General features: G+C 37.2%; 2 protein-coding genes across 4 annotated transcripts; both read right to left on the bottom strand.

The window, feature by feature from the left end:
• Window positions 1–7,673: 7,673 nt before the first annotated feature.
• sema3e (sema domain, immunoglobulin domain (Ig), short basic domain, secreted, (semaphorin) 3E) lies at window positions 7,674–26,456 on the bottom strand. Of its 2 annotated transcripts, none has more exons than XM_017405952.3 (17): window positions 25,394–26,456; window positions 17,751–17,911; window positions 17,459–17,518; window positions 16,937–17,056; window positions 15,073–15,166; window positions 14,703–14,819; window positions 14,239–14,381; window positions 14,033–14,147; window positions 13,728–13,797; window positions 13,505–13,649; window positions 13,019–13,244; window positions 12,817–12,908; window positions 11,998–12,039; window positions 11,606–11,772; window positions 11,236–11,303; window positions 10,794–10,927; window positions 7,674–10,234 (listed from the first exon to the last, which is right to left on the bottom strand). In XM_017405952.3, exons 1-17 carry the CDS (start codon window positions 25,524–25,526, stop codon window positions 9,734–9,736), a joined length of 2,388 nt encoding a protein of 795 aa, XP_017261441.1. In that variant the 5' UTR covers window positions 25,527–26,456; the 3' UTR covers window positions 7,674–9,733. The 2 variants fall into 2 exon arrangements, with proteins under 2 accessions (XP_017261441.1, XP_017261440.1); XM_017405951.3 differs by having other exon boundaries at window positions 11,236–11,306; window positions 25,394–26,455.
• Window positions 26,457–36,724: 10,268 nt separating this feature from the next.
• Window positions 36,725–61,937, bottom strand: sema3ab (sema domain, immunoglobulin domain (Ig), short basic domain, secreted, (semaphorin) 3Ab). 2 transcript variants are annotated; one of them, XM_017405950.3, is made up of 18 exons: window positions 61,667–61,937; window positions 61,227–61,554; window positions 51,241–51,401; window positions 50,763–50,825; window positions 48,824–48,943; window positions 47,958–48,048; window positions 47,083–47,202; window positions 46,115–46,257; window positions 44,584–44,698; window positions 44,408–44,477; window positions 44,157–44,301; window positions 43,851–44,070; window positions 43,666–43,757; window positions 43,530–43,571; window positions 42,861–43,018; window positions 40,435–40,502; window positions 39,627–39,772; window positions 36,725–39,259 (listed from the first exon to the last, which is right to left on the bottom strand). In XM_017405950.3, exons 2-18 carry the CDS (start codon window positions 61,342–61,344, stop codon window positions 38,732–38,734), a joined length of 2,400 nt encoding a protein of 799 aa, XP_017261439.1. In that variant the 5' UTR covers window positions 61,345–61,554; window positions 61,667–61,937; the 3' UTR covers window positions 36,725–38,731. The 2 variants fall into 2 exon arrangements, with proteins under 2 accessions (XP_017261439.1, XP_017261438.1); XM_017405949.3 differs by having other exon boundaries at window positions 61,227–61,937.
• Between the last annotated feature and the right edge of the window lie 10,152 nt (window positions 61,938–72,089).

Raw genomic sequence — 72,089 nt, 5'->3', positions numbered from 1 at the left:
GCACATTTTAGGAGATGATATTTAATGATATTGTCTTCAAATTTGGATCCTTTTCTGTAGGGTAATTTATTGGATGTAAAAACTAAAGTCTAAAATAGAATAAGAGGTTGATATTAATTTAGAAAATGTTTGTGATGTCACATTAAAACCTAACTATCGTTTCTATTTTTTAACATGTAAAGATTATTTAGTGTATTAATAGTCATAAGTAGCTACCATGTAATAATTGATACAGATTAATCATGACTACTTTGGAACATTTTGGACCTCAATTTAGTGAAAGTTATATTAACCCCAGCTTATTCTGCCCAGTGTAAAATTGAAGCAGATCTGCATGGAGAGGATTCTGTCCAGATCAAAGTTTGAGGGCTTGATACTCACAGGGAGAGAGACATGGTAGACAGATGATGAGCCATGCAAACACAGTCACCCAGTAGGTGAATCTGGAGTGCAGCTAACCCCAAAGTCTTTTGGCTTAAGGGGGCTTAAACTCAGAGGTTTTAGTAGTGCAAATCAAGCTACCCCACTTTCCTAACACAAATCCATTCTATTGCATCACAGTTAACATGCATTAATTTGGGTTAGGGTTAGGGACTCAGAAGTGAGAAATACAGGGAGGGCAATGTGGCAGCAGTATCTTGTTGAAAGACAATTTGATATTAAAATCTAGAAATCAAACCTAGATTTTTAGATTAACTATCTTCCAAACTACACCTGATTTCTGTTAATAGAAAAACTTTACTCTTAAACTTAATTTTTATTTTCCAAAACGTAATAGAGACATGAGGATATGCCCCATAAGGGAGCTCACCACATGCTTCGGCATCTCTGTTTTCTGCAGTACTGCATTTTTGCTCATTCAAGCATACATGATTTGAAAGACACACTAAAACAACACTTTTTCTTCTCTTTTTCTTCAGGGTGAAGTGAGCTTCACCCTGGCACTCACAATACTTTTTTCTGCTTCTCTTTCTATTTCTTTACTCAATTTTCTTGTAAGTAAATGTATAAACAAATCTCAAAAAGAGTACTTATCTTACTCTGAACTTAATTAAGCTGACACACAGGAGCATCAGTGTTTCTAAACAGGTTTTAACTCCCACAGCTGTAATTCCCATTGATCAAACTGCAACTTTCACAGGAACAATCAGTTACAATTACGCTTTTCTCTACCAATTAGCCAAGGAACTAAATAAAAAAACACACCTTTGACGTTGACCCTTAAGGAAGGCAAAGCAGTTTTTCCCCGGCATGGTTTTCTCTGGAGGAGAGCCGGAGCTCTGTGGAGCAGTAACCTGCATGGAGGTGTTTGTTCGTGTCCTCTCCAGGTTTTAGTGCTCGTTTTTTTGCAGAGCCACCAGGTAATCTATACAGTAACCCGATCAGACACGCTTTGTCAGTGTCATTAAATTTACATATGTACCACAAGAAGGGAAAATATGGATTTGCAGTACTCTAGATAGAACCAAAGAAAAGATGGAATGCAGAAATATGACAACAGCATTTTGTCTGTGGAAAAATTGTGTTAAAGTAATTTGTTTGTTGTTTATTTTCTTTTGAAAAATCTGATTATTTGCAGATGGATTCCAGCTAAAATCCTTTATAATGTGTGCCACACAATATTAATGCTCCTTACATGTAACAAACTGCTTTCTTCATTGTATAAGAATGTGCTTGATATGCAGGGAGAGCTTCTGCACCGAGCCTTTGCAGTCCTTTGTGCATCACATTGGAAAATGTGATCCCCTCCCTCACTCACATAGCACCAAAGAGTCTCTGAAGCCACCCAGTCCTTTTTGCTGATGAGTGACCGCCACTATGTCACATACTAAAAATACTCTTAAAGAAACAGCGTTGACAACAGCCTTATCAGCTGCTCTTGCAGTTCTTATCTCTCTCTCTCTCTCTCTCTCTCTCTCTCTCTCTCTCTCTCTCTCTCTCTCTCTCTCTCTCTCTCTCTCTCTCTCACTTACCACTCCCTCCCCCACTGGCATGTCATGGGAGAATTCGGAGGATAATGCAGTTCACGCCCCCAAATCCTACAAATCTCTGAGCCGGATATTGCTGTAGATCAAAGTAAGAGTGACAAAAAAAAGCAAAAAGCAAAGGATTGGAGGGAATGAAAATGAGATGGTGTGATGCATAAACACATCTGGTCCAGATGGAAGTGTGCCAAAGAGATACATATAATAAAGATGATGTAAACACGTAAAAGGCAGTTGTAGGGACACAAACGGAACTCATTTCAAAGGTTTACAGTGCACATCTATATCGGAGTTAACACTAATGTAAGCCTGTAATAGAGCTGGCAAATGTTTTAAATGGGAACTCCTTGCTTGCCATCTTTCCTGCTCCAGATATATTTTACTCTCAATGGTCATTTCTAACGAGGAAGGTGCATTTAACCTACTCTGTATACATTTGCAGTAATTATCTGTTTGTGTAATTGCAAAGCAGAAAACTATGCAAAATTATTGTTTTGCTATGGCAACCATACCAGAGCAATAAAAATGGAATGTTTTAAAATGTTTGTTTCTTTTACCCTACAGCTGAACAAGCCTAGTTTTAATGTTGCTAAATTAACATCAAAACCTTTGAGGTTTAATGTCTAGACTGCAGGCTGTATATAATTGAAGAGGTGTAAAAGAAGACAGGGGATTAGACTACCAGCAGGCGTGTACAGTGTCAGAAGTAACATTTGTTCAGAATACATCCAAGTACTGTACCCATAAGGCCCACATTTAAACACACACATCTATACTTCACATCTATACCTTAAGGCATCTACTTTCTGAATGTTTCGAATGTCAGGTTGCCTCGTTTTTTTTTTTAACATAAGATCTTTCTTAATATAAATTACTGTAAAGTTTTTTTTGTTGTTCTTACAGTAGAAAATTGAGGTCCTTTAAATATGGGGTCCTACAATAATCAGGAAGCTGTAATTCTTCCTTTTGGATGATTCTCTTACTATTCCTCTCTTGCTACTTAAAAGCTATTTGTGAAATAGAGAAGATGACCTTGCATGTGTGTGTGCCCCAAGATAGTGTGTTTTAAGACAGGGGCGATAGAGAGTGACAGGCATCTCTTTCTTGTGTTCACTGTATGCTCCAATATCATGCCCACTGGCACCTGCCTGGTGTAAATATTGAACAACAGGAGCATTGTTTCATCTGGTCGGTCTCTGGTCTCTCTGAGTGTGTGTACTCCTGTGCATCATCGTATCTGTGAGTGTTCGCATGCGGGAATGAATGTGCACACTGTACTCAACCTGCTCCGGGAGAGGATCCATTCTCTCATCAAATATTCACCAGCAACCACAGGCTCCCAGCTGGCTCCTGCTGTACTGCACACACACTGCTGCATTACTGGTTACTGATGTATTCAGTTAAAAAAATTTCCTCCTAAAATTTTGGATAAGTCTGTTTATTTGAGCCATTGTTCACCTTTACTCAGTTCTTGCCAAGTATATGTGCACAAGGAGTGAAAAATCTTCTTAACAACATCTACCACGCTCATGTAAGAACATTTTTCATGTAAATTTCTGTTTGATGTTACAATATCTACAAAAAAAAAATGATAACCAACATTATGAATGCGTCTGGGTGAGTTTAAAGTCATTACAAAGTTAGATTGCGGTTTGAACTTTTTTTTTTGTTATTGGTATTATTTAGTGATGTATAACATGATTTGGGACAAATCTAATTTCACTTACAAAGTATTAGTGCCGACAAGACAATTTAAATGTCTCTGGAAGTGTTATGAAGGATGAGCAATCTGCTTAAGCTTTTTAATTAAATCACTCACATAAATCCTTACTTTCTGTGGATAAATCTGTCTTCAGCTGCAACATCTGTTGATGCCGCACAACCTTCAGCAGTATCTCTCAGTTTTCAGTCAGCAGCACATGCCTAATGCAGTGCTGGGTAAAAAATATTTTATTATCTTCTTGCTGCAGTGGAGAAAAGCAGCAGGTTTCATCTTCATCAATACATCACAGTTAGCTCTGTTTGATTTTCAATAACCGAGACATTTGTCATTTGCATGAAGTTTACTTTTTAAAAGCAAATTATCACATCCTCTTTGTGTAATCCATTCTGATTTAATAATGTCCTTGGTTTGTTTTATGAGGACAAAACTCTTTTGTGAGGACATACACTGATATACCACATTTCTTATTTTGTTAGCCAAACATTAGGCGCAGTCCGGTTTATTCTTGCAACACACTTTTGTATAAAGGAAGACAAATGGTGAAAAAAAAAAGGTCTTTTAATATTCATTGGATCGGATATTGAACACTCGACTCAGTCCAGCAGATCTGGCCAGCCTGGTGTTTGCAATAGAATAAGAATATATTTGTATCTGTACAAATCCTTTGGGATCTCCAGTGAAGGATTCGTAAAGAATTTCTTGCTTCAACACCCCATGTCTGAGAGCAGAGCTTCCAAGTTTTTATCTCATGTAAAACTACAGCATCATATCTGCTTTGATGTACAATATCTTTTTAGATTCTCTTTTTTTCTCAACATGTAGAACCAGAACACTATGTTTGAATGTGTATGCTGGTTGTTAACAAACCTGGCCAGCTGTTGGGGCCTTACGGAGAGCAAAGGTCAGAGTGATGTAACAAGAAAGACTCTGGGATAAAGGAAGGGATTAGAGGTACGAACATCCCCCACAGGGACATGAATGTAGTGATTACACCCAACTTAATAGCACTGCATTTACTGTGTCACACTTGTGCACACACACATTAATGACCTGGGTATTACTGTCACTGAACATAACGAACATAAATGCATCTAAAAGACATTAGCATTATTGATGCATTTTTCACACATTCTAATAAAATATGCACACAGACATACTTGAATTTAGTACTATCATTACCAGATCGTGTTCCCAGATAACAATTTAGTTTAAAGTTGATGAGACTCAGGAGAAGCAAAGCTTTAGGGTTATTAGGCACAAATTTCTTTATCACACACCTTACTGGGTACATGTTTCTTCTGTTCTCTGTGTCCTTTGCCTCTCCTTTTCCTTCTCACTGCTTCATTCACTTCACACCTTCTCCCTCTCACTGACTCACTCTCCCTTTTCTGTTTTCCCTTGGCTCTCAGTAGTAGGAAAAAGCCAGATGATCTACAACTCCCATCTTTCTCACTCCCTCGCCTGTCCTCTCTAAGTCTTTTGTATCTTGTGAGGTATTGGAGCTATAGAAACATCACAGGAGAATGGGTGGTAGGCATCTTTACAAACACTGGGGTTCTTTTGGGGGCTTGTGGAGATACATGTAACCTGGTGAATAGTGTTAAATAAATTGGCTGATTTTTCATTATCTTGTTACATGTGATTTTGTAAACCATGTCACGAAACACAGATCATGGACAGCAGATGAATAAACAGACAGGAGCATCAGGGTTCAGTTCAACATCTCCTGATGCAGATTACCTAACAATAATGGCTGCCAAGGGAAAACACTACACCCCTGTGACAGCTGTGTCAGAGAGATAACACACTGTACATGTTGACCCGCTGCTGTTTGAATGCACTGTTTGAATGTTGTTTCAGGACTTACTTTGTATATTTGTATATTTTGTTTTGTATCAAATCCATTTTTTTCCAACGATATTCTTTTTATAAACATGATTTCACAACCTTGAAATCTCTTTTTATTTGATTTGGAAATGTGGGCTTGCGCCTGCATTTATAAATGTGAAAAGAATTGTAACAATTATCATCTACTTGTCAACCGTTTAACATTTAGAGGTAGAAAATATAGCCTTACCCTATCTGAGAGCAGAAGCAAATATTAATATAGTAATAATAGTGATATGATGGCCATAGATTCATGCAAATGCAACAGCACAAATTTTATGAAAGGAATAAAAAATTTCAACATGTTCTATGATGAAAACACAAGAAAAAATATGGCTTAAAACATAGGTTACAACCCTCTTACTTTGTTTTCACCAAGTAGCTATGATCATGACTAGTAATCAATTGTTTTACCATAAAATTACAATTGTGTTAATTTGGTGTTATTTTTTATATTGTTTATTTTCTGTTCCATGTTGTTTATGTAACTTTTACCTTACAGATTTAATATTAACTGAACTAAAGTGCTTGGTGGCTTCATCAGTTTATGTATTGTATATGTATTATTATTACTATTGTTGTTGTTGTTAATGTTATTATGTGGTCTTTAAAAGTTTAATAGTAGAAATCATTGGCTTATTATTTTCATTATTTTATAAATAAACATTGAATATTAAAAATTCAGAGACAGTTGAATAACTGTTAATATACAAATTTTAATGACAACACTGTTAGAGGAATGGTACATTGGTCAGCTATACATTCAGTAGTTTTTAGTATTATGTTATGGATTATCAGAACATGCTGTCAGCTGGTAAGTACAGATATCCTGAAGCATTAGCTTTTGGAGTGCTGAACTTTAGTTCCCTTAAAAATGCCATTAATTAAATTGAAAACTTCAAACGTTTTAGCTAAAATCTATACATGCATAAACATTACTTCAATGACAGCACATAAAGTATTACAGAATTATAGATCATTTATTTTTTGTTCATTTTCTGCTACTCCAAAACCTTTCCTTCCCTCCGTGACATTTTCATTAATAGCAAAGTGTTCTGGAGCACTGAGTTCTGATGAAAATAGCACTGGGAAAAGGTGATAATTGAAAAAAAGAGTAAGCCTTACCTTTAAAGTTTCAGAAAGCCTTTACAATTCTTACACTTATTACAACGACCTTTTTGACATCTTTTTGTAGCTCAATTAAAAAGTTTAAACATTTCACCGCCTTACAACAGCTTCTTGAACCACAAAACACATTTGTCTCTAAAGTTGTCTATGTGGTTTTTTTTTTGTCAGGTCAAAAGAGCTATTCAGACAAAACTTTGCCATATTGAATTCTAAGGGGGGAGCAAAGGCACCTTTGAGCTTATCTGAAAGAGTCTTATACTGTACGTAACAATATGATTAATGAGTCACTACAGGGACTGCTGGCTATGCTGGTCCAGGCATCAGGCTAACAGTGTTTAAACTTAACAGAGAGAGAAGAGGGAGCTTTGATGAGGAAGGTGGTTGAACTGGTTCAGAGCCTGTTGCTATGGTAGCCATGTGGAATAAATCAGCAGCATGAATTCCATTCACAGATGCCTTGAGCTCCCCACCGACTCAGGTGGACCTACACAGAATATGAATGAGAACAGTGTCCTGTTGAGCAGAGAAAGGCAAAAAAAAGAATGACCCAAACTAAGTGTTACTAATTGGTTTACATACATTTTTTTCTTTTGGTTTAGGTCCCTCAAACCATCATTTCACTTGATCCGCACAGACACTTTCTCCCATTCAGGGTTGAATGCTTGAAGCCTTTCCCTGCTGTTATTAAGAGAATGACAGGCAGTCCATCAAAGGGCCAATGCTGAGACAAACCAGACCAAACCAACCATGCAGGGACACACTCACAAACATGGTCTGTATGAAATCACCAGTTATCCGAGCGTTAATATTTTATAATAGTAGTACAAAGCCAGAAAAAAAGGGTGAGAAAACTGAAACTTCCCACATTTAAACATTGACCACACTACTAATGATCTGTTCATCTTATAAGTGTTTAGAGAAAAAATGTTTATACAATAAGCACACGATCATTTCATGAAAAACAGAAAAAAACACCATTTTATTTGTACTTTTCTGCAAACTATGAATATGCAATATATTTTGCCAAACAAGCCAGAGGAGAGACAATTTGTGAAAAACATGCTGGGTGTAATTTCCATCTGCAGATTTGTTTGTAGGTTGGTAAATGACAATTTGTGAAAAAGTGAGCTGATTGGTGTTGGGGAAAAAATGGCAATGTGTTTTTGTGAAGATGGGTTAGAAATTATAACTTTGTTTAATAAGAATATGCTCTTTAAAAATATATTTGCCAACTACTGCATATCTGGTTGTAGAAGCTTTTACTTATTCTCTCACAACTCTTTCTTGGAGCGTGCATTACTAAAAAGATCTTTAATTATCGTTAATTAGATCTGCAGGTCCATAAAATAATAGTAAAGTTTATTTAAGCACTTTTTGGTTTCTTGTTGGCAAAGGCATAATTTGACTCATCAGAGAATGCTAACACTATGAATGCAAAATAAGTTATGGCTTCCATATACAATATGTCTGTTTACATGCTCAGAATAGACTATGTCATTACTTTGGCTAAACAGAGTTGAAAGCAAAGAAAGAAAGACTTGTTAATACTAAGTATTTTTTAAAAGGGTAGAAATACAATATTTACACATAATTGATTAATCAGTTGATGAATAGGCAACAATTATGTTAACATAAGATCTGATAAAGTATATAGTTATTTTACCACATTCTTATAAATAATCTGTTCAGGGTAAAAACAATACAGTGAAATAATAATAAATAATGAACAAAATTAAAAAAGCATAATTCTCTGTAGCACAGCAATTAGTACAACCACTAGAGTCATTTCACTATAATTTCAGACTGTGTCTGTCATCTGAGGATTAAATGAATATTCATAACACTCAGTTTTGCTAATGACATGCTAGAATGGCTACTGTTGCATTTATTTGTCATTTTCATTTTGTGGAAAATGAGATGCTGTGCATTGCTGTTTGCGGTGGTAATTATGCATCCCATCTGCAACATCAGATGGAGGGATGTCAAACAAATAAGAGGTGATGAAGGGAGAAATAGAGGGAGTAAGAGAAGAAGAAGAAGAAAAACAACAGCCAACAAAGCAAAGAAAAATACATTTTGAATACACATATATAAAAACCAGACTTGCACACAAATAAACTTAGGATAAATACAAAAAACAGTGTACACAGTTGAGATACACTGTATTAAAAGTGTAGCTGTAACTCTAGTAAACATAGATGAATATAAAACAAAAATATTCATTGGTAAAACCGTTTTTCATCCATTGAAGCAGGTTTTATAAGTGCATAAATAGCATCATTGTGTTTTTTGAGTTATATTTGAGACATGCCTCAGTTACCATTGCAACATATATTATGATGGCTAATATAACCACACATCCTGCAGCCATGAGTGACATCTCTTTAAATTAGCAGTATAACAGAGCTCAAAATATTTTCACTGTACAAAAACAACACTCTATTCTCCAGTTTTTAACAATATAGTAGCTGAAAAGCTCAAACTAAAACATACAAAATAATAATTTACCATGCTATCAAAAGAAGAAACAAGAGCTTTGACATTATTTTATTCTTTCATATTTTTACAGAAAATGTTTGTATTTTCTGCAAGTCAGTAAAAGTGGGAACAGTTGTTTATTTTAAATGAAGTAGTTTTATGTGTTTTGATTGACAGGAGGGTTTGGATTGATCAAATAATGTACTGATTATGGTGCGTCTCTCAGATCAGAGACGACCCTAATGTCTTATCCATCAGTCCAGGGTATCTTCTCCATCAGTAATGCAGAGTTCAGGATCTGCACCAACTTGTGAATTTACAAAAAAAAAGAGGAGATTTGGGTTTTGATAGAAGCAACAAAGACACATAAATCTAGCTACAAATATGAGGCAGTCTGCTACTGTATCTTTTATGTTACTGCTCTTAATTAAAGTAAAGCAAAAACCTCTTACGCGGTGCACACAGTGAGCAAGTTTGACCTTTAGACAGTGTGTGTGTTTGTGTATGTGTGTGTGCTGTGAGTCTGTTCTCCTCAGGTGTCAAAGGTGTGCCTGGGAGCTCGATGGGAGTTCTCCTCTCCCCGCCCCTTTCCTTTCTTTACACCACCCAGAGGAACATACTTCCTTTTGGTCTTTTTACGCTTCTTATCAGAGCACCACACTCTCTCACAGTACTCTTCTACTTTCTGTGCGTCACCATAGCCAATTAGCTGGAGGAATTCTTTGTACCACAGCCTGGAGTTGGGAGCTGGGACCGAGGGTGGCAGCAGGGACCTAGGGCTGATGCTGGGGCCCGGTGGGGGGGCGATGATGGAGTGGCACGGAGCTGCATCTCTATCTCCCCCTCCGTCATTAGGCGTGCGGATCACTGACTCCAACCTCTCCCCTTTGAGCACGTGCAGACTGATCCGGAGTAATGTATGCACATATCCATGTTCCACAGTCTGGCACACGTACACGCCAGCATCAGAGCTTCTCACATGCAAGAACAGGAGCCCGTGGGAGGTCATGATGACCCGCTCATCACCTCGAATCTATGCAAAGTAAAAAGGGGGATTTGTTTTTTTTTAAACCATTAACAGAGTAATTATTTAGATCAAGACATGCATTTAATTGTGACATTGCATTACGTTAGCCCTTCCCCCCAAATGAACTGTAATCAATGAATTAGGTAGGGCTGGCATTTTAACAATTCACTCAATACAATGACTAATGTACTCAAAGCATTGTTTCTGTTTACTGCATCGTACAGTGCATGTTAAAATCTAATCTTTAGTCTTAACTTACAAGCATTTAAATTCAGGCTAAAGTGCACCAGTCCTGAATGCTGGAGCAGAAGCAGACAAACAAAATAAAAGCTGTTGTGCTCAATTAATTGTAAATATAAATTACAGTTTCCAGATATCTAGGCCTTGCTGTCTATAGCTGCCTGTTACTTCAGGTTCAAAACCAGATTAGAACAGCAAACTATAGAAGTTAGGAGGAAAACTTGAAGACTGTATATCAGCCACTAATAGTGTTTTCTATATTTGTCAAATATTTGCTAACAAAAGACTAAAGCTGTGAAATAAAAGTTAAAGTTTTAAAATTCACCTCTTGTTTTTGTCCTTCTTTCTGTAAGAACCAAAGGACCTTGGCTTGAAGGGATCGGGGGACACATTCAAGTAAAGTGCTGTTGCTCTCCACACTGTATATGAGCCTCTCCTCTGCTCTCTGCCATTGTTCATCTACACACACAAACACACACACACACGTCATAAAAGATAGTGGGGCCAGAATGATGGCAGTTGACTGCAGTGACCTTTCATCAGATGGATAATGTAAAGCTGATTGTTTTTCTGCCTCAGAACAAGCACACTGACCTTATAGCAACCTCCAACTGAAATAGCACATGAAGATTTTCCTTTTTGTCTCAAGTTTTCTTGATATCTGCGCAGCATGTATTCAGAATTTGTACAACTGTATTTTTAGATAACTCCACATATGCTCACACACCATTACAAATGCACTTTTCACAGTCATTTAATACACTAACCATCAATTTGCAGCCCATTGCACAGCTGTGCGGCGTTGCCATGGCGAACATCCTGCCGTCTGAATCGTCTGCTGCAGACAGTAAGTGACAAGGAATCACTTTAAACATGTGATGAAAGCATGAGAGATGTGTGAACTGAAAGAAAGTAAGTGAAATTGAGGAAAAGATGAAGAGAAAGATAAAAGAGGAAGAGGGTGAACATGTGCATACTGATAGGCCTTACATAACACCTGCCTGTCATGTGTCTTGAATAATCACTTGGTAACAAGCGTCACACACTTGTGACTTTTAGGGCAAGAAAATCTACTGGTGACGGTGTGAACAGCTGACATCACCCTCAAACATCTGTGTAGAAAGTGTGTGCTGTTACCTCTTGGTGTAAACTCCAGCAGGGTAGTATCTGGAGCAGGTGAGTCCATCCCAGGCACAGTATGGGTCTCTGGCCAGACAACAGTCAGCACACTCCGAACCATAGAGGTCACACTGATGCAGTCTGACTTGTGTAACGCCCACTGCCGACCCCACATACAGCTGTTGCTGTGGAACCAAATATATGGATAGTTGTTTTCAAAACCTATATTCAGATTTCTTCATTTTCCATTCTATCTTTTCCTCATCCAACTAGACTACTCAACCATAAGAAGGCTACAGTGTCTTTAAATTATGTCAGCTTTGTGTAATGCAAAATGTTCCAACACTGTCATCTTGTGGCTAAATAGCAGAATTGCAGAGTTAATTAAAACTATTTAAAGGTTCTCTTACCCTTTTAGGAGATATAATGATCTCAGTAATTGGTGTTGGCACCTAAAAATGGGATGCAAAACATTGTCATTCAGAAATGAGGTTGAATCAGTGTCTCATCAAGTGGTATAAAAAAGTGCTAAAATCCTCATGAATTTTTACTGAAGGCTTTCTGTTGTGCTTCTGCCCGACTAATTAAAACACTAACAACCGCCACTTGGAGGCTAATTTATTTATGTAACATATGAACTTATAAATGTGATACAGTCTGAGCACATTTTGCAAATGGACAACAATATGCATGCTGTAAATGGTGGAATGTACTTGAACGGTAACTGTGTTGCCTTTATTAATCATTTTTGTAATCTGATTGAACACTAAATACACTCTTCATCATAAGTCACATTGACAAGTTCACAAACTGTCTTGCACACATTTATAATTTAGTGACTCAGAATACTAAGATTTTAGTAAACACCAATTTTCTGATTAACATATAACCTGATATATTTTGTGGGTCACATGTTCTTCAGAGGTTTTCTGATTATTTCACTGCAGCAAGATTTGCAGTATTTACTTTCATCTTTTCACACTTAAACAAATTCCCAGTTCCCCTTTTCCTTTTGTGAGACTTGTTGACGGACAAGCTTTTGACGCAAGCAATTTTTCTAGAAATTAACCAACATTAAAAATATTAATTGTAAGAGTTTGTCTGGACTTTCAATCTGGGTTCCCTTAGTTTCAAAGTGAGAAATACAACCCCTACTCTAATGAACCATAAAGTGGGACCAAGTCCAGCATATGTTTTGTTTTATGAACAAGCTTTGTGGCCAAGAATACCTTAAACACTTGCAGTTCTTCCAGCAGCACCTCCTCCATGGTGTCTGTGTCTTTATTATAGATGGTGATAACTTTCAAAACCACAGAGTCATCTAGTAAAAAAAAGAAATTATATTGTTGCTGTACAGCTAAATGATGTTTGTATTTTAAAGTCTTTTACATTAAGAACAATAATGTGCATATGTTGCAGTCCTGTGTTTACCGGTGCCGATGTAGAGGACATGGTAGTGCCCATCCTGGGCTTGGACTCTGTCCACTGCAATCTGGGTCAACTTTCTTTTGCCTGGCTCTGTCTGCAGAAGGACGGGTCTGTGATGCTGCGGAAGGACCGGACGATACATCACAGGATGGGAGCGCACAAACCGCAGAACCTCATCAGGAAACTCCTTAGAGCTAGAGAAGCCTCCACCGTTCACTTTACTGGCACACTGTTGGTGTACAGAAAATGAAGAGAGTAAAAGGGTGATTTTACAGTGACAGAAGAAGACCACTAATTGTGTCAGCACTGGCCAATGTGAAAAAAAAACTGACATTAGTCAGGTTAACACAGCCGAACATTTTTTCAACATTTTGGCTTAAGGAGTTTATTTGTTGTGGACACAGATTGAGTGAAATGCAGTAAATGAATAAAGTGAGGCAATCTGGGTTTCATCTCATAAATATATTTCATTTAAGACTCAAGACTCACAGATCCAGGACGAGGGTAGGGGACTCTGTCCTCATAAGGTGTCCAGTGATGTTCAGGCCTTTCTCGGGAGGCAAATGGTCCGTTAAAAGCTGCTCTTATGTCGTCCATGTGATAGACACACACGGCATAACCGTTAAACACAGCACTGCAGAGAAAGATTTAATTAGCTACTTGATGGAGAAAAAAAATATGTTATAGACTGCAGGAGTCATCTTCCTCTAACCTTGTTGTGCTAAAAAGGCCAAAAATTTCTGGATTTTTTTTGTCTTTGTTGTTGAGAACAAACACATCCTCTGAAACAAACAAAAGAGAGAATTATGTTCATCTATTTTTGGAGGAGAGAAGAGAGAAGTTTTTTTTTTATGAATGTTTTGTAGCTAAATACTATTATGATAGATCATTAACAGTGTACAAAGTGCTTAAATATCATTGTTTCACAGTGCTTATGTGTGCATGGCTAACAAGCACAAAGAGAAGAAGTTGAAGGAAAAATTAAATGGCATTCAATATGAATTGATGTGGTCTTACCAAGATCATCAAAGTGTGTATCTATGCCATTTGGTCCAGGTACAGAGCAGATGAAGCGGGTTTTCAGGAAAGAGCTCCATCTGTTCACCAGCATTCTCTGTCCTCCTTGGTCATTCTATGATGTTAGACCAGATTGTATTCTTACTGTCCTGTCAGAACAGGCTGAATTATGACCAGAAACATATCCAATACATTAGCATTCTCACCGCGCACACTCGACCGACTCGGGCATACACAGCCCTGTTTACTCCATCTGCATCCATTTCTCGCTCAGTGAAGAAAAAGTAAACTTTATCATCGTCCCTGTCATCATTATCAGGAATAACTGCTGAGGCCACAAACTTCGGCTCTGCAGAGAGAATGCATCACAACACAAACTGAATCACATAAAACAAGGGAAAAAAAATACATAGGTTGCAAACAGTACACTGGTTTATTTTCATTTTACAATGATTTTAAACGTTTTGTAAGAAGCATTCCTTAAAGCCATTTTTATGGTAGTGATCAAACCCGATCACAGTAACTCTATTATACTAAAAAAGCCACTCAAAAGTGAAATGATCATTTTCATTGTCAATGAAATTCGGCATATGCTCATAGAGTGATGGTAGATCTGCAAAGGTACACACTTTGTTGGATTCATAAAGACATGATGTTAACATAAACCAACCATTGAGCTGCTGTCTGTCATTTCTTTCAGTCCGCGTGTAAGTGTGATTGTTAAGTCGACACAAAGCGCCATCGTTCTCCCAGTAGTCAGTGTACAAGCCAATGTACAGTTCTCCTCCTGATGAACACATAGATGAGTCACAATGCATTCATTGTTAAAACACCAATTTTGCTCTTACTGCAAAGAGCACTGTAGTGCAAATGACCACAAGATGGCAGCATTTGCTATTATAAGGTAAAAAATGTGAACAAAGAAAGCAAATCTGTTGAGATGATATACAGCTAAAATGAAAATATGTAATAGCACTCTGAAAATATGGCTTTTAGCTCAGCTCATGTTAAACTTAGTGATAGAACTAATCATATCTTACTGGAGGGAGTAGATATGCAAGAACTTTTGGGGTCGTACGGACAACGTCCTTTGCCACTCATAAAGCTCTCCTCTTCAAGAACAAACACGGTCTCCTTAAGAAGAAAAAACACTGATAAGAACACAATTTTTTGCTCTTGAATTCACCTGAACATAAATGTCATAATTGTACATTGAACAGCTTTATTTTACAGAGACTGTAATATCATCTAGACAAGGAGCCCATGTGTGGAAAAAAGTGAAAGAAAAGAATTATTGAGAGGAAGGATCAAAAGGAGATGGATGAGAGAGAGAAATGAAGATAGATGAGACAAGAAGTGATGGATGACCGAATGTCATATAGAAGTGTATATTCAGCTTTGCTCTGCCCTTTTATTGTTGTGGAATCACTACTCCCACTCATCTGATGTTGCTGCCCTGCACTGCAGGTGGCTTAAACACACGCACACAAGCACACACCAACACAAAGAGATCTGAACTCCCAGTAGAACCACAACTCATGTGCTGTGGGCCACCACAATGTTTTTGACAGCCACTGGCATTTCAGTGGGGCAATGTCACGTACAGTCTTGATTTATGGGTGGCTGCAGAACCCTACTGTGCTGTGACTCTATGGTTGCAACATAAGTCACTTTCTGGGCTAAACGCATCCATCATGGAAAGTGATCTCTCAAAACTAAATGTGAAATTTGTTGAATCAGCTAATTCAATAGTGATTTATATGCAGTTCTCTGAAGTAAAACTTTTTTTTTATTAATCAATGAAAGATTAATACATGATTCACCAGTCAGTGGGTAGTGTGGTAAGTAGAAACTAAATTTTATATAACAATTTATAGCAATATAAATATTATTACTCTGCAAATCAAGGGTAAATGGAGGCTTAATGTAATCTCATACACCACATATAAGATTTGTGTCAGGCCGATGTTTAAGAGATTTTCTATACACACATTAATGAGATATATCTGATGCAATTTTGCTCAGTGGTGAGCACTCCAATGGTGAGTGATGGCTAAGTGCTGTGACTGTGACCGGGCTGGTTGGCCTGTTAGACCAGTGTTGGAATGCAGACCCCCCCGCCACACACACACACACACACACACCACCACCACCACACACACACCCCTGACTCTAAATACAGCCCAGGCATAGAGACTATCTCACATACAAACACACACCTCGACTGTCCTGTGTTTGACATGTGAGAAATATGTGTCATACTGTGTCCAAACATGTTCAAACTGATGTATGCAGCCAGTTTTGGTTGCACACCATTATGTGTGAAAGACAACCAAGTTGTTGCTGAAACACACACATTACATCAATTTTCTTTGACCAGAAACCTCCTCCCTTCTCCAGAGACCACCTGGTCCGCTATCTTTGTTTACTTGAACAGTAGGAGTGCCAGATTTTTTTTTTAAACTATCAACAAGAAACCTGTGCCAAATCCCACTCTCTTCATGAAACAAAGTTCCACCCTGCCTGAGACTGAGTGTCTTTTCCATCGCCACCTCACAACACTCCTTGTTGCCAGGCGAATGAGTCCATCTACAGGAACATGTGCAGTGTTTAACAGCTCAGCAGTCCAAGATGTACTGACAGTTCTGGGAGGTATTGAGTAAAACATTATCAAACAGTGCGGTCAAGGTTTTGGTGATATAAGTCCATCTGTGGTAGTTGTGGTGGTGGTGGGGGTATGAGTGGACATAGCTAACTGTACAACAAGGAGCCTTGCAATGTTTTATTTGGTTTGCTGTTCTGTTAAGTGGTAGTCTTTGTGGTGGAAAAATGGACAAAATTAATAAATGTGTAATATTTCCATAAAATGTGTCTGTACAGAGTCTTCCTGTCATGATCACTCACCTGCCCTTTGTGTCCCACTCTGACCAAAACACAGACAGGGTTGAAGGCTCCTGTTCCACATACCAACAAATGGGTTTGGTTGTATTGCTGCAACACTTTGATGTAGTTTGCACACTCAGGCTGTTGGAAGAAATTCAGGCATTAAACACAATGTAAAGATTGGGGTGTGGACAAGTTGTATGCTGTGAAGGACATATAAGACCACACAGCAAAAATGCAGTAATAGAAGAGGCCAGGTTTTATTGCATCATCAATAACGTCAATTTTCAAGATTAAACACAAGTTTATGAGCACTGAGAAATACATAAGTCAGTTTATTGGTGCTACCAATATATATCTCTTTAATCGATCTTTCTACCCATACAGATAATTACATTGGATGGCAAGTTAATATATGGTACATTATCACCTTGGTAATTGTGCTTATTCTTTTTTACCATCAGCCTTACATTATCAAATCTCATCTGAAAATACATACAGTCATACTGTATATGTAGCCAAATTCTTCTGTGCAGCCCTTACCTTTTCCCTCCCCTTCATCATACATTCCTCTATTTGAGATTCTGTACTGGCCCAGTTAATCTGAAAAAAAAAATAGTAGTTCCCATATATTTCCAATGGACAAAATATGCTGTAAAATACTGGTAAAAACAGATACAAGTCAAAGTCTTGCAAAATAGGCATTTTTCTCTCTGTTTTTTCTCTTTAGTAAAATTTAATCCTAAGCAGTAGTGGCTATACTCACAAATATTTGAGTCTAAAAGCTCAAGTGTCTTCAATCCTGACTAGCAGAATGGAATGAAGCTAGGGTTACCTGTCTGTAATGTGTGTTAACCCTGTCCAGGCTAAGGGAGAACAGAGCATTCTTGGCACCAACGTAAAGTCTCTGGTGGATTTCATCCAGCAACATTGTCTGAGGCTGAAGAGGCACGCCACGACCCTGGAACACCCAGGTCCTGTTCATCTGCCAGAGTTCTGTATAGATACAATACAGGAAAGGAGCAGGTCTGAAAAACTGTAATAAGATGGATGGATAGATAGATGGATGAATGGATATAAGACCTCCAGCCACACAGATACATTTCCTAAATTTGATCTTGAAATGGAATTCACATACAGACAACAAATGTTAAGGGAAAAAATTGTTCCTTGTGGAATGCCTGTTTCAAATTTAGGAGGAAAAGATTTGACATTGTCAATTACAAGTGATAGACAGACAGACTGAAATAAAATTAGCATTTGGAGGCCATCTGTTGTGCCTGAACCCATCCATGATTTTTATGACTAAAGGTTGAGCTCAAAGCGAATTTCAAAAGTGTCAATAAATTATTAGGAAAATGATTATGAGTGCTTGTCCATGACTCAATCATAAAAAGACACTATGCAACAGCTGGAATAGGTTTTGGGAAAGAAGTTGATGTATATGATTTATACAGTCTCCAGCGTATGGCCCTTTTAACTGAGAGGAAGCCGTTTAATCAGACGGGAAACGGAAGTCTCTTTTTCAGTCATTAGTTAGATCTATTGCCACTCCCACTTGAAAATGAAACCAGTTGGCCATTTCAGATGTCTTTAAATATAAACCCATTCATGAAGATTAAACAGACACATTTGTTGCACAAATGCCAGAAGTATAAACCCACTCATCCATTCATAAATATAAAACACTTACTTTATTTTGCCTAATTTCTGTGAGCGTGTTAAGATGTTGGTGAAGAATTTAAACTGAGTCTTAAACCTTCTGAGGTGTGCCCTTCCTCTGGGTTTTACTAACCTTAAAGACTTTCATTAACACTTGATAGGTTGGACTCTGCGCCCTTGTAAAAGGAAAACGAGGGATCTGGTGCGTGTCAAGGGCTTCCAATACCTCGGGCAAATTCAAGCACACAAGGTAGGTAATGTGTAGTAGTCCTATTTGCATTAGACTTTGTAGGAGATTTATGCAATAATTGACCAAATGTTCAACTAAACTCATAAATATACTTATGACTAAATCAAAAATTCAACTACTCCAATTAACAATTAGACTGATGTCTTGACATATGGGGTAGCAGGGGGTAATTGCATGATTTGTTTTTGTAGAACTTGTATATTTTTAGTGATATCTGACTCCAAGATCGAAGGACAGAATGTTTATCCTATTTCTATAGATCATGCATAGCAACCGCACTTCACCCTGTGGATACGTTTATTTGTTTAAAATGGGATTAGGTATCCACAGAGGAATAGGTGAGTGTGTATATTTTGTTGCTAATAAGATTTCTAGGCTGGAGACAAGCGACTGTTTGTTTGAGTTGCATTAGGTCTTGGGTGGTTGGGAGGCATAGACAGAGGGGATGTGGCAGTCATGTTCTGCAGGGTTCAGACACGCTTCCTGTAATTATCGAGTCCACACACACACACACACATATACACACAGAACTGTTCTCTGTCTCTCGCACACACAGATGCCTCTATCTGCTGGTTTTCTTTGACTTGAGCTAAACCTGCATCAAATACGGCCACCTTAACAGTGGCTCATGAACAAAAAGCTCCTTCTTTATGTGAAGTCAAATTTGCTTCCACTGATTAATATGATGGACTTAGGATGGCTATTTAAAGTGATGAAATAAACAATCCCCAAGTCAAGTCTGTTTTTCCATCTGCTTGTGTTTGTCTGCAAAGTTGAGTGGCAGCTGATCATACATGACTAAATTTAGTTGGCAATATATTCAGAGGAGCTTTCTCAAAGAAAAAAATAATTACTTACTCCACAAAAAAAATAAGAAAAGTATAGTAAATTTTACCAAAAAAAAGGCAAAAAATGTGTTGATTATAGTAATTGTAGGTAATCAAAGTTACTCAAATACAATTGAAGGATTTCCTGATTACACAGATGTCTCAGAGCACTGTTTGAAAAGTGTCTCCTCTGTCATTATATGTAGGAGCCACTGATCAAGCTAAATAAAAAAAGAGGGAATTTCCAAATTTTCCCCATTCCTCCGAGTCTCTTTCCCCTCACCCTCACCATCTGCGGCCTGTAAGAGCTCCTTCGCCATCAGATCAGGAGCTGAAAGGAGGAGAAGGGCATTTTCCCTTTAGCAACTGATTGAGTGAGACACATGGCTCGACTGTTATCCCATTCCAAAAGAAAATCACAGAGAAAAGGGACTCCCTCAAGACAGACACTTTCATCAGCTGTCTGCAAAGCACCGAGAGATGCTAGAGTAGATCTGGCAAAGTTAAATTCAAATAAACAATGTGATCTCATCTATACCCTAGCACTGGGAAGTATGCCATATGTGTGTCTTGATGCAAGCAGGTTATTGGTCCTTTAGCAGCATTTCAGGATAGTATAAACAATGGTAAACACTCACTGGAAACTTTGATTCATTTAGTCTCCAAAGCCACATTGTTCTGTTTAGTGTCACTGATGGCTGGGGTCTCTCCTGTGCAGGTTTTTGAACTGTGGGGGGAAACCCACTCAAGAATGAAGTAAACATAGAATCTCGATCTAAATAGACAAACAAAGCTGAAGCTCAAAGCTGAAATCTTCCACCTGATGAATGTGCTAACCACAACAACGCACTAAATAAGAATCATTCCACCGATTTTAAATTCACCAGCCTGATCTCATCGCACACATTTAATGTCCGGGATTAAACTTGGCAGTTTATACATTTCCAGCTTGATGAGCTTGCACATGTATTTACCTATTGAGTGTGAGAACTCATGCTAGAAACCCAGATAAAAACAAAGTGTGTTTTCAAATAAATGTGGAAACATGAGTAGGCGGTTCTGATATTGTGCCTTCTTGGTCTGATCAGGACTGTAAAGCTCAAGGGGTTGAGGGGGGTTAAGTTGGAGAACTTTGGTGTTAAGTGTTATCAGTATATGGCCTTGTGCTCCTCTGTTCTCTTGTGTGAAGAGGGAAATGATTTTATAAACCAAAATGAAAACCATATGGAGGGTCTACAAAGGATGAGGGAGAAACCTGCCTTACGGGTTCATGACTGATGTTATTAATTAAGAATTTATAAAAAAAAATGGGGAATTTAATAAAGTTCTAAAATTACATGAAACTGGACTGTGCAACACCTTTTTAGGTTTCTTTGATTGTCTCCTGGTGATCAGAGTTATTTTGTGTATTATGAATATTTTACTGCAACAATCAACAAAATACCTTAAAACTGATGTTTCATTATCAAACAGAACCTGCACTTTTATTTTGCATTGAATATTTCATATATTTTTTTTCTTTTTTTTAGGCAGAAAAACAAATATTCAAGTACTAAATGTAGCAATACCAAAATGTATATAGCAAGCTTTTGGCTTCAGGCATTTTTCATCTATCACTACTCAGCCTATTATGGATATTATTTTAAATCATTAAATGATTTGTTTTGTCACAGGTTGTAAAAATTACATAGGAAACATTATTGTGACAGTTTCCACCAAGTATTTTTCTGTTTTGTGGTCCTCACACTTGTTTTCCTTCATGAACTTTTTTCTCTTGCAGAAAAATAAATGAAAAAAAAAATAATGATATTTATCTGAGTCTTTGTAGGCTCCAAACCCATTGCTTCCCCCATTTTTTTCTTTTTAAAAATCTTAACTCATCTCATTCCCTGATCCCTTTGCTGATAAAAGGTCAGAAAGGATATTAGAGTTTCACCAGCTGCTTTCCCCTCTGGACATCTCATTAATGAAATGGAGAGCGCACACATTACCCGAAACGAGAGAAGGTGACGCCGAGATGTACACGAACAAAATGAGTAAGACAGAAAGATGAGTGTGAACACAGGGGAGGAGGTCCGAAAAATGATCACTTTTCACTTGCTGGCCTAAAAGGTGTGATTTTTTTTTTTTTTCTACACATCACCCATATTCTCCAATTTCCAAACGTTTGATTTAAGATCTACAGTATGCCATTTGCTATGGCCATGATCCAGTGTTGCAAATTTAAATAGAGGCCTTTTCATATGCAGATGAAAGAAAGTTAATGAGACTCCTCACCTGTTATTTAAGCCTTAAGCAGGATAAAATAAATGAATAAAAAAATCCCACCTTTATTTTTTTTTTGTCTAAACACATTCTGGTTTTTCCCACTTTGGGTTCAGAAGAAAGTTACGCAGGGAGCCTCAATAACTGAAGGTTGTAAAAAACACAGCGAGAACGCTTTTTTCTTCTCAGGAAAGGAAGGTCTAAAATTACAGTTCAAAGGAAGCTTCATACATCAGTAATTGCCACCTGAGTAATCCCTGTGTTTATACATCTTCACGTGCCTCTTGCCCAGCTCTCTTAGTTTTACCAAAAGTGCAGAAGGCAAAAAAAGCCCCAAAAATGGTTTAGTTCTTTTTTCTACCACTACATTTACAAATTTATATTAACATTCTCATTTGCTTAGTCTTCAGGCATGGTTTACTTATACCAAAGCTACATGGAATAAAAATATAAAAAGATTCAGCTCTAAAGTAATTTAAGTTGTTTGTGTTTAAATTTTCTATTTAGTAATAGTGAGGTTATAGAATAGAAAGCACATGTATTTATTTATATAAGCAAAAATATACAGGCCAATATTAAGCCTGCCAAAGTGAATTAGCGTCATGGAATAGTTTTATACACCTTTGAAGACATCCTGAAGAAAAAATATTTATGTAACTAAATATGTATAACTTTGGAGGTAAAATTTCCTTGTCAGGCAACTGAGGGTGTTTAAGAAGTAATTATTTTTAAAATGTTGACGTTATAACCACTTTCTTTAAGCATCCCAACTAATATCAGTGACCTATGCCGAAACAAAAAAATTTTATAGTCGTGCAATTTTTCATAATAGTTTCAAAAACATTTTTTCTCATCTATTAAAATACAAATAAGACAATCATATATATAAATAAATTAATTAATTTTGCACCTATGTGAAACCAATTACCAAGGATAAATCTCAAAGAAGTAAGTTCGGTGACTTCAGGGTTAGGTTGAGGTCATCCCCCCCATTATAAAAACTGCTTTCCCACTCGCAGCTTTAGCCAAAGCATTATGACAGAAGTGAGGAGGCAGCAAAATAAATCCAAGCCTGACTGCCTACCTGCAGCCTGCTGACATTCTGACACAAAACAAGCTGTGCAATAGCTTCATTAACTGTGAAATTGATGGTTGCCCTAAAGAAGGATCTCATTTCACTCTGCAGGCCTGCTGATCAGAAATGAGCTGCCAAGAGACCTCACTGATGCAAATTCAAGTCACGTGGAGCAAAGGTACAAAGGTATTACAAACCAAACAGTAGGTCCTTATTTGTGCTTCACGAAGCATGTACCTACCTACAGGGGCATTTCTAAGTATAATAACTCCTTGATTTATGGAGTTTGATTGGCCAAACATCCAAGTAGTTAAGGTGTATTAACTTCTTTAGACATGTGTTTAAAGTCTTTCGATGTTGTGCTGGCAAAGCTTAAGGTCAATTATTTCTGAAGACAGCGCGGTTTCAGTGTTCGTAACACGATACTCTGTGTGATTAAGCTAACAGCCCTGAGTTAACTGAGGGTGTAAGCAAATGAAAGGATGACTGAGATGAAGGCAATTTTAATGCATTTGAAATAATCTTCCATGGTCCAGAAGTCTAGATGGAATATAGATGAAACAAATGGAAAAAAAGAAAGATTTTACTTTCTCAACGTGTCCAATGTGTGGATAACTTCAAAGCTGAAAGATCAATAGTTAGGTCATATTTGAAACACATGATAATGTGCCCAAAGGAGTTCACTCCAAGAAACCATAAAAAGCCGACCTCGTGGTTTATTGAGCTCGCTATTGATCCCTTTCTTTATTTGCCCTCTTGACCAGAAGCAGGTTAAAAATATTGCAGTTCTGATATACCTAACATTTTCTATCCAGTGTCACTCTTTCCCACAAAGATCAGATTATTCTTTTTCCACATTGCTTTGATACCAGATGTTATGGAAATAGTCGTATGGATGAATACTTAAAACCACATCCCTCTTCAGCTCCCTGAACTGCTTCCAAGTACTGCGTGCGTGAAACATTCACACAATTCCGCCCACACCCATGTCTGTCTATGTGTACGTATGGGTTTGTGTGAACTGACTGAAGGGTGTGTGCAAATATAACTGGCAGAGCCCATGAGGCATGTATTAGGACTTGGATGTTTATCATTCCATAATGATAGGATCCAACTGCAGCCTTTTCACGGAGCTGTGTGCTAGCCAGGACACGTATCTGAGCATCGAGACGGAGACAGGGAAGAGATGTCAATCACTTTGGCAGGTCTGCCCGCAGGTAGGTAATGATTTGGGTGATATATGAAAAAAACAAAAAAAGCACCTGATACTTACGTGGCATTAATGACTAAGCTTGTCAGCAGTTATCTAATTACTTATGTTAAAAATGTAACTCTAGATCTCTTTTTCTAAAAAGTTAATTCCATAATTATTTTTGTTTTCAAGCATTTTACATTCTGCAGATCAATTATACAGTTATTTTTTTAAACCTTCCTTCTGATGGACAAGTCATGTCAATTCTCATTATGTATTCCAAGTGCACATTTTTGAGTTACTGACCATCCAAATTCCACACCTATTCCCAGCCATGACTAACAGGCTTATGTGGAATCATCTCCTTCTGTTGCTATAGAGATCAAAGAAAAGGAGAAAAAAATACATTGTTTACTTGGGAGTTTTATCTGCAAAGATAAAAACCCTCATTATTGTCAGAGAGATACACAGCAGTCAGTCCACATACCAGTGTGTGCACATCCATATCACACACTTAAAAACACAAGTAAACAGCCACAAGCACACAAACACTTCTCACAGACACATTCTCATGTCAAAAGAAAAATACACTATATTCCATCACTCAACACTATGACACCAGAAAAAGCCACAATGTGGGTTTTCAGCCACCATAGCTGAGAGACCAAAACAAAGTGCAAAGAAGCTTGTGGCACATCGACTGTGGGTGAAAAAAACATCTCTAGATAGCAGAAGTTACTCTCTTAGATCCCCCTTCTGCATGGTGCCTTTCCTCCAAGGCTAACACATAAATCTTCAATGACCATATCATTACATAGCAATGGGAACCTGCAAGCTTCTTATTCCACCCACAGAAAATACAGCTTCTTTGACTTTTTTGCTTTCTCTATATTGGTGTGCTATTGCTCCTTTTGTTACACCTAAAGCTACAGAAGGTTATTAATTTAAAAAAGTTTGAATAAAACCAATACTGCAATGAGCAAAAAACAAGAGGCACATGCAAAATGATGCTCTGTTGCACCTGTCTCATTCTCAATTTGTTGTAGTGACAGCTCTGAGTAGAGAAAATTATACTTTGTTTAACTCAAAAGACTCTTTTTGTCTGTTTGTTTTAGTTCACAGTAACAGTTTTTAGTTGTACCACATAACTATCTCATACAAAGACAAAATGAAAAAGCACACACATATAGGTACATTTTTGTTCTACCTTTGTGGGAGAGACGTATCCTTGGGTAGATGCTGTCCGCAGTGAGAGCCATCCCAAGCAGATTAAGATATAGTAGCATCAGTGACTTATTCACAGTCCTTTTGCATCCTGCCATCATCACTGAAACAAACATTTTACATTCATCAAGTTCAAAACCAATTAGGTGCACTCAACTTGAGCAGCAAAAGGGTAAAAATCCACAGGTTTTTGCACTATTAAGTATCCACAAAAAAGTCTACTTAGAGCTAAAAATCTTTTTCTTAGGATCAGCCACAGTGTCGATCAACTAGATGTATATCCGCAGTCTCTGTGCAGGGGCTGCTTTCCCCTATAGCAGTCTGCTGAAAGCTGCATCCACCCACTACCTTGGTGGAAAAGATAGTGATTTGGCTATTATCCTTGTTTGGTCTTAGTAACCAGGGAGAAGAGAAGTCCAGTTGCTACATTCACGCTGCAGTGCTCACTGCTCTCTGTCCATATGTCAGTCCGTCTGTTTGTTTGTCTGTCTGAGTGTAGAGCCGCTGTTCCTGATCTGAAGAACAAGAAAGTAAAAACTGAAAAGAAAAATCAAGTCTGAGAATCCCAGAAATTCTAGAACCTTTGTCTGTACCAGCAGGCAGACAGACAGGCAGGAAGAGCTGGAGCTGCTGTAATGTGTCTTCAGTCTCTGATCCTCCTCTTGGGTCCACTGAGGCCAGTCATTCTCTGGACATAAGCCCAGGAAAAATCAGAGTGGAAGAAGGGAGGAGGGTGGGGGAGCAGGGAGCCTCGTGCCTGGCGTGCAGTCTCTCAGCACTGGGGGAAGAAAGTGAAGCTTTAGCTCCTGACTCTGCTCTTGCTCAGGCAGTCGGGGAGGATCCAAAGCTCAGCTTAAACCTCTATGAGTCAGTCGGTTTCTGTCAGAGCTCCTGATCTGAGGTCACCTGCCACAGTGTGGTGTGATTGAGTAAAAGCTCATAAGAGTAAAGAGTAATGTGTGGAGTTTATATCAGTGAAAAGAGATTTTAAAAAATGCCTGCATCTTCCTCGAGACTGTCTTGAGATCCCCTCTCCCTCCAGGGCAGCTGTGTGCTTTGTCAGATTCTGTAAGGCTTTTCCCTCCTGTAAAACAACAACAAAAAAACAGCCTCATCTGTCACTCTACAGACCACCCCCTGCTTTTCCTCCACCGCTCTTCTCCTTCACTACCTTCTTTTTTCTTCCTGCTCCTGCCGCACTGACATGGACCTCAGCCAAGGCTAACTGGCACTTCTTTCATTTTCAATTATCCCTCTTTGTGCTTGTTTCTATGTGGTTAGTTATTACCACTGTTACCATGGATTTTCATGCACAAGGTTCTTTCATCAAACTTTTTTTTCTCACCCTGCCCAATTCTTCTCTCCCTCTGTTTACGTGTCAGTTCTCTAAGACATGGTTATTACTTTATTCTGGTGTGTCCTACACGTTGCTTTGATTCCTCACACCAGTAGTTGTCTCATTTTTATGACTGCAACTGAGGCTTTTTGTTTTCCTATAATATTTATGTATGTGTACTGGTGTTTGTGGTGATCGCATGCAGTTTTGCATTGTGTCAAGGGGCAAAAAATGTGCAAGATGTGAAGTTGCAAATGCATTACAACCACAAGAAAATCCCAAAGATGAACATTTAACAAGGCCAAACAACGTCTGTCTCCCATACATCTCTCTGGGGTGCATCTGTTTTTTTCTCTCTTTGTCTCTCTCCAATGACTGTTGACATCAACATTAAGTCATACTGATTCATGCTGGAGTATTCATTCAGTCTGCACAGAAAATGACTGGTTGAAAATACGACATTCCTTTTGCCGGCCACCAAAAGGCAAAGGTGGATGACAATGTTTTTGATGTGTATATATGTGTGTATGTCTGTGTGTCTGCCTGTTGCAAAATATTTCACGAACAATGGCTGTTATAGCCACTTGGCCTTAAGTAAATACAAAAATGGGAACAATTTAGTCCATTTTGCAGACACTGAGCTATTTGGTGAAGTGGAAACTTTGATTGCGCTCCAGTGCATTTTGTGAGCACTAATAGATTTTGCAAGATATTTGTTTAAAGGTTTGCCAATAACTATTTGGCGTAAATTCAGTCTGTTTTAGCATAATATCGAATGGACTAGAAGATGGATTTTAATGAAACATTCAGAAAATAATCATTGGATGTACCTTTACAAGTGGTTAACTTTTGGAGCCAATCCAGTTTAAGATGACTGTCAAGGCAAATCAAAATGACATGACTCACAAATGACTTATAATTCAGTCAACTTTACAAATGTTGAGCTAAAACTTTATGTGGATGCAGCTGACAGACATTTGGAACACACTCTCTAAACATATCTTGCAATACTGCATGAGATTGTGCAAAATGTTATTTTAAAGGTTCAAACAAGAAGGCTGAAACATTTCTCAACATAAGATGATCCTAGTTTAAAAGTTTGTCACGAATGGTAGCGTTAGATATGCATTCCTTCAAGGAATATTAGGTCTTTAATTTCTTTTTTTTTTTTAATTCACCGTTTGAACAAAAACATTCCCTCAGTGGTTAACATAATTTATACTTGAATGATTTAACTATCACAAAAAGTACCTAAATCAAGAGAATGAATACCAATAAAGATGAGCAACAGAAATACACACAGTGTGAATCAGTTGACATCAACACATAGCAGGCCTATAAATTAAGACCCATGTGGTGATATGGAATTGCAAATGATTGCACTGGGCCGTAGCAGCTGCAGTCACACCCCCACACCCCTACACCACCCTGGGATCTGATGACTGGCTGCAACTCACACATTGCACCTGTTCCCTACCAGAACAGAAGGACTTTGTATGAGTAGAGGTCTTGTAATATGCATTATATCTGTTATTCTATTGCCTAGTGTAATTATAGAGTCTCATCTGTTGTTACGGAGTGAGACAACTGTTCATCGTCAGCTCCCCCCTGAGCTGATACTATCAGACTCATTGTGTCACACAGTTTCATCAGTCTTAAGGCACTAATGTAAGAACATATTTCAGCTTTGCTTCTAGACTAAAAGCCCCTCCGACAGATTCTCATTTCCGATTCCTCAGATTAATAGCCATTTAAAGTGGCTAATGCACCAGAACCAGTGGGTACAACATTCTCTTCTCCAATTCCTTCACCCACCGTTTAGTAGTAGTAATCAGTCAGAAATCTGCCTCAGATCAGAAAGAATAACAGCTCAATTGTTCATGCCTTCACTCATTTCTGACTGTTCTCCTATAGTAGCTTGCACCAAGGACCCTCCCGTGCAGCACTCCTACACATAATAACAACAGCAGCCACAGACTCGCTTTCTTACCACCTCCATTAAAATTCTGTACTTCTACACATGGGATTCCACCAGTATCAATTTTTATTCTGTGTGTCGTGCACTGCAGATATTTTCACTTTGCAATATTTGTGCTCTGTAAATGCAGCAAATTTCATGAATGGTAACAACCACGGCAAACATTTTAGATGTATTTTCTCACATCTTTCAAAGCCCTCTTCCTTTACAAGCTTTTTTATTCAGAAAGTTTGTGTTTTTAAAAGCGAGTTTGACTGGGACTTGGTATCGAGAGTTTGTTTGAATAAGCCACGTCTAGCGATGTTTCTTTTATGCTGATTGAACACAGAAAATATTTTCATTCACAGTATTGCTGTGTCAATATCCATCTTGTTTGACCCACAGAGACAGAAATCCAAGCTCTTCCTGCCCTCAACATGCTGTTTTCCTGTCCATACAAGGGCTGTCTAGCTACACGCACTGAACTGAAAAATGCATGAAACGAGTAAAAAAGGAAGCGTGAAGATTCAAAGCAAGATACATTTAACTGAGTGAGTGTACATCGATACGTTTTTTGCCTGAAACCTCATGTATGTTGGCGTACTTCTGGTCTACTGCTCACCACCTGCTGTGCGCTCCCCTGCTGAAGCGAGGTCACGGCTCAGGTCTCCCACAGCAACAAGAGCAGAGCTCTGAGGATCCTGTGTTTCAGAACCATGATATACTCCAACCGTTTACACAGGTGGCTGTCATATGGCCAGTTAAGATTGTCCCCATGGTGCTCACACACACACACACACAAATATACAATACACATACTTGCATACACTCTAGTTTGGATTAAAAGGCAGGAAGAAAAACTTTTTTTAACGATCATTGATTCCATTAGATTCTGTAGATAAGAAAACCTCAAGACTCACAAATGTTTATCCTGTTTTTACAGTCAGATTTTGTGTTTCTTTGTATGTAACTCCATGCAGAGAAAGACAGAGACTGCTGATGAGCCACAGAGGAGGGAAAAAAATAGCATGTCAGCCGGTGGCCTATTTTGACTGGAAAGCCAGGTGTGTTATGCTTGACTTTTCTGAGTTTGCCGAGTGAGAACATTACAGCATAAAACCCACTGTGCATACTTTTACCCATAAGAATTTAAACTTGTAACCTCCTTTAACATATGTCTGTAGCAAAGTGGAAAAAGGTCTGCAAATATTCTGCTACAGACCATTATCTTCTAGCATCCTACTGAGTGCTGCTAACCCTCAGATGAAGCAGTAAGTAGGTGTGCGTCTCGCTCGAGTGTCTGTAGCACCAAAGCGTGGTAACTGCTTTCTCTCCTTGGCACATATCAAGTTGGAGACCATTCTGAGTCTTCAAAGTTCAGCTTAACAGCTATTAAAACATACATGACCGCTGTTTTAGCTTTTTGTTCTTGTTGTAATTCAGCTTTTTAATATTTTAGCTTATAGCACTGGTAATAAAAACCCCAGCCCGGATTAGTGTGCTGCAGTCACAAATGGAGATTAGGTGGAATGGGTTACATCTCCGCAGTGATTCGAGGAAGTGACCATCTGCTATCATGTGTATTCACACCCATCCTTCTGGTGAGCAACATGCAATCTACAGGTGAGTGGAGGCGTAAATGATGTTTATATGCTTACAGGTGATTGTCAACAAGCGTTGGCACACATTTTAATACCAATCCACACACACTGGAGCACCATTTTATCTATTTGTGTATTGTCATCCATCATGCTTTGCACAGAGACATAACTATTTATGCTGAAGGTTTTAGAACTAAAAACACTTAAAAAAATATTCCCATCACTGGAGACCTGTCTCAGTTTTAACTATTTGTCTTTAACATACTGTGATTACTGTTGGCAGACAAAATAAAAAAATAGATGTAACAATCACAGAGAGAGGTATAGACTAAACATCTGCCTCCAACATGTACTTAACTTCAGTGTTTTTTTTAACGATTTATGTTTCTACTGAAAGGTCACACACATTTCATTCAGCACCAAAAGTAAAACACAAAGGTGGATTCATGGAAAAGCTTTGGAAACTGAACCAATTAGTGGAAATGTAAGGGAAAATTCTCTATTAAACTCACATATAACTGAAGAAACTATAAGCGTATAGGCTTTCAGGGCCACATGTGTGTAGGTGTGGGTGTAAAATATTTGCTCATGCATTACTATGTTTTTATGTGGTGAAAATGTTGAAGTTGAATCATTGCTTCCATTCTCTCCTAGGGCAGGTTTTTACAAATCATTTGGGATGAAGTTTTGTAACCAAGAAAAAAAAGAAGATGTTCTGACAATAATTGCTCAACCGATTTGCAAATATCCAACCCAAAAGACTGAAAACTAATTGAATTTAATTGAGACCAAGTGCTTGAAAAATCTGAACATCCTCTTCTTTGAACAGAAAGTATGAGTCTTGTTTTTGCTTTTCTAAATTTCTTTCCAGCAGGATTTTTATACTGCTCAAATCAATGCCCTACTTGTTTTTGCATTACAAAGGAGCAGAGGTGTGAGCTGACCCCTGAGTACTAACAAGTTCGAACTGTGCTTCAGCAGCACCCTTTGCATACATTCTGACAAGCAGGACGTGATCACCATCTACAAACATGTGTAAGAATGTGAGTGGGAAGTTAAGAATTTGTTGGAAGATACTCTATTGCTTATCCCAGAGGCATTGCTCCTCCTGGTAGTTATCAGTTAACCTGTTAACCTGCACTACATCACTCTGACTGCTTCAGCAGATGCTATCAGGGACTCGTGTCAGAATCTCTTGTTAATCTGTCTGTAGATGTCACTAAGTTTACATTTCTCCCTAACTCTGATTAACAACCTCGAGTGGTCATTTAGATTAGAGTGAGAGACATGTTGCAGAGATTTCTGAAATACAAACCAGCTGGAGCTGGATGTGTGAAGACATATATATATATATATATATTCACTTTTTGGAACAAACATATATATATATATGTTTGTTCCAAAAAGTGAAAGAACATACAATAACAGCTGCAACTAGCTGTTAATCTAGTCAGAACCAATAAACATTTTTTCAATCTAAGGCCATTAAAAGAGCTATTTACAACAGATAAGACATTAAATGGGTTTTTTTGTTGTTGTTTTTTTTCATATAGCCCTACATGAAAATATCTTAAATATTCATTTAAAGAGATGTTTCTAGCTTCAGTTCTAGCTTCACATATTTAGTCTGTTTTAGACTTGAAAAATAGCTCAACAAATCGAGTCACAAAGTTCTGGATTCATAAATTTTATAAATAAAGATATTTGATTCTCCACACCCCATGAAATGTCACACTGTCTCCAATATGACAGACAGGTCATTTGTTGTGTTACTTTTAGTTTCATGTCTCTGCAACCACCACCAGCTTTCTGTTTGTCACTTCATGCCTCCATAATTACTGGACTTGCAATTCCACAAAAACCAGCGAGATCCGTTTCAACCCAGGAGGTAAACACTGGGGTTTTTACTGTCAATAAAATCTTCCCCATATGACAACTGACGAACATTCTTCTCGGAACAAAACACAGTTGTTTTGAGTCACATAGTTGGATTCACCAGTAAATACTCATCAGTATAGTTTCTCACAGCCAGCACGAACTATGAAAAGCAGATTTTGTGGTGGCTGAGCATTTTTCACCACCAACCACTAATTGGATAATGCGGCAACAGCACCAAGCAGATATGCTATTTCCACACTTTCTCCACATGAAAAGGTTATTTTAATGTTCAAATTAAAAACACCTCGATGCTCACACTTCTGATTAAAGTTTTCATTCACCAAAATGTTTTAGCATTTTTTTTCTCATATTCTGACAGCAGTCAATTTGTCAAAATAAGCAGATAAATAAAGTTCTGACAGTGTAAGGAAGCTTTTCAGAAAATGCCAAAGCAGCTGTAAGTTTCTTTCTCCTGTCTGATTTACATCACTAAACTGTGCATGTAAAAATGTGAGCATGTTTATCCAAATGAGAAAGAGTTCTGCAATAGACAAATTTACTTGTTTTCTTCAGTTTCATTTTTTAGTTTTCTAAGAATTCTCCCAAAGGAGAGAAAAAAAAAAGTTATGCAGGGTTGTTTTCAATTGTGAAGTTTGACTTTTTCTAAATACACTAAAATGCAGACTAAAAAAGGCATGTTTATTTCACATGGACTAAATACAAACTAAGGCGTCCACTGGTTGATGAGCTCCAGGAGTTTAAGTTAAACCTTGCTTAAGCAGATCCGAATCAGTTACAGATTAGACGTGTGGAAGGGATCAACCAGTCAACAGTCAGACACATTTCAGGACCAAAACACATTTCTCCTGATAAATTGACCTCTGCTCTTAAATGCACCCCTGACCCATCTCTGGATCAACCTGGGTCAAGCCTAAGGGCTCATTTAACCATTGTCTGGTCCTATCTCTTCATCTATTTTCAGCAGCTTTTATGTTTTAGTTCTCATCTCTGCCTTTTATGCTCTAAGTCTGAGTATTGCCAACAGCATTTCCCTTGAAGTTCTTGTAGACAATCAATAGTCATCTTTTCTTCTGAGGGTTTTTAGACTTTCCACAAGTTCCAAACGTGTATTTTCGTAGTGTCTTTAGTCTGTCTCTAAAGCATTGAGTCACAATTCTTCACCTAAATAAATTTTCATGAATTTAATCTAACTAATGTTCTCAGCTGTAAGAGCATTGGACTGTCTACAAAAACAATAACTAAACAATAATACTGGTACTTTTGTTCTGCAATGTCTTTCTACTCAATAAACAACTTCAGAAGCTTATGAAAACACTTCCATCAAGAGAGAAGTGTTTTTTTTAATCAATAAAACTCAAGGCAATTCAGCTCATTCTTGCTATTGTGCAGCTGCTATTGAGATACTTTGAGGTTGTTTTAGGAGGTTATAAACACAGCCAAGCCTTAAAAAGGTCATCTAGATTCCAAACCTTTTTTAACATAGTTTGGAAGGTTCACCGACATAAATGTAAGACTTTCAGTACAGACACAGTATTTGTGGTGCCGATCAAACATGAAGGACCGGTTTTGTTCTGGATTTATGTCCAAAAATCCCAGTGGCTAGATGTGCGTGGCTCATGGAGACATACATGAAGAGACCTGGTGCTGTAACTGCTGCAAAGGGTGGCTATACAAAATATACTTTTTGCCGGGGTTGACAATATATGTATTTGTATTATAATATTTTCATTTACAAATGTTTTTTTTTCTTCTTCTTCTTGTTTTTAGTTTTTATATGCCATTTTGTGAGACTTATATAATGTATGAACTCAGCTAGTTTGAGCAAGAAGTTGCTAGGAGGCTTAAAAAAAACACCTAATTAGAATGCAGAGAAATATTTTCTGCCAAAAGAAGAAGGAGAAAAACAAAAAAAAAGAAAGGAAGCTTCCCCATGTGTACACACACACACACACATCAGATCTCATTTCAGTTCACCATTCATTGATTATCTATAACATCCAGCTTGCAAAAATAGGATTTTCAAAGAATTACTTCGCAACATAACACTCGCACTTACACATGTTGTGTGCTTTTACCAAGAGTATTGATTCCATGACCAAAACAGACATTGCCATCAAACCTTAAATAGGTAAATGATTATGGGAAAACAAAATATAGCCTATTCACTCAGACAACACTTCAATATTCTAAACTCTGCATCAATAACATTGGTGAACTGAGGTCTGTCTAAGTCTCACTAATGGGATGGCTCCTGTCAGGGGTCAGCCTGTGGTTGTGTAAATGTCAGTTGTATTGTGCCTGAGTGGGTTGTTTTTGCTGCTCTGACTCTCTCAGGGTAAAGCAGCTCGTTCCAAAGCTTCTGTGCTACACTACATATTCTGCCCTGTCAAAACAGCTACAAAAATGGAAGTTTCCACAAGAAGGTTTGGTTTATGGTTCAAATATTAGCAAGTACATGTAAGCCCTTTCAAAATAAGGTTTATAAGATACTGAGCCCACTGCTTTTTGAAGATCCCCATAAATATTCTAGAAAATCAAAGTTGAAAGTCTTTCAAGATGATGCAGAAAAGAACAGCTGGAATGCACCTGCAATCCAAGCATGTTTATACGTGCTTCTTGTAGTACTCGGCTGGCCCACAGAAGCATCAACCAAGTGTATTGTCACTAGTGAAAAAAATAAATAATTCTCTGCTCCATTTCACTTTGTCCAAGCCCCCTGATGGGAGAAAACACATTCATGCCTCTTTCCCACAGCTCTAGTAAACAATGCAGCAACAGTAAAAGATGTGCCCTGTGTCCAGGGAAAGGGGTCCAGTGTTGTGTGTCTGTGCACCAACATGTGCTTTTATATATTCACCCAGCTGCATGCCAGATGACTTCTCATCTGTGTGGCTTGTAAGACCGATCAATTTTAGTGATGAAACACAAAAAGGAGAACACTCACACAATCTAGAGTTTCTGATACTGCATTGTGTGAATTATCTGAGATTTTTTTTCCTGCTGAGTTTGATTGAAAAGACATGATGGGAATACAGACTAACTGCAGCCTGCAACAGAGCTTCTCGGAGCTAAAGAAAAGCAGCAGCAACAGTAAGTTTATGTTAGCTTTTTCCTAATTTCTGTTTTCTCTCTTTCACTAAATGTGTGTGTCAGAGTAGAAATTGCCAAACCAGTCATGCCTGGTTTGGCTGGAAGTCACGTTGATCAGGATGTTGGCAATTAAAAATTGTCTCCTTGGCCACAGGAGAGCAGCCATACCCTGTGAAAATCTATCACTTAAAGGCAGAAAACAATCATATCAAGGATATCCTTTTACACATTTATAAAAACAACGCTTTATCACTTTGATGCAACTAGGGATTGTTTTATAGAATTGTGCATTCTATGCTCAAATGTTGATTTATAAAGATATGATTGTTGCTTTGTTTCTGGCTGTGCTGTTACTGAAAAAGTCTAACCCATTTTTCTCTAATTCAGTAATCTAGTACTCTATGAATATTTTTTTAGCTGTGATGCTTTACTATATTTTATGCAATAACTATGCATTCACCAAAGAAATGTGCTAGTATTTTTCCCCTAAACAGGATAATATTGCCAAATTATAATCTTAAACCACAAACAACTTCAGATTAATAATTGTATTATAGTCACTTATTCAGTTTGTGTGTAAAAAAGTTTATTGAAAACACAACTTTAAATAATGACCAAAAATAACATCCAAGATCATATATCTTTCAAGTGTTTGTCTCTTTCCAGGTGAAAGTGTGTGTCCTCATAGTTAGCACAGTTCTCTTTTTGAACTGTTGTCTGTGCCTGTTTAGATGGAAACCTGTGGGATCCCACAGCAGCAGGAAAAGTGTACAGAGGTCATGGTTAAAGCTCCTGTGAGTCATACACTGTATGACCTTTGACCTTTTTTTAAAGGTGTCCACAAGGGCTCTATTAAGACAAAACTGTGCTCTGATATTTATCCAGAAGCTTGTAGAAGCAATAACTAAGCTATTGGAAAAGATGAAAAGTAGAAAATTGTTTTTCCATTTTTTAATAATGTTGTGCTTTTGTGCTGTAACCACCAGAGTGCAGTGCAGCACAGTGGTTTTAATAACCTAACAGAGAGAGTGAGTTCTACCCTTTTCTTATTAACTGATGGTTCGCTGCAAGACCAGTGCTTTTCTTTTGTTCTGGTTCTGGTTGAGTTGCAAACAAACCAAGGTGAGATTCAACAACTCTGTTGACCATGAGCTTCTGTTTTGTGCAAACGCAACAACCATTCTTTAGTTAGAGACTGCAGAGATCTCATGTATTATTCACACCAGCATCACTGCTTTAATATCAACTTACAATAAATCTATCACTGCTTGAGGCACTTTAGTAAAAACAGCTTCACTTTTAAAGACACAGTTTAGGTTTATTCCTTCCACCAAGCTAGTAGTCATTGTATCATCAGTTATGTTATGTACCTCTGCTAATTATTTTACTTAATAGAAACATGTTTTATTGGAATAAGCACAGTAGACAAGCAGCTATCAAAAACAGATTTATTGAAACCAGCACTTCATGATGAGACATTTATAACATCAGTAGAATACATCACCATTAATATTGTCATGCCAAAACGCAGCAACAGCAGCACTTCATTTCCTCACTCCCATCATTTGTGAGACAAGCCTCCTGCATTTTCTCTTCATGAAGATAGTCTTATCACACACACATCCACCTCTCTGGTGCTCGGCTTGTCTCATTAAACTAAAATTTCCTGAGGCCGCCTCCAGCTGCTTCTCCTCTTCCTCCAGCATCGCTTCCAAAGGCAGATGAAGCTTTGCAAACACTCATTTACAGTCTTCTGACACACTGATGTGTTGCAACTGTTCATTGTCCATTGTTATTGAGTGGTATGTGAAAAACAGGATCCATAAAGAGATTTTTGTTGAGTTCCTGTTTATACTGTTTGGAGTACTAACATAAGCGTTATTTACATTGTTGAAATTGCTACTATTGTGTACTGCGTAAGCAAGCAACAGCTTAACAGTGACGACATCAGACTATATCACTGCAAAACAAGAACACTACACCAGTATTCACATGCACTAGTAGATAGTGTTGTATTTGTCGTATATTGACTAAAGTATTTGTCTTTACAGGAAGTTCACAGCTACATTCCAGGTTTGTGTTTGCTTGTGCACTGTTTAACTTCTGTTATAGTTTTAAAAACTAATGGTTTACTTTTTTATTGCATGCAGTGAAATGAAGGTGTTACACTTCACTGTCTGTGAAAAATATGCACATATATAGGAAGTACAGTACTGAATGGAGAGTGGTTTATGCTGTGCCTTTTACTGCCTGTGGTATTGAGCAAAACTTTATATATTTATAATTAGCAGTTATCTATTTGTGATTACAGTTATTTTTTTAACCAGATTGGTCCTGTGAAATATAAACTCTAAGAAAACAAAGAAAAAAAGACCCTGCACGTGAAAAAAAATCCCAATGTGCAGAACCGTTTATCAATAAATAAACAAGTCATGGAAACAAAGCAAAACATGGAAGAACTCAGAATGACATATTGGAAACAGAGACAATGCAGCTGTCTAATTGTTAAGACCAGAAAATTTCTCAAAAATAATATTTTTAATAATAAAACCTCCTTGTTTGTGAAGCTTATATAGGGCATGGATACTCACACACACTCCCACACACATTCACTGACATACAACAAATACAAAATCTCCCTGCTGATGAATATTTAGCAAACGTTTTCTTAAATAAACTTCATTATGGGCAAACAACATGAATCAACTAGACAAATGCAAACTATTTCCTTTCTTGTAAGGAGGTATGATAGAATCAAATATGTACACATCCTAACTACATGTTTAAATTTGTTAAACAAATGATGATTGCTCCTTGTAGTTTCTTGCAGTTTCTGGGCATTTTCACTTTTCATATTGATTCATTTACCATTTTATTATATCCCAAATTATCTACTCTTTTTCTCATTTCTCTTACCTATAATGGAAATCATTTTATTCTGCAGCCTGTCCTAGTAAAATCTCACCTATTCTCTCCTTTTTTGTGAAGTTGAAAAGAAATAATCAGTTATTTTAAGTTTGTGTTTATCTGCACACTAACAAAAACATCTAACTATAATACCACGAAACAGTGCCATTGCCAAATGTTTCAGTCATACATGATGTGTATTTGTATCCATTTCTTGTACTGGCTGACCTTGTCCCTCTGCACAGTTTAAGTCAGAGGCCAGTTGAGATAATATGCTCCAATGGTCTTGGACGACTCAACAACATCCTGTTTCCTGCAGTCCTCTGTGCTGTGGTACTGTAAACATGGCTGCCCACGCACAGAACCCACCAGCTGGCAGTTCAGAGCAGCATTTATTTTACTTTTGTGTTCCGTCTTTGTCAATGTTTGTTTCACATAATGAAGGAGAATATCATGATAAGTTTATCAGGTGTACAGAATGAGATCTGGGTGTGATCTGAAGCCTCAGCAGTAAAAGTCAAGGTTTACGGGTCAGACACTGCGGGGGGCTCTCTCCAACTCATGGGTCCTGCGGTTGCGGCCTTTCTGCCTTTCTTGCAGGTGCTTCCACTTGGATGTCATTCCTTGCACGTGCATGCTGTTGTGAGGATTCTCCGCTACCTTCTGCTGCTGCTGCTGATGGTGCGTTTGTACCTGCTGCACCAGGTGAGCTTTCTGCCGCTTGTACTTCCGTTCACGTTTCCAGACCTGGTCACAGAAGTCATCCACACTGTTCAGAGTCGGGTGATTGACCAAAGACAGGAAATCTCTGTACCAAAGCTTTTGACTGGGAGTTTCTCTTGACGATTCCTGGGCATGGATACTGGTTGCTACATCTTCATTACGGTGTAAAAGATCCTGCAAGCGTTCTGTATTAATAACTTCAAGGTTAACTTTTAAAACTGTCTGCATGAAGCCATGTTCCACTGCCTGGCACAGATAAATGCCAGAATCGTTCTTGTAAAGAGTCCGAATAAGAAGGCCCTGACCTGTGTGGATAAAGCGTTCTTCTGATCTGACCTACACAGTTAGACAAGAGGAGATAGAAATTGGAGGAGGGACAAAAAGAAAAGACATAGCAGAAATTAAATTCAACACATCGAAATGAATAGTCATCATTTCATCAGAATCTAGTCAAGTGTGCTGCTCGTTGCTTTCTTTAAATACTAAAAAATGATTTCACTTAAGTCAGCAATTGATGACTCCAGTACTGATAACATTTGGGTCTGTATTAAAAGCTCCTTTATAATGAAAAGTCTGCTTATAATGTGGCCTCCTTTATCTTTATATCTGCTTTTCAGGCAAAAGACATCCAAGTTTATTGAAAAGAAACAATGAAAAGGAAAAACTAATTGAGTTGAGTAAGAGTTGTGGGCATTAAGTCAACCTCTTGTTTGTGGTCCTCTGTGGACTGTTGGTACTGCCAATGTGTCGTGGCTCTCTGGGATTTAGGACTGCATTCAAGAAAAGTGCTGCTGTTCTCCACACCATACACAGTTTTATCCTGCAGGGTTGCTAGTCCACTTAGTTCATCTAGAAAATGACAACAAAAGAAAACATCAAATCACTTATTGCAGTAACACAAGTTTATTCAAGTAAATGTTTCCTATAAAAACATCTCAAAATGTATTAATTTTTTTTTTTTTTTTACTTTTAAACCCTCTGCTTTTCCCCTTTTCTCTTTAAAAAATGCAGTTAGTTAAAGTTTCATGATAATTATGTAATTATTTATTCAGTCCAGTTTGTTTAGTTAATTTTTGCCAAAATGAACGAACAAATGTGTTATTCCCTGTAGTTATCTGCTGGCATACTGTGTGAAGTGGATCACCTCATTCTCAAATTGGCAGCTTTTAAAAACACTTTTTCTTTTTCTCTTGTTAACTGAAAGTAATGTTAAGGAAGTCAGTAGATTTGACCACAGACTTCGGTCCTGACTGGTTTAAGGCCAATAACAGGCCAGTACATTGGTGGTCTTGGCGACAGAGCGGAGGCTTGAAGGAATTCTGACCATGTTAATTATAAGCTTCACATGAACCAACCTCAATTTTTACACCACCAGAAAGCACATAAAAACATGCAGATTCCTCACACACAAATTCTTCTGTTGATTATGTTGGGAAAGGATAGATACTTCTTTGAAATCATTCAGACGTATTTTAAATTGGAATAGCCTTTTTATTTTCCTGTTCACGCACCATGGTGCTGCAGATCTGAACACTGAGTGAGTGGGTCTCCATTCCTGATATCTTGTCTTCTTGTTCTCCTACAGTGAACACAAAAATAAACAAATTTATAAGTCAGCAGAAACACCAGCTTTGTGTGTGTGTGTGTCTGTCAGGGAGAAAATACATGTCTGCAGGGAGTTTTGTGTGAGTGTAGGTGCGTATTTGAATGAGGTTTGCGTGCACAGCAACAGTGCAGGCTAACACAAACAGATAAACAGCAGGCAGCCAATGGCTTACCAGAATAGCCGTAATTACAGGGTATGAATGATAGTGGAATTTGGCAATAAAGAATCAATCCAGCCTGTCATCTTTCTGGAGCACAAATGTTGATGATATCGAGCCCTAATTTTAGTGTCATACAGTTCCTTGAGGTTATTTTCTCTAAAAATTAAATAAAGCAACTATGAGGAACAAAAACACTTGTAATTTCTGACTCTCACTCAAAGTTTTGTGCATTGATAATTGAGGTAGAAGTTTGCTCTGTCTGGATTTGCCTCTAAGTGTAGGAGACTAAAATCCAACTAACAATGACAAAAGAATATTGTGTAACTCAAGTTCAAATCAATAGGCTCGATGAATGCATGAGTGGGAGGCTGCACACAAAGCAAACACACAGACAGACAGACACATACAGTAAGTTACTCCACAACTATAACCACACTAACACTGCACTTCCAACATCTACCTCACCCCTGGTTCACCCTGCAGACACAAGTGACTTAAGTTCATGTTTATAGTAAACACTCAAAGTGGGTTGTAAGAGTAAAAACATGACTATAAATAAGTGGAAGAGGAGGGGGTTAAGGATCAGAAAAAAAGCGTGCAACATAAATGTGTCTTAGCTCCATTAGAAGTGTTGAAATGTAGCATCTCTATAGTTGATGGTCAAACTAATAAAAAATTAAGTCTACATATGCACTGCAATCCTAATTTAAAGCATATACTTTATAGCTATGTCATTTAAGTCTAGGATGTTGCTTGTGGTTGTTTTTCTGTGCATTTACAGGAATGGCTCATTTTATTTGAACTGGGGTTTTGTTGGATACACAAAAGTAGTCAGTATTCTAAATGCAGTAGACAGCAGTCAGAATAGTTTCAGTTTGTAGATTTAGGGAAGGGCTTTCATGGGGAGGTGAGCTGACCACCTATTTGCAGGGAAACATTCAGTACATTTCTGTAATCTAAATGAACTAAAACCTCAAAATAATTCATTGCAATTGAAGAGAATCTTTAACTGTATTTTTTTGCACTGCTTTGTTTTACATTGGATAATTATTTCTGCCAAAGACAGTCAGTGTTGCAGCATGTTCTTTGTGTAAACTATGTTTCAAAATGGACTGTGTTTAGTGAGTCTGATTTTTGGAACTACCACATGTAAAAGTAAGATGCACAGTATCTGTGTTGTAGATGCAGGAATTCCCTTTTAAATGGGCTCTCCAATATAGCTGTTACTGTAGCTTGCCTCCACTATAAACATTTGTCCTTGATTCTTGACACTGAAATTTCTCTGTCTGCTGTCTAAGATTGAGAAGTGCTGCATAAAACGCTAGTTTGAAATGCTTGAACTATTACTTTAAAAATAATCAGTTCAAATGCTGAACGTGCATAAACACTATTAAGAGCTTCAGCGAATTTACCCATCTCTGAAAAAAAGAGCTACAATGTTATTTTTAGCCGATTTAAAATTGATTTGAATGAAACTGTGCAAACTATAAAGAAACAAGTCGTTATAAAGTCGAGGTTACTGGAAAACCATCAAAGGTTAAGTTTTGCCATGACAAAGAGGGTGCAGCTCAAGAAAAAGGGCCCTGCTCCAAAAACCAACCGTTTAAATTTTAAATAAGGTTTGCTGTTAACCACATGAACAAAGATAATGTCTTCGTAAGAAAACTCTTTATGTTAAAAATAACTATAAAGTAAAATTGCTGTTAAAATAATAACTGTAAATACCTGTCAGCAACTTATTTGAACCTGTGAAAATGACCTCCAAAACACATGAACCAGACTGTAGAATGGAAAAAGCAGCACTGACTTTTGGAAACGCTTTTCCAATGTCCTGACCTCAGTCAAACAAACAATAGGTGGACTGTACTTAAAGTCAAACCAAAGCACACTGCAGTGGAAGAAAAGTATTTACATATCAAACTCAATTTTCACAAAGGTATCTTGCCAATAAAGTGTCTGGTCAAGATGTAATTTAGTAGGGGACATTTAAGGAATTATTTGTACCCTGACTTGATTTCAGACCTTTTCAACTAGTTAACAACTGTACTTGTTTTTTTTTCACTGTACACTGTACCCCTCAAGTAGAAGATTATACCATTAACATTTGTAATGTACATGTTCATATTAGCATTTAATAGGACATGAATAAACTTGAACTTTGTATTTACTACCTCTTAGCCATTGGAAAGTATCTGGAGCATTCTGTGCCATCCCATGCACAGTAAGGGTCCCTTGCCAGGCAGCATTCAGCACAAGCCTTCCCATAAACTTCACATCGATGTAGAGGCATCTGAGACACACCGATGTCTGACCCAAGATAAAGTTGTTGCTTGGAAGAGAAAAATACAGGACAGTAAATATATCTGAGTTCAGCTGAAATAGTTTACGTTTCAGTTTAGGTGTGCTGTGTGCTTTAACATAACAATGTTTCACTCAGACCTCAAAAAATGTAGACAGAGCATTCAAGAACAGGCACTCTGCCCCTCCTACCTGTCAATTAGCTCGCTTGTTTTTAAATCCCTGTCATTTAAGATGACAAGCTAACTGTCACTGGAAAGCCAGCAATTAAGATCTTTGAGTGATGACAAAGCAGCTTATCTCAAAGCGCTTAAATCATGCTCACAAACGTGCCTTTGTTCTGTCTCTGCCCTTAAGCTAGGTGTGTCACCTCCAAAAAACAAAACAAAAAAATTCAGACAGGTTTTCCAGGGACATATGTTTTGAATAAACAACAGTTAGATTTCATTCTGGAGTCACCGCTATGTTTGGTTTTGTTACAGTTGCCACTAAAGGAAAATCCTGATGACAAAACTTCAATTCAGAAACAGTAAAAAATATACCTGTTTAGTTGAAAGTTCCATGGCTTTAATGGCCACTGGTTCCTGAAAAATTTAAAATCATAACAATAATTAGTTAAGGCTTGGTGATTTCAGAGTTCCAAAAGAATAAATACAAGTACCAGAAGGAATAACTTACTCTGAAGACAGTCATTTCTTCTAATAAAACTTCTTCTAAGTCATGCCAGGAGCCTCTGGGGATGGATACAACTTTCAGAATAGTTCCCATGTCTATGACAAAAAAAGAGAAGGATGTTTTTATACTACATATTGTGGTTAGCAAATTGCTTTGCAGTGTGTAGTGTTTTTTACTCATGCATCTACCTGTGCCTATGAACATGACATCATATAGGCCATCTTCAGCTTCTACTTTATCAACAACTATTTGGGTAAACTGATAGTCCACGTCTGTTTTGACTATGATTGGTCGATTGTTGATTGGATAGACAGGGTTGAACATGGCTGGATGACTCCTGGCAAATGTGACAACTTCATCAGGGAGGTCCTTGGTTGTGTCAAATCCACCAAAAGTTTTGCTTGGGCACTGTAAAGAAAATCAAATAATATTATTACTTAAACAACATGAAAGAACATAAACTTTAAATACTAGACCATATAGACTGTACTCACTGTGCCAGGTCGGGGGTAGGGAACACGCCCCTGAAAGGACACCCACTGGTAGTTGGGTCCATCTCTATGAGCGTATGGACCCAGGAAGGCTCTTCTGATGTCTGTCATACTGTACATACACACTGCTGAACCTTTAAAGATGTTGCTAAAGGGAAGAATCAATGGTTCAGATAACAACAGGTCACAATCAAAAGGCACACTAAAAATACACAATAGACAAGGCTTCAAAACTCAAATGAGACCTACAATACCTGGAAGTGGTAAACACGCCATATATGATTGGGCTCTTGGGATCCTTTGTGCTCACAAGAAAAACATCCTCTGGAAGCCAAACAAAAAGGTCAATGTAATTCAGACATTCTGCACTAAAACAATAGCATTTCATATTTCTGAGATAGTATGACAAGAATCAGGGGCTGTAACTCACGTAGTTCATCAAAGTGGGTGTCTATTCCGTTACTTCCTGGCACAGAGCAAATAAGTCGAGCTTTCAAGAAGGTAGTCCACTTATTGACCAGACTCCTGTGACCTCCCAGGTCATTCTGTTGGACAAGTCACATGTTAAAGTTCAGAAAAAAAAGCTTAAAAACATTGGATTCTGAAGAATTAAACCTTTAGACTTTTCGGGATGTTTTTTTTTTTTTTAGCATATAATAAAATAGAATAGTTTCAAAACTAAGATTTTAATCTGTATGGAACAGATTTTGTCAGTAAATACATATGTTAAAATCTTGCACTTGTATTGTCTAGTTTTTTTTAATAAATTACTATACTGTAAAACTTAATTTTAATTTATTCAAGTAATAATAATGAGTCTCATATTGAACCAAAGTTGTCATGCTACACTTCTTCTACCATTATTGTATAATGTAAGCATAAGTTTTATTAATATATGTTATTTTTAAACAGATATGAAGGGCAGTGAGAAACTCAAGGCCTCGTAACGGTCCCTTTCTGAAAAACTGGTTGTACATAAACTTGTAATGACTTGTGAAGATTGGTTAATTCAAGTTTCTTTCCAAAGCTACAGTTGTTCACACCTACCTAATAACGTACATACATACCATGGTGACTGATTTATGTATTTGTTGATTTCACTGAATAAATTACTGTGTCTTGAATATTTTTTTACTTTCTGTAACTAAACATTTGCTTAAAACACTGACAGCTCCCTAAACATTTGTCTAAGGAGCAATCAGTGATTTATTGATTGAGCTGAAAATTTTACTTTTGCCTGCCTCAGCTTCTTTTTTTAGATGGCACACAGAAATATGACAGTTGCCTCACAGGGTAGTGTTTGTTTTCCAGAATGAAACAAAAGGACACAGATGCAGAAAGGTCTGGCTCATACAAATTCATTCCACTTCTGTTGATTTATGACAATAAATTTGACTTTCTACAACTATGCATAGGCTTAAATTAATACCACAACTTGTATAATGAATGGCTTGTCTTGTGCTGAGGACAGCAGATTCCTAACATTCAGGGTCATCAGACTGATAAAGAAGGCGTGATGTGCAGTTAAACAGGAGGGTAGGGCTGGACAAGAGATCTGAAATCAACTGAACTCTGCAGAATTGGACCATGAAACCTGACAATGGAACATCTAGAGCTGAGTACAACAGACCCAGCAAGAAACAAAGCCTGGTATTAGGATAACAGTACAGCTAATAATGCCATTTTTGTTCCTCTCAGATTTTGATGACATATGACATTTCTCTCAGATTCCTTTTATTAGGAGTAATTGCAGCATACAGAACAAAGCCTACTCCAAACCAGGCTAAAATTAATCACAGATAACATCCTAAGGCTGCCATTATGAAAGCCACTCAGACACCCTTTTTTTGGGGTACTAAAGCTATTTTACATATTACTGGCAACAGTGATTTTGTCTGTTTAATATTGTGTGTGCTTCATTTTTTAAGGATTGGAGTCCATGTGTCTGTGTGTGTGCTTACTTTGCAGAGCTGTCCAATTCGAGCATATGTGGCCTTTCCGGCATGTTCTCCTTCCATAACGTTCTCTCTGAAGAACAGGTAGATTTTGTCATCTTCTGGATTGTCATTTTCTGGGATGAGATGCACGCCCAAAAATCTAGGCTCTACAAAAATGCACATGGAGGTAAAGTTAATCAAACTAGCAAGAAAATGTACTTATTTGCCACTTTTTTTTAATTCTAAATGTTGAAAACGTTGCCCAGAGGTTGAATATCTGACAAGTTGACTGGGAAAAAGTGTAGGAAAGGAGATACCCTGATATAAAAAACATACACTCATTGTATATTCAATGCTGGTCATACAAACCGTGAAACTTTAAGTTATGACAACTTTTGCACTCAGACATAAACTCGAGGGCTTCATAGTATGTTGTAATGAAGGTATTAAACTGAAATGTGAACTCCACTGGAGAATAACAAGAGCCATGCTTTAACAGGCTAAACCTTCTTGGCAGAAGCATGAATGTAGCGATTAGTTTGAATAATAAACTGTGAAAAGAAGAGGTCTGTTTAAAGTTTTCTGTAATTTTTTATGCTTTTGTCTAAAACATTTGGTCATATCTTTAGCTTAGAAACAGCTGAAGTATGAACAGAATGTGTTTTATATATTACCACCTTCTTATGTTATGTTCTTTTACTGGAAAATAAAAAAATCAATCAAAAAGCCCAAGTGAATATTCAGAAATGGCTCAACTATAGGTCATGCCACAATTTTACACTATTGTTGTTGAACTGAAGTATTTGGTAGATTTCCTGATACCAGCGAAAAGTTGTTTTTGATTAATTGTTTTTCTTTCATAGACTTACTGCTATCCCACTGTCTTAGCATGTCTATGAGAACCTCACAGATGATTTGTGGCCAAATTCATTAAAAACAGATTCAACTCAAAGACTGCTATCAAATTACAGGGTCTGTCCTCCTAACCTTACCGTTCAGCCATCGGGAGTCATGTTGCTCTGTCCTGATTGGATGGTGTTTGCCAAGAGTGCGAAAGATGGCAAAGTCCCGCCCCATGAAGTCAGCTGATGTTCCAGCATAAAGCTCCCCATCTGAGGGAGAGAGGAATAATTTGTTAGCATACAAAGAAATGTAAGATGAGAAAGAACCTTCTGCGCCTGTTTATCTCCAGTGGGTTTAGCAGTACAGGTAGACTTCCATTCCTGGGAGAACACAGGCAGTGACATATGTAATGAACATCAGGAGTGTGAAATTGGCATTAAAACAGGAGGCAAGGCAGCGAAGGGAGGTGAGTGAAGGATGAACGAATGGAGGGTCAGATGTGTAGGGACAGAACACAGAAGTGTGAGACAAGGGGAGTACATAATAATGCTGTTGCAAAAGGGAAAAGAAAAGGGAGAGGAGATGAGGGGTGATGGGCTTGAAAATGGCCATCTGCTGGGTTAAATGGTATGATGTAACACAATGTGACTGCTAATAATCAGGGGAAAAGAGAAACACCATGCTCATATAGCCCTGCCAAAAACAGGGGGATGGGATGTGGTGTTGTTGACACCAAAGAGAACTCAATATAGTGTCACTGACCACATGCACAAGGACTGCTTCAATGAAGTACATTCAGATTAAAATAAAGTTTACAGTCCTGTCAATGAGGGGTTCTTAGCATGTAAATACAAAGCAGGTTCACATATAATGAATGTCAGAACAACCCTGATCTGTTATTTACATTGACGTCACACCTTGTATATCTGCTTCAATGAAAGAGTAAGGTACAGGATGTTTTTAGCCTCCCATGGATTTATTGCACACTAGAGGGACAGTATGCTGTATCTGTTCCTAAACTCACCAATTAGCATTGAAGCAGTGAGCAGCTTGGGATCATAGGGACTCTTCCCTCTGCCATTCTCTACATGTGGCTCCAGTCTGAACACACCATCCTGTATACACAGAGAAACAGAAAATGATCAAAGCTTTGGTGTACCATCAAAAATGGGGGAGCACATTTGTTTCTGTTGAGAGAAATGTCACATGGCAAACAACTGCTTCAGTAACAGGAAGCCGTTTTCATAAAATCCAGATTCTGATAAGGCTGCAGTATTTGAAGAAATTTTGATCCAAATATTTCACAATAACTCTTTGAAACTCATAACACGATCATATCACAAAAAAAACGGTTCTCCTTTTTTTTTAAATTTTAAATAGGCTCAGAATGTGTTTATTCACAATGTGAAAAAGTTGCTTACATGTACAGTGTGTACACTCAAAAGAATGATATTTCTAACTTATAACACAAAAAAGAAGGATATCTCAGGGACATTCCATTCTTTAATGGTCAATAACAAGCCATCTCATAAAGAAGAAACTCCTATCTATATTGGGTACATTTAAAGGAAATGAGAGCAATGTTCTATTTTATCCTCAAATTGACACCAGTCATTTATATACAAATATATATATTTAAAATAAATGGATGTATTAAAATATTTTACTTTTCTACCTTTATTTGTCAAACAAAACCACTTATATAAACTTATCAAATCTGTATTACAAGGATAATTCTCTCACTCTAATCTAATTGCAGTCAATCAGAACTCTGAATATCAATGCTTCAACTGATGTGAAATTCATTGTAACTGATTTTCCTTTGTACACGTTGGCATTATTGTGTGTGAAAGCAGGGGAAGTCAAAGGAAACATAGATTTTGCCTTTACCTCTGGTTTTTTGCCCACCTCCAGGTAGGAACAGACAGGGTGGAAGGCTCCTGTCCCACATACATAGAAATGGGTCTGGTTGAATGGTTGCAACACCTTTATGAAATTTGCACACTCTCTCTGACGGAGCAAAGACAAAGAACATACAAACAAAGTGAAATATTAATATTATGTTGGAAATGTAGTATAAACTCTTTCTGTACTAAATCATGTTATCATTCTTTTCAAACTGCCTCCTTCTTTAGGATCCTGTTTTTATACCCAGGTATTTTACTGACAAGTAAACCTAAGTAACTGTGAGAAGTCAAACTCTGTACTGCTGTTTTTAAAATTCAGGAGAATGCATGTGTACATGAAAATGATCAAATATAAAATTGGTGTTCTAGATTCTGCTGTTTTCAGGCCTCCTAGAATTTAAATGTTAAGACTTACTTTTACATTTTTGATATTCTGGAAAGGGTAAATATCATTTCTCTTTACTTTGGTGTGGAAGAAATATGTATAAATCACATGAATCAATGTCAAATGGCAATAGCATTTTTATTCTGTTCTGACAGCACATGTCCTAGCAGGTCTGAGATGAGGACTCAGTAGAGGCATTCATCATGTCATAGTTTGTGTTTGCATTTCTTCATTAGACTTCTTTATAATAGTTTTTATAACAACTGTATTTTGCAAAAATGTCTAGAATGTGAACTGAGATTTTATTGTCAGGTGAAAAAAGTTTTAAGTATAACAAGATTTGAACATTTAATCTATAGAATAATAATACAGAACATTCCTTTCTTTTTGTTTTTATACTTGACACTGGCTTAAAGCAAGATTTGTTACATATTCATCCATAATGTTTTGCTTATTTTTTTTGTAGGTGCACTGGAATGCCTTCTTCAACCTATCTTGCCATTTTGCATTTCTGTCTCCAGAAATGTTTATTTTGAGGATATCGTATTTGTAGGCTCATTATTTTTTTCTCCCCAACTCCCTTTAATTTGATTTTTTAGCCAACTGTACAACAGACAGACCACCTTTAGGGTACTTGATTTACCCATTTCATAATGTTTACAGAAAACAGGAGTTCTCAGCATGTCAGATTTGCCTCACAGGAGAACTAAAGGCAAGGGGCACTTGTCTTGAGCAACAAAAAGCCATGATTTTACATTCTAGCTTATTGCCTCAGGCTCTTTGAAAGTTAAAATCCATAACAACACTTGTAGGCAGCAGAGACAATCTTTCAGTATGTTTACACAGCATTTAAACAAACCACACTAGCTGCTGTGAAATTTCACTTGGCCAAAGGCAGAAGGTTGTGATGTTTGGCTTACCAAGAAAGGATTGAAAATGTTTGAATTTTAACATATCAGGATTTGTTTGAGATCCATCTTCATCTTGACTTGATGAAAGTTCCTAAACTATGCTCATCCTAAACAAATACACTGCAACATTTCTGAATTCATAGATGAAGAATTGTTTATATTTTATTCTCAGATAATTCCACCTTGGCAGAATATAAGAATGATGGTCTACTGTGTTGTTTCTAATGTGGATTGAAGATTTGACAGTATCAGTAAAATGATCAGACCTCTCCTCTTTTTTTCTTTTTTTAAAGACAGGCAATCCAGTGCATTGAAAACTATTAGGCTTTAGTGTGCTTATATACAAACTATATTTGTTCTTGCTACACCATAGCAAGGGGAATTCTTTGGTGCAGCAAGTACAAATAAAGTATGTATATGAGCACACAACAGCCTAATAGGAAGCCATGCATTTAAAAATACATAAACAGCCTTGATTAAACAATATTAAACAATTAAACAATTGCTTTTACACATTCAGGACTCATTATTCATTGTAAAATAAAAATAAGAGGTTTTAAAATGTCTTAGGTAACAAAAGGGTTACAACCTGACACTATTTGAAAGCGGATGAGTTAAGCTCTCACCGGTACATCTTTTCCTGCCCACTTGCATTCATCTCTTCTGGTGGGAGAAGCTGGCCAAGAGATCTGCAACAAAAACAGAGTTTCTGTACAAGTTTTAAAAAAAAATGTAATTTTAAATTATGACTGAGTCAGTTGATAGAGCTACAGCTTGTATGCTTGTATGTGTTTCTTTTTTGAAAGTTGAAAGGGTCACAATGTGATTTGTTCACCACTTTGTTCCAGTTTACTACATAATTCACTCAGGTGTGCAGAGCAGCTAAGATGCTTGAAACAGTGTATGACTGTGTGTGACGGCCCTGGTCTGAAAAATACATGAAGCACTTTTCTTTAGATGCAGAAAAGAGACTCCCATGATATTTGAGGCTGGTATTCTAGCTGAAGATGAACAGCAGTATAAGTCGGTCAGAACTGCAAACAGACCTAAAGTCATAAATTAATAAAACTATCAAATACACAGACATCAAATCACAGGCTTTACCCTTGCTTTGTCTTTGCTGATGTTGAGGAGGTTAAAAGAGAAAATGTGATCCTTGGCTCCCACCAGCAATCTTCCCTTCTCTTCATCCAACAAAAAAGTGTGGTAAGCCGAACTGTTAGCGATGCCCTCAAATGTCACAAGATTGTTCGACTCCAACATCTCTGCAGAGACAAAAATTCAAAGGAAAGAAGAAATCAGAACACTACAATAACCAAAACAGCAGGATCGATTGGGGGCATGGTATTCAAAATCATCCATCCATCCATTTTCTATAACCTCTAGGTTCTGCTCAGGGTTGCAGGGAGCTGGTGCCCATGTCCAGCAGTCATTGGGTGAGAAGCGGAGTACGCACTAGAAAGGTCAACAGTCCATCACAGTTCCAAATAGACAGCCATCCATGCTCACACTCACACTTAGGACCAATTCAGAGCAGTCAGTTACCCGAACATGCAATGCTTTTGGAATGTGGGAGGAAACCGGAGTACCCGGAGAAAACCCAAGCATGCGCGAGGAAAATGTAAAATCTTCATACAAAAAAGACCCAGATGGAAGTCAAACAGAAGACTTTCTTTCTTCAAGGTATCAGCACTAACCAACTGTGCCACAATTTTCAGCATTGTTACTTCTTATAGCAAATTGTTTTAACACAAAAAAATGTAAGTTTGGCCAATATAAGGGCTAGTAAAGAGCTCCTTTAAGCTAAAGTATAACTGACAGGTAAGGCCAACTCTGTAAGACAAAAACTAAACTGTTTACATGTGAAAGAGACTTTCATCAGGGCAGCCAAGCAGAACTTAAAAGGCTCACAGTGGAAAGCTGTGATGAGGATATGATGTAACATTATTCTGCCACTATTTCATAGTCTAAACAGTAACTTTACACTAAAATACAATCTTCAGGTCACTTTGCAACACTGTTGCTCATTTTTTTAAACTTAACACTGTGGTCTGCCAAGTCAAGCAAAGTACTAGCAATAGCTTTCAAACTGACAGCCAGTGTTGTGAAAGATATTACAACTCTAATTACCATACTGACATCTAAAGGTGAGAGTCTGACAATGGTTTCCTAACACCTTTTTATATAACGTGTCAGGACTAAAAGATACACACATGCACAATCTCTCTTCCTTTGCACATTTTGTTCTACCCATAAAAGTCTTACTGCTACAACCGTCTTTATTGAGAGAAGTCAAGACTTAAAACCATAATAGCTGTCAAAATACATACATTTTCTGTGTTTTTGTTTTTATTTTTTTGAATCTGTGTATAATCTATGATAAAAATAACCACTAAATGTGCAACATTCACTACCAAAAATCTAACCCATAATTTGTAATAAATTAGCAAACTCAGCCAAGTCAAGTTTTGTTGCCAACAATAGTGATGTGTAAATAAAGGCAAGGAATATTTGCTGTTCCTAATTCAATTTTTTTATGAAAACACTTATGAGTCTCAGTTACATTAACCACCAAACAATCATTTAATGATGTAGAAATTGTGTTAGAAGCATAAAAATTAAAATCCATAAAATCATGTATTAGGGTCATTAATGTCAAATTGATGAAGTGCACAAGTTGCAACAAAATGTAAAATACTAAAACTGTTTTCTTTATACTGTAGTACAAGTGTTACTGGAGTCTTGACTTTCATTGACTTTTTTACCTTGTAGATATGTGAAGTTGTGTAAGAAACTCTTAGATTGCCCATTCCAATGACCACCAACACAAAATAAGTACTGGCGAAATGGTGAAAGTTATAGAACACAAAGGAAATGCTTTCTTTGTTGTACTCTGTTTCTATCTGCCTATCTCTCAGCATTTATATACTCATAAATGCATAAATGTTTTAGCAGAAAGACTGCCCCCTTCTCTGAAGTGTGTCAGAGCCCGAGAGAGAAAAGTTGATGAAAACAAGAATAAGATATAAGAACATCAGGGAAGAGAGGACATCATGCTGACTGCTTTATTCATTTATAGGCTTGTTTGTTTTAATAAGGATAGTTGGGTTTCTACATAATGTCATTCAATAAAACTTTGGTAGCTGTAAACTGAAAAATTTCTCAACATGTCTTTTATGCTTTTTTCTGTTTGTTTATAAATTATATGAGAGGATTAAATAAAGTGTGAGAATTCAAAAATAGTAAAGTTTGCGTAATGATTACTATAAACTGTTACTTTGTCAGAACAAGTTGTTCAGGTACAAAATACCATATGCTTTCCAATTTATATATAGAGTCATTATTTGACTGATAAATCTGTGTGAAAAAAAGGTTTCAGAACCTAGGTTGCAAGAGCTGCAACCACACATTCCAGGAAGTGTTCTGCACAGTGACATGGAGGAATCCCATTCAACGAGCCAGACCAGCTTTGAATGCAGTTCCTTCCATGAGCTGATCGGGTTCTTACACAACATTTCTACTGGACTGAGGTCAGGACTTGGACTCAGCCATTCTGAATTCAACAATATCTGTTTTGATTCTGTGGACAAAGAAATCTCCTGTGTACAGTGTTTTTTTTTTTAATTCCTGAGCAAATTTTACCTATTTTAAAAGTGGCCTTTGCAAAGGCATTCTTGGTCCAGTCAATGATTTTATTAGTTGTGTTCCAATGAGAACAACATTGGTCTTAATTTTTTTCTAATTCCAGTTTGCACAGTTGTTGACTTAGTGGAGTCGAAATACTTAATATATTATTTAGCAACCTTTTCCAACATGGTGAGCTTCAACAACAAGAATTGAGAACTTAATAATCTGATTTTGTTAAACCTTCTAAGTAATGATATCTCAATAATTGAAAATGACTAAATGAATCAACTTGAGCTATTAGTGATTTAACATCATAAAAGGGTTATCAGGATTCACATAACTGATTTTGTTGAAAGGCAAAAACATTACATAAACAGCATTTTACAAATCGTGTCTATGTATGATCTCAAAATTGTTCTGTGAAAATAAAATCGTACATAATAAAAATCTGATGCATCAGCTTGGATTGCTTTAGAAAAACTAAACTAACGCAAGGATCCCAGCTGCCCATAGTGTTCATGCAGACACTGGCTGACATTTCAAACACATCCAAAGTAAAACAAATTACACACTGGCCAACATGCAACTGTACTTTTCTCTTGATGACAGTTTTGACTTCATGCTGAAAGTATTAGAGCACTATTACTAACTTTTCACTTCACAGCGTTTTAAACAGCAACATATTTACACTAGCTCTTTATAAAAATAAGTACATGCTACAGTTGTCCATGACTCAACCAGTGCTTCCATTTTTGCTCTTACAAATGATGGATGGACATCCAGGGATACTGAGATTTACTTAACAATATGCATGCTAAATCACACCCAACTGGAAGGTAAAAAAGCCAGGTTGTGCAAACTTAGTGGATTTCTGAACGCACATCTGGCAGCTCCAGAAAACAGGGTTTGGAAGCAAGTTAGGAAGACCAGAAGGCACAGTTGTGGTCAGAACAGTCAACACAAAAAAACAGGTAGAGAAAAAGATATCTGCTATGCAGAAACAAGAACAAACCAAACCATGACTTCAAAACAGGCATATATCCAACTGTGGTTTCTGTGCCTGTTACACCCCTAATAGACAGCAAATAGTCAGTTTAAACGCTGAAGGGTGTGCCAGTAGAAGTCCATGCACCATTTAATCCTAAAAATTTTCCAGTCTGATGAATCTTATTTTGTTTATAAGTTCACTTTATATTTTTTGCACCGTTTTTCCTTTCAATGTCTTTGTTGGTTTCTAAAAAAAACATAATGCGATGTCTTAATATAGATCTTACAATGATAAAACATATTGAAGAGATTAAAAAAACTATAAGTCATATTATTTGTGGAAAAGAGGTTCGACTATTGGTGGCACTAAAGGAGTTTGAAATTGTTTTGATCAAAACAGCAACTCATCCCTTAACTTTCCATTTCCTGTGCTTATTTATTCATCTGTAAATGTATTAGTTGTTGTTCTGTTCGCTAAGTTTGCTGTTATTTAATTGTGACATATTTGGTTAAACACAGGTGTTAGGACATAATATGAGTTTTGAGGAGTTTCTGTGATGTGAAGGAAAAAACAAAAACATTAAAACAAAATTAACAAATGAGTATCTTTAAGAATATTGTATATATTTTGTTTTAGAGGAAAAATAATTTAAATAAACTTTTCATAATAGCACAGTTGTTTTATAATTTAGAAAGGTGTTATCTGTGGGAAAACTGTACACACGATGACTGCACGAAACTTATCCATAAATCACATCCTTGTGTGACAGAATAGTGATCAGCATCACCACATTCAGCCTTTATACTCAAAGAGACACATCTCTAGTTTTTTTTTTTTTTTAAAGTCTTTGTCTATGGGAGTAGTGTCCATGGCAACAAACCATTCAATAGAGACTACAGCTAAGTTATTAAAAGCTAATCACCCAGAGGCACATACTCTCTGGGCAATGTGTGTAGATCCGTTTGGGTTATGTGTGTTGATGGAGCAGATTGTGTTGTGTGTTATTGGAAAGAAACGAGATGTTTTCATGTCACACCAGAACTAGCAGCCTTTACATGTCTGAACTCGCATTCCCTTTGGATAACTAACAGGTGGGTATGCATCCATGCATAAAAAAACGACAATTTGTTTCCATGGCCTCAAAATGTGCACCAATCGACAACTTCACATTTAAAGTTGCACTAATTAATTAGTAATGCCAAAAAAGCTTCAACTAGTTAACTAGTGAGCATGTTAGGCATTACAAGTTAAACAGTCAGCACTTTAAGTACACTAACAAGCTGAGACATTTTTTTTGGCTCACTAGTAAAGATAAAAATGTGTCAGCTAGTTGACTAGTGAGCAGTTTTAAGCCACACTAGTCCACTAGTGTGCACATCTGACAGCCATTAGTCGACTGGAAGGCATAAATTGCATTGAATAGTAAACAGTGTTTTTACTGCTTACTAGTTAACTGGTACATTTGTTGACCAGTTTGGCTCATTGCTCCACTACTGCGTTAAACTAGTTTTGACTTTTTGGATACTATTAGGGTACATCAAAATTGCTGACTGATAAGATTTCTGCTCCAACTAGTTCAGCAAAAGTGCCACTAGTTGGCAAAAAAGTGACACTAGTAAAAGTATTTGTTGAATTAGTGAACCACAATGAATCAAACGTGCAACTAGTGCAGCGAATTAATGGGTGGAAATTATTTTTGATATCAAGGATAATTAATAAATACACAGTTTACCAAACAACTTTGAATGAAAACTATGATATTTTATTGTTTGTTTGTTTTTTTCTTTACAGATAATTTAAGTGTCATATACCACAAAAAAGTTACTAGGCTGAATTTATTGTCCAAGGATGCCTGTAAAGCATCTGATCGGAAGAAAGTGACCAGCAGGTAGATGAGGAAATAAACAGCTTGTCACTAGTGTCAGCTCAGCACTATTTTATAATATTTTATAATTTTCTGTTTTAGTCAATAATTGTCTAAAACTGCTAAAAAAGTTCTTCCTTCACAACATTCCACATATCAAGCTTTTGATGTCCTCACATCGATATAGAAAAAAATAATGAAAATGTTAAACTTCATCAAGCGCTTCCTTTATAGTCGAGGGCAGAAAAAGCAGAGAAGTTCGAAATGGAAATCAGGAGACAGAGTTAGTGAAAAAGAACAATGAGAGGCCAGATGGAATGGATGCGAAGATTCAACAGTCCCACGAGAAACTGATATAAATAAACTCTTTTACCCTACATTCTCTCTGTTTTTGTCTCCCACTTTCTCAACTGGAGGACACAAAGAGTGTTATCTAAGTGCTTCCTAAGAAAAAAAGAGAAATGTACTTCCTAAAAACAACCAACACATGAAGAAACAGCTTTATTCGGCCACATTCACACACACGATTCACATGGCTTTGACTTGGTGGACATAAAAAAAATCCAAACAAAAAGAAACAATAAATCACAAGGTGACTTCACATTTACAGAGTTTCTGATTCACCCATGCCTCGGGGAAAACAGCACAAAGCATGAGTCAAGTCATTTGATTAATGTTATGCAGAAATGCAGTCAAGCATTTATTTTCTACTCCTTACAAACTAGTCTAGTTTGACTGATTTTGTCATAAAGATCATAAGATAATTTTATAATTTTTAAGGTACTTTATTATCACCTGCTGCCAAAATGCTAAGGCAGAAGATTATATGTTTTCCTGTGTGTTAGGGTGTGTGTGTGCGTGTTTGTGTGTCTGTCTGTTACCACAGTATTTCATGAAACACTGGACTAATTTTAATGAAGTCTGCAGAAAGTTATAGTTTGATGTATATCTACAACTGATTACCTTTAGGAATTACCACAGTTCAAGATGGCTGCTACAACCGACTGACTTTTTGAAAGAAAAAAAATGGCTGTTTTACAGATATTGACCATAAAGTTGGTGTGGTAGAAGCTGAGACTGATCCCAGCACATATTATGAGCACTAACAGATTGCACAAGATGTTTAAGATTTTGTGTACTAACTATTTGGAGTCAACTTTGTCTGACTGTTAGCAAAATATTTCATGAACGACTGGACAGATTTTTGTAAACACTTCAGGAAATAATCAATGGATGTACCCTCACAATTCATTAACTTTGAAAACGAATCCAATCAAAATGGCTGCCACAACTAATCAATTTTTGGAAACACAAAAATACTTGTTATTTTACAGATATCAAGCTAAATTTTGGTGTAGTAGTAGCTTAGATTCATACCTAGCTCATATTCCAAGTACTACACAATAACCAAGGCCTTTGTTTGAAACTTTAGCATTAATCATTGGAGTCAGCCCTGTAACAGCTAATTGACCTTAGACGACAGAAAAGTGAAAACATAAGAAAATCTTAGCCTAAATCTTTGATATGAAAAGGAGGGAGGGGTATGAATTTCTTTAGAAAATGCTAGGCCTTTTATTTTTTTCAAGCAAATACATTATGTGTTAAAAATTCTGAGCAGTGTTTGTATAATAAATTATCAAATTATCCATACGTTTTATTCTGAGAAGGGCATTTTTTTCAGTTAACACAAATTTGTTGTCAAGACAGACTAATGTTAAACACTTGTGAAAAAAAGTCAAAAAGTTACTTTTTCTAATAACGTGTATTGTGGCAAAAGTAAGAGTATTTTCATTTAATAGCTGCTTATTTTTCAATTATTTACCTTATTGTAATTTGTGTTGACATTGAAAACAGTCTCAGTTCATACTTCAGTTTCTGTCAGCCGTTTTTCAGACGTCGTACACTCACTTGAGACCCAGTAGCCCCGAGCACTGGAGATTGTGTAAGCATTCTCATACAGAGTGAATTAATCTTCCGGCTTTGCAGCCAGCATAAATGATGTGTAACCCAACTGACATAAAGGTTCATTTGAATGTCTCCAGAGTAAAATGTCAAATAAAAACAAAACATTGTGAAACAAATGCTAAAACGTGTTTTTTTGCAGTTACAGCAGAGTATTGAGGAGCTGAGAGAGCCTCAGATCATCAAATCATCCAACTCTTTGAGTGGATGGATTATTGTTCCATTTATATTTTGGGTTTCTCAGAATTTATTAAGGACACACCCTAAGAAACCCAACGCTGCTCAAGAATTCTCAATGCGCCTTTGGTTTACAGTCTTTTCAAAATCTTCATATTCCAGCTCTGATTAAAAGTGATTTTACACTGCAGTGAAAACAAGAAACTCAAGAATAGCTGAAAGTCTGTTAAAATCAAATTGTGTGGCCAATGAGACTTAGTGGTTTCTAATGTGGTTTCTGTTATCAGTTATTCACTTTTTTTTCTTCTTTTTTGGTATTTAAAAGTAAGACTTATTTATGCTGCTGTGAATATATTTACCCATGTGAGCATCTGTAGATACAGTGTGAGCTTTTTTTGCACAAGACCAGGTCAGAGGAGAATAAAAAGACCACTTTTGGAAGAACACCCACATCTTACAAACTCAAGTACCGTCTCTTTCTTTCTCTGGACTGCTGACAGCATACGCTCTGATTTTTGTGACCCATAAACTTGAAAAATCTAAATCCCTATTCAGTCCCTCAAAGGACCCATTTACCTGAAGGCTGTGATCAATTTACGCCCAGGCATAACACACTTTGAAACATTTATGGCTCTCTATGGTGCTGCTGTGCAGTATTAGTCCTTGGCCACCTACTCATACCTCCTGATCATCACCCAGTCACTTTCTTGTTGATACAGTTGGATTTTACGTCATGTTTACGTAGCAGTGGGGTTCTTCCTGCTTTACTGGACTTCTATTCCCCAACTTTCATTTTCAAAGATCAACTGGAATCTCGAGATTTAGCATGAAGGTTGTGTGTGTTGTCATGTGTTGGGGATGGTTTGCATATCTCATCTATGCTGTGCAAGATGGACACTATGTTAAGTTGTGAAAGTCCAAAAATGTGCAGAAGTCTGTATTAACTTCAAGAAATGACCCAGTATTCCCAGTGACCTGTAGGGGTCAGAATTCCTTAACCTGACAGTCCCATATGTAACCGATCAGACTCTGCTTCCTCAGGACAGGACATCTTCTCAGGCTGTTCAGAAACACACTGCTCTGTAATTCACCAAAGTGAATCATCTCACGTCTTTATGGGTAAATTTGCTTCACCTCTCATGGGAACAATAAAAAATTTATATGATAATATAAAAGATTCATAATGTAATATGTCACTTACTTAATGGAATCAATGGGTTACATTGTTTGAAATTCCAGAGAATTATAGGAGCAAAATTTCCACTGAGATTGCAGTACTTGTTCTGTATCTTCAGGATATCACTCCTCACTCAGGGATGGTGCCAAATATTGTCCCCACCAGCCAAAATTCAAATGAGGAGCAATGGAAATATTGAAGGTAGAGACTGCAGCCAAATCACCAGCCTGGCCCGACTGCTACCTGAACGCTTCCAATAGAGATATATCAGAGTACGGGTGTTTTTTTCACCAAACTGACAGCATGTGGTTTCAAGTGACTGATATCCTCACAGGTATCATTTGCCATCTGCAGATGGCCGCATATTTATGTGTGTGTGTGTGCGTGCGTGCATGTGTGTGAGTGTGCGTGCGGGCATACTTGTGTGTATAATTATGGATCCCTCAGTGCAAAGCAAGAAACATTTCACTTTGCTGCAGCCATCTGCTGAAACAGACCTTCACCATTCATCTGAGTATAATTACCATGCAGGAGAGAATGGAGCAGAAAAATGACATTCAGGAAAATTAAAAAGAAGAGAGAGAGAGAGAGAGACAGAGAGGATAAATGACACCCATCAGCTTTGGAACCCTTAACTGGCACTACTTTTCATTGCAGACCAGACAGTGGCAGTTGATCAAAACTGAGACAGTGAGACAGAAAGAGGAAATTTGTTTGACTTCTATAATAAACTGTTCAGTTGGCTGGAAATAAATTAGTTTGGCAAGTCTGACACATTAAGTTAATTTACTCCAATAGTCTGCTTCTTGGCATGATAGCTTGTGTAATAAATAATACCCAGTAATTCACAATTGTTTGTCCCCGCTAATTGTCAAACCATTTAATAAATACTTTTAACACAGCTTCAAGCTTTCCATGACATCATTATAGTTCTTTTTCCAAAGTGATTTGAGTGTAATTTAACTTAAATACTCTAATTAGAGTAAATAAAAAGACAATCTAATGTTAACAATTTTTATGTTCACAAATGCGCAACAGTCGGCTTGGTATATACAAAATTAAGACACAATGATTTGTCATATAACTACAGATTCAACCAAAAGTAAAGTTAACAAAAAGGGTAATTACCTCATAAAGAATTACTTATTTTTAACTAAAGCATCTTCTCCTTCACCCAGACATGTGTGTTTTAAAAAGCTATTCTTCCATTGGTTAAAGACGGAAATAAACTACAGCGTTTACAAAATAAAGAAACGCTGACTCAGGTGAAAGTAAACACAAATTCACAAACTCACCCTTATAGGAGAGTTTTAGCCGGGGGACATTGTTCTTGGTCTGTTGGGGTCCGGTGCCCTCCGTCCTGAGCAGAGCTGCTCCACACAGCAGTATAATGCTGCCCCAAGGAAAGCCCATCCTGGGGCAAAGGAGTCCAGATAAGTATTTTAATTAAACAACTCCTTATGCAAAAAAATCTCAGGAGGTGGAACAAAAAAAAATCCTGTTGTCCAGTAGTTGGTGCGTCAGTCCAGGCTGGCTTACAGCAGGTCTTGTCTCCTGCCAGATCAAAAACTGTTTCCTTTTCCACAGGTCAAAATTAGAGTCCAACTCATGAGGAGACAGATCCTGCCAAGCAGAGTTGGGGAGTTTTAGAGCAATTTTAGACCTCTCATTCAATGGTAAACTTCCCAAAACTGATTATAAAGATTTGAAGTAATCATGAATTAGAGTTTCTCACCACAATAAGAAGACCTGGGTATGTCTTCTGGCACCAAAGCAGCATGTAGCTCTAAAAAACTATCCACATTGTCACTGAGTCACACCTATAGCTAACAAAAGCAAAACTGGTCCAGATTGTTTCAGCTGTTCAACCCGTCTGCTTGGTAAGCACAATCCTCTCTGGCTCTCTGTTTCTACTCAACACTCATCTGAACTAGTTCAGCTCCACTCAGTGCAGCCCTGCTCTGTCCCCTCAGTGCAACTGAGAACAGCTGAGGCAAACAGCACAGTCAGAGTGTGAGAGACGATGGGAGAAAGGAGAGAGAGAGGGGAGAGAGTAAGTGAGAGAGAGTAAGAGAGAGAGAGAGAGAGAGAGAGAGAGAGAGAGAGAGAGAAAGATTTAGAAATAGGGTAAGTGTGGTGTAGGCGGGAAGAGAGTTAAAGCAGCAAAACCAGCATGAGTAGAAGGAAAACTGTGAGTTGTGTTGGAAGAAATGGGTTAGGGCAAGACAAGAGGTTAGAAAAAGTGTTAAAATAGTCAAAAAGAAGAAGCTCTAGTGGGACAATTTTTAAAACAGTGAGATTATTCTGGTTTCCATTACATTATTTTTTTCTCTTTTTTTTTGTTTGTTTTGTTTTTTTGATTTTTGCTTGCTGTTATTTCATTTATTTCTATCTGAATGACATTTGTAAATTTCACTGACTGTTTTAAATGAACAAAGTTTTTCACACATAACAAAAATGAAAAGGAAAGATTTTAATATAATTGTTTAAGGAAAAAAAAAAATCATGCCTAAATTATCATATTATTCATCCATCTCCTACTTCTACCTCTTATCTGTGGTCGGGTCACAGAGGCAGCATTTCCAGGAGAGGATCCCAGGCATCCCGTTCCCCAGCAACACCCTCCAATTCCTCCTGGGGGGTTCCAAGTCATTCCCAGGCCAGAGAGGATATGTAATCCCTCCAGCGACTTCTGGGTCTGCCCCGGTGTCTTTTCCCACTGGGACATGCTCGTAAAACCTCCAAAGGAAGTTGTTCAGGAAGCATCCTAATCAGATGCCCAAACTACCTCAACTGATGCTTTACTCCAAGCCCCACCCAAATGATGGAACTCCTCATCCTACATCTATGATGGAAGCTCATTTCAGCTGCTTCAAATTATATTGATATTATTATTTTAATAATATCAATATAAATATATAAATCAAAATTTGTCATGGGAATAAATTACTTTAGGCTCATGCCATTTTGTGTTCATTCTTTATCTTGTTCTGAGTAATCCCTTTGGGTGGAGGGTGCCATGCATTTTATTGAGCAGATTTTTTTCATTACTTATGATCTTTTACAAATGAAGACATTTAGGGTTTCTATCTTGTTTTTTTTTTCTTCTTCTCAGCTATGCATGCTTTAAATGTATGTATTTACTGACCTAAATCAAAATTTTAACTTTTTTGTGAATTTGTTCCAAATGTCATTCTGAAGACTCTAGTAATAATCACTCAACGTAACTCTAAGGGATCAAATTAACAAATTATGATGTATATAGAAAATATGGATCATATATATATATATATATAAAGGTTGTTCTAAAGTGGTCAAAATAATGCCAGATTAAGAGTCAATCTTTGGCACAAAGTTGGATCAACTGGTCATTCAGAAGTTACTCCATCATTGTCTGAAGGGGAGTTGTCGTATAAACCATCACAAATGAGATGTCAGTCTCACGCTAAACAGCCGAGCCTCTGTGAACCGACTCTTCCTCGTGGTGAATGATAATGACTTGAGGGGTAATGGTGTAGTAAGGACCTCTAACAGGCTGTGTCGATCTGGATAAAGAGCCATTAGACAAGAGGGAGGAGAGCTGAACTAATCCTGTAGAGATGGGATGGGCCTCATGATTACACCAGAGTAGGCTAGTGTTTTGGGTTCTCGTAGAAACACAAAGTTTGGACCAGTTGATTTTTTTTTTTACGTACTCCTAAATCAGATAAACAAACTGGTTGTTTCTCCCACGTCTTTTATCCAAAATACACCAGACAGTTATTATTATTAATATTAATATGTCCCATTAGGAGTAAATTTGGAATGTTATTCTTCTTTTCCTCTTACCAAACCTTTTTGCATTTTGATAACTGTCAGTCACTTTGTTGCTTTTAAAGGCAAAGTAACTAATGTATCATAGTGAGTGAAGCCATTTTTAATGGTAATGTTGTCAATGTTTTGTACCCCACCCTAAGGAAATAACTTTTCAGTTTAAAATCTTATTTTTTGTTGCTTTTTTTGTAACCTTTTTTGGAAACTTTCAAATTTTGCAATGTTTTTGAAATGTCTAAACCAGTACTTTTGTTACCTCACAGAATCAATATTTTTGTTCAGCTTTACAGTTTTGTGGAATTGCCTTCAACTTCACTACCTTGTTAAGGTCCATACCAGTATAACACCAGTCCAATAAAAAAGGGACCCATCCTTGACTATGCATGGGGTTTTTCAGAGCTCAAAGAAGTTGTGTACTTAAAGAAGAATGGCCCTTTTTCAAGCACCAATTCAATATGGTCTAAACTCTTTTATTCACCAGGCAGAGTGCCCAGAGTGCTCTGGCCATCTAAGAGTTCATCAGATTATATGTGTGAGTAGAGCAGGAAAGTGGGGGACTTCTTTAACTTGAGGAGAGGTGAGGTATGTTTAGAAGTGGGGCTGATGATGAGGACTCTGAAATGGGAACAGCAGTAGATCTATTTGAAAGCTGCAGCCCCCACTTTCCTAGTTCACTTAACTCTAAAAAATAATCCCCCAACCAAACACCTCACTTCACCTCCTGCCTTTAAAATATGCCTCCAACCCTCTGATCTCTTTACATACAAGCTTTTTTCCTCTCCTGCTTCTTTCTGAGCCTGACCTCCCTCCATTCTGCAGTCATACATCCATGCGTGCCCATCTGTATTTTTTGTAACCCACCAAAAAACTGGTTCATCACTTTTTTTTTCTTCTCAATCCAACCCCACACCCACCACTCCTTTTCTCTGTTTCAGCCTCTCTGACCTCCACCTACTCTCTTCAATCCTGTGAATGCAATCCCCCAAATGAATTTGGCTCAGCGAAATGAACCACAGGTCCAAGACAAGCAAATTAAACACATTTACCACCCACCTGCCCTTTACAAAAACCAGCCTGAATGGTTTGTCTCTGGATCTACCCACCCAGCACTAGTTAAGTTTATACTCACACAAAGGCAACAATAGGTAGCTGTAAGAGGTAGCATGCAGGAAAAATGAGCCAGAAAATAAGCTACAAAAGAAGTCTTTTTTTTAAATTAAAGCATAGTTTAAACAAATATTTTCAGCACTCTAAATGTAATCTGCTTTTACTTCCAGATAATAAAAAAACAGTGTACATTTCATACAATAAACAACAAAGATGCAGAATGCAAAAAGCTTCAATAATCTAACCAAGGCTGAACATGAGCAGAACCATTTCAAGTGCTAGCTCACCCAGAATGCAGTTACAGATGAGCATAAATTACCTATAGTGTATCAAAACTATTTTCTACCTTGACCCTGTGTAAAAACACCCCTGAGAATATAGCACAACTAGACTATGCAATGCAACATTTATGATAGAATAAACCTGATGTTTGTTGATCTATTCTTTCCTAATGAAAATTTGATGAAAATTTGAGAAAAAAACAATAAGTTTTAAATAAATTTACAGTGAAGGGTGCCTCATGTTCAGCACTGAAATAGACACACTCTTTTTGTGGCAACAAGAATTCCCATGTCAAACTTTAGGTGACTTGTCGTGAATACTCAGTGTTTATAAGCAGATCAACACCTGATGGATAATTACGGTAGTTTCTAAACTTACTTAAATATAATCGAGAAATTCATTTATATTGGAACTTTTCTAGATGCCATAACTAGTTTGACAGGTGGGCGTTTACACCGTGATCAGGAGATACAGTGTCTATTTGGATCTGCTCCATTAGTTCAGCAGCAGCATGAATTTATCATCATCCATCAATATTTCAGCCTTCCGGGCTACCTGCATCTCCTATCCACAGGGTAAAACAAAAACACACATTCTTTCTCTGACTCACATGTACCTACGCTCTACTGATTACCTAAACAAGACTCAAGCTGTGACTTTTAGGGTTGCAGGTCTAAAAAAAAAAAGAAAAAGCCACCGAAAATTGATTTATAAACAATTTAGAGTTCAAGTCCCAAGTTTTTTCAGATGTATTTATGGTGTCTTGAGATAAGCAAGCATTTTCAACAATACAACTCTTTCTCTTTTGGTTCTGTTTTTTTTTTTTTTTTGTGTTGAAGCTATGCAGCATCACTTAACATACATTTTCTTTGCCTTCTTGAAGAAACAGCCTGTTTAAAATTCTAATTTCAGTTTGGAGGCAGAACGTGTAGACTGAAATGAACCATCCCTTGCTACATCATTTGTAGAATAATATTTAGTGCCACTGCATATATTTCTTAAATTTCCTTTTGAAAACTTATGACACAGTGAATCTCAGAAGTATAAGGGGTTAAGCATTACGCTCACTTTGTAATGTGATAAAAGTGATGATTAAAGGCCAAACTTTTTTTTTTTATATTTTAAAATTCTAGTATTTAACAGAAAAAGTCAATAGTTTGAAACATAAAAGCAGTGTTGGGAAAAAGTGGAACTCAAACTTAAAAGCCAGTAAATCATAACTGAATATGTAATACTGTACCTACTAGAATCAGACATAACAATAACGTTTGTAATGCTAAAATGCTTGTGACCGACTAAACCCACTTTTCCCTTTTTCATTCCTGGTGGTGCCAGGGACAAAATAACCAGTAAAACATATAGGAACCATTGTTTGTTTAGTTTCAACCTGAGGACATAAGATGGAGAGATGGAGTCATTTTTACCCTGTTACTCTTCTCTGCCAACCTATACAATTACAGGAAAAAGGTTATGAAAGTTTTTCCAACAGTTTCGTTCCACAGGGAAATAAATGGGACTGCCCAAACTAAGCCTTCACATTTAGACTGCTATTATGCACGCTTTTATGTGCCAAAATGTTATTTACCATTGTCATGGTATGCTGAGGCTTACTGGGGGTTAAAGGTTGGACTTAATTAAAAACTAATACCAAACACAGAGGATTATCCTTCTAAAAAGAGTCTTTGATCTGAAAAGAAGGAGGTCGTTTTAAAGCCCATGTCACTTTAGTTTGTGGCTCCAGAATAATAAAACTATCTTACATTATAAAAGTCAAAATATTAGAAGGTTTTTGAAGTATAAAGTGAAATAAAATAATCAGACAAGTCAAAAAATTTTTAAAGATTTAAAACAGCAAAAGGCCTTATTTGCTCACATGCAACAACAACAGTGTCAGCTGAAGCTGTAAACCTTGGCTGTTCTGTCATTTAGGGTGGATTGATTGACCTCATCAATAACAGGAGAGCCTGACAGCAGGAGAGCCTTAATAGATCCATCTGTTCTGCTTCTTCTCATGGGGTTTCTGGTCTTGAGGTGAGGGCAAACAGGAGCCTTTATCCTTTTACCCTGATTTATAGCTTCCATCAGAACCTTGACACTGACATAAACCAGATGATCAGCCTTGGACTGCTAAACCTGAAAGGCGATGGTAAATCACTGCGGGTGACAAAACAAAGGAGGGAACAGTCATATAAAAGGACAAAACATGGACACCAGGTAAAATAAAAGGAGAATTAATGGAAACTTAGGATGTCCTGACCAAGATTTTTTGTTTTTTTGTTTATTTACATACTAATTCAAATCAGTTAAGATGATATAGCACAATATAAAGCTTAAAATTACACTTTGTAAGAATATAAAAGTATTTAAATCAGTGCTTTGCCCTGAATATGCTTTAAACCTGATTAACTTTGCGATTCAGTAATGAAAACAACTTTTGTTCAGACTTTTACAAAGCTTTGTTTTCTTTTTTTAGAAACTGATTTAAAATTACATGTTTTTTGTACCTTTTATCTTTTGTTTTTACAAAAAATGTAAACATGCAAAAATATAAAAAAGGCCAATCTGATCTGATTGTATCTGGGCATTTTCATTGAAAACAGAAGTATGCAGTTGAAGAAGGTTTTTGAAAAAGGTGACTAATCTGTGACAGGTAACCCCCCACCATCAAATGACCATTGTTAAAACAGTATCACCTGACAAAACTGATTTACGACTTTTCAGGACTCATCGTTACTCAACATTTTACTCCAAGGTGAAAAATATCTTTCTCAGCTCCTCCTTTAAAGGTGCAATAAAAATAAAAGGTTGTTCACTTGACCCACACTTCCCCAAAAACCAATAAACGTAAACTCGACTGATGTAATCTGTGACTCATCAAGTTGTTTTCACACCTCTATGAGTTGTTTCATCTGCGTTGGTCTTATCCAAACGGCTTCAAACATTTTCCTACCGGTACTGGGAGCTTTGTTCACTGAGACTTCAGGGTGGTTGATAAAACAGCACCAATTCCAAACTAATTACTCCGGAGGAAATTACACCTCATTTAGCTTGTTGCAGGACAACTTTCAAACTGTCCTGTCAGTCCAGGTGTGAATTCTATTTTTTTTTTTCTTTTAGTTCAGTCCCCTCTATATTATTTATCCTGCATTATAATGTAAAAAAATGCAACATAATAACATTTCCATTAAATTATATTTACCCATAATCCTGTTTATTCTTCAATATTTATACTCATCCACAAATATGGACAGATATTTTTCAGTTTGCATAATTCTTTCGAGGGTTTTTGATATCCTCCCTGCAAATAATCATAATGATGTCACAAGTAACAATTAGACTTGTCTTTTTTTCAGCATAATACTTCACCACAATTAGCCTTACTATTACTTCATTCAGCAATTAAACACTACAGTTATAGAGACATAAAAAAAATGTTTGGCTGGTCAAATGTCTGTTTATGGAATATAATTTATAAAAATTAGACCTCTACAGACAGATGTGTGATCATTATGAAAGAGTTGAATGTTTGGATTCACATTTTTTGAAGAAAGCCTGCATGTAAGTTTATATAGGACACTCAACAACTACCGTTCCTACAGCACATTATGTAGGGAGAACCCCTACACAATTCAGAAAGAGAAGGGGGATTATAGTACGACACCCCCTTTTGCTAAAGTATCACTAACTACTGAGCTTGTCACAGCTGAGTGAGAAAGGCTATTACCTAGGGGGGAAAGAGTGGCAACACATATCCATCTTTAAATCTCTGATTACAGCACTGATAGCAAGTCTACACTAAAGCAAAGTCAGGTCTGTTAGAATAAAAAAAAAAAAAACATTTAGCTGTCATAAAAAAAGAAGACTGTGGGATAAAAGAGAAGCTTACATCATCCTTTTCTGTGAAATATCCAAAGAAAGGGTCCAGCTGTCCAATTAAGCTCCAACCCAGATACTTATGCCAGGGAAGGAACCCTTGGCTATGCTTTCTAGAGTATCACGCCACATTAGTTGGGCACCGTTCTCTGCCAAGCCATCAAAGACAACACAGTGACTACCCTCCAAGTCTAAACTCTCATTTATTCACCCTTCCCTTCCTTTCCCTCTAATAGCTGTATCTCATCCTTGTCCAAGCTTCTTGTTGTTTTGCTAGGGTGCCTCTTCATGGGTCACAGATATCTCAGAGGTGAAAAAACAAAAACATAACTACTGTCACAGTTAGCAAACACTTCCTGATAGCACTGCTGACTGAATACAAGCCCAAAGCAAAATAAAAATCACTCCACTTCTTTCTGTGCCCTGTGGTCTGCAGTGTCTAATAGCCCAGCTCTGCTGTCAGTAATTACTATGAGTCAGAGCGTCCAACCTGCCATCTCCAATCACACCACAGTGCTCTGTATCTTTCATGTGTCCGTTCAACAGGGAAATGTTGTTTTTGTTTTTTCAGACTGATTAACCCCCCTGTTGTCAGCATGTGATGAAATGATTGTTAATGAGAGTTTGTTTTGCTGTTGACAGTTTCAAGTGTCCTGCTTACTGAGCTCTAAACATGGGGACACCCACTTTGTAAGAACGAGAATCTTGAGAGAATTGTCCTGAACGTTTGCACAGTGGTTATAAAGGGCTGTGTTGTTGCAGTGTCATATTTCCTCTGAAAACTATACTGAAAACGTTCAACAAGTTCCAAGAACTTTCAAGAACAGTTGTTATTTAATAAAAAAAGACTACATCTGTGCTGTTGTGAAAAAGCATGCTCTTTCCAAGAGTTCAATTTCAAACAAACTTGGTAACAAATGTCCAGCCGTAATGATTTTTGTTTTATTAAACTGAGGAACAAATGACTGAATTGATTATGAAACCAAACACACAGCAGATTATTCTTGGCTCAGCCTTTCTCTACTATGTGCTGTGGCATAATATAGTGCATTGAATTAGAGTTAGACAGTTCCAAACCCACATCTTAAGGGATTCAATGCATCACGCCAGACAACACAGACATAATAATATTATGAACAAACATACATGGACTCATATATACAGTGTATATATCTTACCACAGTTTTCACATGAGGATTCTCTTGTTGTTGCTTTCATCTGCAGTAGGAATGACTGCATCTTGCTCTTTAATTTGACATGAGACTGGGTTATTACTGGAGTTCTCTGAGACATAAGTGACCTTTTCACTGCTGCAGCTCACACCTGCACAGACAGGCTTATCATAAGCCCTCCCCACCCTTACAAATTTTACAGCACTCTGAAAAGTCCTGGAAAACTGGGGAAATGTTATCTGTATACAGCCTCTGTCTGTGTTGCATTTTGTAACATATAAAAAATTCTAATTTATGATAACTTTAACTTCTTATTTTGAATTTTTGTAGCAACACTATCATTGTTGTAACTGTTACAGATATGCAAAAAGTAAATTTACAAAATCATCTTTAGATACTGTCATCTGTAGGATGATTCCCAATAACTGGACTTTAATTCTGGTAAATCAAACATGTAGAGAGAAATTGCATGCAATCCCATCTGTGCAGACATTAGCAAGACCCTATATATAAAACAGACATAAAAGTGATTCCTTAAAAAAATAAACTATAACATCCACATCACATTACACAAACTAATCATTTTCTCATTCTGTGTTTATTTTTTTTCTCATGTCTTTATTTTCTGTAATCTGATTACTCTGCCAGCCAAGGCAATGTGCCATTTACAATTTGTCAAATGATACAAGTTGATGCACATAGTCAAACCTAAAACATCACACTCACAACCCCTCCCTTATATATATATATATATATGTTAAAGTTTATTTACAGGTATTGTAAACTGGTGATGCTGAACTAAACTAGGAATGGGCAAACAGGCCTGTTGTGACAATTGCGAGTCTAGTTACTTCTTTGAGAAGTAATCAACAAGGAATAGATAAAAGGAAAATAATACAGAATAGAACAGGAAACAAAAATTTACAATTTGGTGTAAAATTACTGAATACTAATTTATAAAAACTCAAAACAAGGTCACACAAAAAACAAAACACAACAAAAACTACGTTATAACACAAAAATATGCATGTACTTAGTTTAAACACACAATAAAGTGTGAAATTAGCCAATATAGAGCTATTCTTTATTTTTGGTTTACTTTTAAATCTAGAACTCAAGAAAAAAAGTGCCATATTATTGTTCTTGATGCACACACTATACAGAATGAGCATCTGTGATAATTTGCAGAAATACTCAGTAGAAATCTGAAGTAAATTTCAAACTTACAATGTTGCTGTGTCAGTCTAAAAGATATTTTGATGATGCTGAAATGTCTGACTTTAGGCACCATTCTGAAGTAAAAAGGCAGATAAGTTTGATGCTGTAAATTATGTGCTAATGGGAATAACTGGCATGTCATTTCATCATCTTTTAATTAGTCTTACCTTCATTAACTTTATCTTAATTACTATGCACTAAAATTAATTATATATTTAGATCATTCAGATATCTGAGTGACTGAAACAGACATCATATCATCATTATGTGCCTTGAAGGAACTTGCTAAGTAATCACTTCATTTGATTTAATCAGGATTTGTCCTTCAGTGTCACACTGTGACTTTTATTCAGAGTCGCAGTCCAAACAAAAATGCTTTTACTGCTTTTTTTCCCTTATTTGTCTGAAGCAGGTGTGAGATTGTCAACATGGGTGAGTTAATGTGTCCACTGAGCAGTGAGTTGTGAGAGGTAATATGCACCTAAACACGCCACATTCCGTGTTCCTTCACGCTGCCTGCGCTTACAGAAAAGGGCAATGCTGATACTTTGTCACAGTTTGCAAACAGATGCATCCGATGGAGCAGTGGAGTTCATGTAATGGGTTAGCAGGCGAGATACCAGATCACCCATCTGTGTCAGCAGCAGGCAGATTTAGAGTTGGAGGACTGTGTGAGGTTGAGGCGAAAAGAAA

The sequence above is a fragment of the Kryptolebias marmoratus genome, linkage group LG11, assembly GCF_001649575.2.
Source record: "Kryptolebias marmoratus isolate JLee-2015 linkage group LG11, ASM164957v2, whole genome shotgun sequence".
NCBI classification, from domain to species: Eukaryota; Metazoa; Chordata; class Actinopteri; order Cyprinodontiformes; family Rivulidae; genus Kryptolebias; species Kryptolebias marmoratus.
This window is presented reverse-complemented; position numbering and strand designations above follow the sequence as displayed.

Bases quoted from the DNA above. Each gene is read 5' to 3' on its own strand.
- sema3e (XM_017405951.3), bottom strand. From the start codon at position 25,526: ATGTTTGTTTCAGTGATGATGGCAGGATGCAAAAGGACTGTGAATAAG. The intron at 13,798-14,032 runs GTAAGACCACAT...TGTTTGTTTCAG, and splicing joins TACACACTTTGATGATCTTG to AGGATGTGTTTGTTCTCAAC. The intron at 10,235-10,793 runs GTGAATTTTAAA...TACTTTGCATAG, and splicing joins AAGAAGGACAAAAACAAGAG to ATTCGAGGTGATGAGCGGGT.
- sema3ab (XM_017405949.3), bottom strand. From the start codon at position 61,344: ATGGGCTTTCCTTGGGGCAGCATTATACTGCTGTGTGGAGCAGCTCTG. The intron at 48,944-50,762 runs GTGAGAGCTTAA...TTGCTCCGTCAG, and splicing joins GGGCAGGAAAAGATGTACCG to AGAGAGTGTGCAAATTTCAT. The intron at 44,478-44,583 runs GTGAGTTACAGC...TTTGGCTTCCAG, and splicing joins CACCCACTTTGATGAACTAC to AGGATGTTTTTCTTGTGAGC.